The following is a 72,089-nucleotide window of genomic DNA, read 5'->3' as shown; positions in this document are numbered from 1 at the left end:
AATACATAATAATAACAATGATCATAACATAACAACAACTATAGTAACAATAATAATAATAATAATAATAATAATAATAATAATAATAATAATAATAATAATAATAATAATAATAATAATGATAATAATAATAATAAAAATAAAAATAAATCTTTATACCTTTAAAAGCTTTTTCAAAAAAAAAATAAACGTCACGAACTGGGCTTGAACTCCCGACCTCTCAATTAAACCAAACCACTCCAACCATTGCTCCGCTGCCTATATTTCTGTTTTAGTACCCGTAATAAATCCTAAAACTTATATAACTACTGTTTCTTCTTCATCTTCTATAATTCAGTCGACCCAAGCCCCATCAAACATAATCGTGAAATTAAAGTTTAAATTAAGATGTGATAATGAAATGGAAATATTTAAATATTGTTGAACTGAATTAACAGAGAACAAAAGAAAATAAAGAAACAAAATAAAGAAAACGAACCAAAAAATATCGCTGATGCAGGTTTTAAACTAAATTCGTGATTTTAAAATCCAGACTGTTTTAGATTATAAATACAAAATGAAATAGTTGTTAAATCGTTCATATAAACTTCTGAAATCATTAATTTACCTTAAATTACAACAAGAAGCTTGAATTTGTTCGAAGAACAATCAGTTGACTTTTGTAAAATAAACTTTGACTCTCGAATTGAAGCTCGATATAACGAATTGAGAGCTGAGATTTGGCAGGTAGTTTAGGTAAAGGAATACTAACAATACTACATTACTGGATTTCCTAAATTGATTCGATTTGTAATTTTGGAAAAAAAGAAGAATACAGAGAATGGGTTCTGAGCAAAAATAAAAAATAAAAAAAAATGTCATCCTCTCATCTGATTACAGGAGACGAATTTTTATATAATAATAGAGGTAGACAATTCCAATCAGATGAAACAAACTACTAAAAGGCAGGATAACGAAAGCTAACAACTTGATTCTATAATATCCTACGTACGATTTCATAAATATAATTAATTAAAATTTAATAATATTAATAATAGAATTTGTAATATTAATATTAATGTTATTAAATAATACTAAAAATGATTTTTATAATATCACTAGTGATCAATATAATAAATTGTATTATTTTCTAATAACTATAATAATAATATTGATAGATATAATAATCATAAATAATCATAATAATAATAATAAACATTATAATACTAATGATATTAATAATTACAATAATAATGATCTTAATAAGTTTAATAATAATAATAATAATAAAATGGTAGTAACTATATTGATAAAAATAATAATAATATGATAATATTGATAATAATCATAATGATAACAACAATCATAATAATACTAACAATAATATAACAAGTTACATATAACAATTTATTATTATTATTTTAATAATACTTATAATGCTTAATAATAATTAATAAAGTGATAAGATCATGATAATGATATTAATAAACAAGAATGATAAAACTTTTAACACATCATATGTATCAAATTTTCATATTTATTAATATTAACATTAATATTATTATTAATAGTAATAATGAAGTAATAATAATAATATTATTATATCAACCATATACTTTTTATATTGTAACCACATTTAATATACAAATTTATTAATTTATGTAATATTTAATAATTACATAATATATTATATGATATCTTTCATAAAAGCTAAATTACTTAATAATTCATTAATATATTTAATATAATTATCTACATATATAATTATATATATTTACATTTCGGGTTACAATTAAAGGTTCGTGAATCATCGAGCATAGTCAAAGGGTAATTGCTTACATGAATATAGATTTCAAAACTTTCGAGACTTATCATTACAGATTGTTTTTTTTATCGTGTCGGAAACATATAAAGATTAAAGTTTAAATTTGATCGGAAATCTCCGGGTCGTCACACATGTGTCTCACCCCAAATGTTCAAAACAAGTATATAAAGATAGTCAAAAAGCAGGGCTATGAAGTTTACCTTAGTAGCAAGCAAGAAATTCCACGCAAGTAGTATGAACGGAGTATGTAATCGGAGATCTTAACCTAGAGATATAATCTTTGATTAGTTAATGTCTAACAGACATAAAGTTTGTTTATTAATATAGCAAACTATGTTAACAGTGACGGTTTTCGAGAAAAGTTCCTATTTCTCAAAAGTTTCTATTTTTAGAAACCTACTATTTATGGAAAGCTTCCACTTATAGTAAGCTTCTAGTTTTAGAAGTTCGGGTTATAATTCTTAACAAAGATGTTGTACAATCTCGCCCAAACTTCGTTGCTATCATGCAAGTCACTCGAGTGATCTATTGTTACCAAGAGCCCAGGACTCTTGACCAGAATCTAAGTCTTGGCATTCGAGATCCACAAACGTCCCATAATGGTAACAAGGATCACCCTAGGCCACAAGTAGCGATGATGTTTGTAGTCTTTGTACGCTATCTTTAATTATAACCTTCACGTTAAGTGTATACTCATAACAAGTTATTAATATATTTATTAATTATTTATATAGGTGATAATATACTTAGTGTCATTAAATGTTACCATATAGATAAGTGTATAAGTTATACTAATAATAGTATTATTATTTAATTAATCAACTATTATGTATACTTATCATTATATGTTACATATATAAATATACACCTATGTGATACATACATATATATATATTCTTTATCTATTTTCATACATATTTTATAACTAGGTGATATATATATGTATAATATATGTAAGTGTTATATGTACATCCATGTAAGAGTGGTACATATATATATATATATATATATATATATATATATATATATATATATATATATATATATATATATATATATATATATATTTATTACTTTTCTCATTATTTACTAACCTTATATAACTTACATAATACACATTCATACATACATACACACGTACATATACATACATATATACATATACATATACACGTATGTATATACTTACATATACACATACTCATATATCTACAATGTACACATGTACATACATACGTATGCATGCATGCATGCATGCATGTATATCATTATCATTATTATTTACTAATCAACTTATACACATAAAATCATAACCAACTCATGTTTAATCTTATCATAACCTAACAAATTATCAATTCATATGATCATAATCTTCAACTATTATTAACTAGCTTCATGATCAAAACAATTATTTAATCTTATTCAACACTAATTCATTAAACCTTAACACATAATATCATAGCTTTTATTTACTAAATATTCTCTAACTAATCTCATAACTTTTATCAATCAAAACCTAACAACTTACTAATCATTAACAATGACCATAATCATAATTTTATACTTATTAATTACCAATTTACTAATACTTCACAATCATAATACTTTTAATCTTTTTCATATACACAATCTTAATTTCCTTTTATTACAAACTTATTAATAAACTTGTAGTCCTTATTCATAATCATCTTTATTAAACATCATCATACTTATAACAATAAACTACTTAAGTATAACTTTAAAAGTAATTAAATTAAGAACAATATTAAACTAGGGTTTTAGACTACCTTATGAAGATTAGAGACTAAGGATGATGATGAATGATTATGCAAATAGAAACAGAAACCAACAGCAGCTCAGTAGCAAATCACGACCCAAAACAAGGTTTCTTGGGTCCTTTTTGTTCGACAGAAAATAGCAAGAACTCAGCAGCAGGTTTGATCGATTACTTGGGTTGTTTTGGTTACAAAACAGAAGCTGAAACAGGAGGCTAACAGCAGCAGGTTAATGGCGAATGTAGGGCTGTTTTGGTGAGGTTGCAAGTCGACTGCAACAGTAAGAACAGGCTGCTTTGGTAGTCGACTACAGCAGGGTTTTTGTGAGCTTGGATGTGTCGACTTGCAGATGGGTTATGGGGTTGTTTAGTCGACCGAATGAGGACTGCAGGAGGCTGTTTGGTTGACAGAAAATAGAAGAGGGAAAGCTGGATAATCAGTCGACAATAACTAGGGGTTTTGTGATTTATTTTGTGGTGATAAACTTGGAAAAACATGGAGCTATTTATAGGAAAAAATCAAGTGTTGAGATTAATTTAGGATTCATGAAAGACTTGTTGATCAAGGACTTGAATTAGATTAGGATGCAAGTAATTTGAGTTAGGCTAGGATTAGGAAGGACTTAATGATCAAGTCTTTTATTATTTATTTTATATATATATATATATATATATATATATATATATATATATATATATATATATATATTCTAGCCGAATTTTTTTTATTAATACATATTTATATTTTTATTAAAGTTAATATTATTATTATTACTAAAGTTACATTTTATTTAAATTACATTTTATTTTAATTATTAGTCCCCAATTTTTATTAATTGTTGATTTGGTTCTAATTAGTTTATTAGTTTTTTATAGTTATAAAATGTCACATTTAATATTAATACACATAGTTTATATTATTTATTTAGTATTAGGGTTATGGTTTAATATTTAATATTAAATGGTTTTAGGGTTTAGTATTTAACATATAGAATTAGGTTTAGGGTTTTTAAATAATATTAGGGTTTAAGTATTAATTACTATAATTATTATATCAGGATAACAACCCTAATGCTAACGCACAGAATATGACATTGAAACTCTGAGGGCAAATTTGGTAAATTCATAAGGGAAAAGTGAGGGTTGTTATAGTACCTCCCCGTTAATTTAAACTTCGTCCCAAAGTTTCAGTAAGACTTCTCAGATGCATCAACGTTTAAGAAAATATGAGGATATTTCTGCTTCATCTGGTCTTCACGTTCCCAGGTATACTCGGGGCCTTTACGTGAATTCCAACGAATCTTAACAACAGGAATAGAGCTTTGTTTCAAATGTTTAACCTCACGATCCGTAACTTCTATAGGTTTTTCAGTGAAGTGCAATTTATCATCAATGCGAAGATTATTCATGGGAATAACAAGTATGTCATCAACAAGACACTTTTTAAGATTCGAGATGTGAAATGTGTGAACTTTAATTAACAGGAAGTGTTGACTAAAAAATTACCATTAGGTCAACGTTTTGTTAAAGCAAAGTTTACACTTAATTAAGTGGGGATCTACTTGAGTGATAGCTGATATTGTATGAAATTTTAGCCAAAAGAGCCTGGGTGAATTGAATATTTAGTCTTATGGACTTCATCCATGACTAGTTCTTGAAAATTTCTGAATAGCGATGATTTTTATAGGATCAACATGTATTCCTGCACTATCAACTACATGCCCAAGAAATTGCCCGGTTCGCAGCCAAAATTCACACTTGTAAAAACTTTGTGACGACCCGAAAATTTCCGACCAAATTTAAATTTAATCTTAATATGATTTCGATACGATAAGCAAGGTCTGTTATCTCGAGTTTCAAAATTTTGAACTGTTTTATTATATTAAAACTGACCTTCGACCATTTCCGACGATTCACGAACTATTGTGTGTAAATAAATATGTGAATAAATAAATATAGATATATATATATATATATATATATATATATATATAAATCTAAGTGTGTGTGTGTATGTATATATATATATATATAATATTTTGAATTAACAAAATACACTTTAATCAATTGGAATTAAGAATGTAAAATAATAAATAAAATAATTAAGTATGAACTTAAAATGAATCTATATATAAATATATATGATTTCTATGTATAATAATTATTATTTTTATATTGTATTATAAATATAAAATTTATAAATAATAAATGTTCAATAAAGGATATCATGTAATATATGATTATTAAATGTTATATATATAGATGTTATATTAATATTATTACTTTCAATAACATTATAAATATTGATATTAATATTAATATCAGTATTATTAACAATAATTATATATATATATATATATATATATATATATATATATATATATATATATATATATATATATATATATATATGAAACTTGATACATTTGATTTATTACATTATTATTAATATTATCATTGTTAATCACATTATTATTATAACTAGTACTAAAATTTTAATTTTAGTTATTATGATTGACATTATTATTAGATATTATTATTAAAAAAATATATAAAACATGGATATGAAATTTGATATTATTATCAAAACTAATTAGTATTATTATTATAATTATCATTGATAATATTATTATCAATTTCATTAAAAATTTATTTATTGTGACTTATTATCATTACTAATCTTACTATTATTATTATTAACATTATTACTATTATTATTATTATTATTATTATTATTAGTATTTATATAATTATTGATTATTAATATTATTTATATAATTTATATAATATCATAAATACTGATTTAAAAATTCTGAATCTGTTTCCAGTAGCAATCAAAACGTACTGAGATTCGATTTCCTGTCTCTGTATTCAATGTTAGTCCAAAAAAATTGAATTTACAAACATCCAATTTCTGTTGAGTGTCAACATCTGCATTCTATTATTATTATTTTTTTCTATTCCCTAATTTAAACCATCGATCCATTACTTCTATATAACAATCAACAAATTCAAGCTGTCAAGTAATTCATTTATTTTCTATTATCTCTATCAATTACACACTTCATTAACAGCCTTTGTTTGTCAAATTAAACCAAAACAGAAACCACAAAAACCTTTGTTCTTGGGTGTAATGTTCAAAAACTCGAATTCGAATTCATTTCAAAAACTAATAATTCCATTGTGTTAGGATTACTCTAGTTGAACTCTCTGTTAAGTCTCAACCTCCAATTCTTTCTATCGATCATTAATTTGTGAGTCAAACTTTATAAATCAAAAGTCAAACAATCAATTCATCAAGAAATTCGAATTGGTTTTGGAGTTTCTGGTTGAACTGATGATTTCAGAAGTTTATATGAATGAATTAGTATCTATTTCATGTTGTAAACATAACCTAATTGGGTCTAGATTTTAAAATCAAGGTATGAGTTTAATAATTTTTTTTTTACGGAACCTACAGCTGTTTTGATTCGATTTTTTTTTTTTCCTTTTTCTCTATTGATCAAACACTCATAGCAGGTGTATATAATTCAATTTTAATGTTCTAAAGTCAAAACAGTTAACTGTAATGGATTTGTTTTTGATCGATTGAAATTCACGAAGAAGATAATACTGAAACAGGACTTCCAATGAAGCAAGAGGTCACGGGTTCGATTCCCTTTAAGGAAAATACCTTCGGGTGAGCTCCATTTAGTGACTGATTGACTAGAGGATGCTTTGCCTGGTAGCAGTGGAGGCCTGGCTTGCCGTTTACCCGGGGTTTACCAACTAGAGGGGAGCCATTATGGCTCGTCGCTAGGGGGGTTCCTCGTAAAAAAAAAGAAACAGAAATACATTAAATAATTTAAGTATCGAGTAAAATTCAGAAAAACAGAAAGAGATGAGTGGTCCAAGGAGTGTTCGGGTATGCGAGAGGTCTCGGGTTCGAGTCCCGTCTGGAGCATTTCTTTTTAGACAAAGCTATCAAGGGTATACACTTTAAATTTTATTTCCATTATTATTATTATTATTATTATTATTATTATTATTATTATTATTATTATTATTATTATTATTATTATTATTATTATTATTATTATTATTATTATTATTTGTTGTTGTTGTTGTTGTTATTATAATTATTATTAATAGTATTTTTATTATTAAGTATTAGTTATCACCCATTATTAGTATTAGGATTATAGTCACAACTATAAATATTATTATTATTATTATTATTATGATTACTAATTTATCATTTTAGTACTATTATTATTATTATTATTATTATTATTATTATTATTATTATTATTAGGATTATTATTATTATTATTATTATTATTATAAAAATAATACAAGTTATTATTATTTTCACTAATATTAGTATTATTATTATTATTAAAACTATTACCATTAGTAGTAAAATTATAGTTATTATTATCAATATTATTATTATTATTAACATAAGTATCATTATTAACAATATCGTTATTATTAGTATTATCATTATTAACATTAGTAATAAAAGTGTTATCTTTAGAATTATTATTATTATCATTAATATTAGTATTAGAAACATTTAGGAATTATTATTATTATTAACAAAAGTATTATTATTAAAATTACCATTAGTAATAAGATTGTTATAATCATTATTATTAAGTATTATGTACTAATATTAAAAATTATTATTTTCACTACCATTACTACTAAATTATTCATTTTACTACTGATATTATCATTATAAAATTTATAATTAAAAACTATCATCAATATTATTATTAACAAAATTATTAACTTTAAATATTTTTATTAGTAATATTAAGTATTATAGTTATTATCATTTTTACCATTATTAATATTATATTAGTTACTATATTTTAATAAACAAACGATATATATATATATATATATATATATATATATATATATATATATATATATATATATATATATATATATATTTAATACATATAACATAACAAAATTAATAATTTCATATACAAAATGAATATATGAAACATATATATATTTTTGATATAAAAATAATATAACTAATAAATTTATATATTGTTCGATTACAATTATGTGTATTAATAAATAAACAAATAATATAGGTTCGTGAATCCGAGGCCAACCCTGCATTGTTCAGATCCGTCGTATGCATATTTTTACTACAAAATATCGTATCGTGAGTTTCATTTGCTCCCTTTTTAAATGCTTTTGCAATATATATTTTTGGGACTGAGAATACATGCGCTGTTTTTATAACTGTTTTACGAAATAGACACAAGTAATTGAAACTACATTATATGGTTAAATGGATCGAAGCCGAATATGCCCCTTTTAGCCTGGTAATCTAAGAATTAGGGAACCGAGCCCCTAATTGACGTGAATCCTAAAGATAGATCTATTGGGCCTAACAAACCCCATCCGTTGTTGCGGATGCTTTAGTACTTCGAAATTTATCATGTCCGAAGGGAGTCCCGGAATGATGGGGATATTCTATATGCATCTTGTAAATGTCGATTATCAGGTGTTCAATCCATATGAATGATTTTTGTTTCTATGCATGGGACGTATATTTATGAGAAATGAAAATAAAAATCTTGTGGTCTATTAAAATGATGAAAATGATCGATTATGATAAACTAATGAACTCACCAACCTTTTGGTTGACACTTTAAAGCATGTTTATTCTCAGGATTGAAAGAAATCTTCCGCTGTGCATTTGCTCATTTTAAAGATATTACTTGGAATCATTTATGGCATATTTCAAACGACGTTGCATTCAAGTCGTTGAGTTCAGTAAGGATTATGATTAAGTAAATGACAGATTAGATCATTTATAGTTGGATATTATGAAATGGTATGCATGCCTGTCAACTTTCGATGTAATGAAAGTTTGTCTTTTAAAACGAATGCAATGTTTGTAAAATGTATCATATAGAGGTTAAATACCTCGCGATGTAATCATATGTTATTGTATTCGTTCTTATAGATTAGGACGGGTCTTTACAAACTTGGCATACAGTTGTTCCTTCTTTAAGAGCTCTAGATTTAATCGCAGATGTTGCTCATGCTCTTTCTCACTCTTGGAATAGTTTAAGATGTCATCGATGAAAATGATCATGAATTTATCAAGATAAGGTTTGCATACACGGTTCATAAGACCCATGAATACAGCAGGAGCATTGGTTGAACCAAAAGGTATGACAAGAAACTCATAGTGTCTATAACAAGTTCGGAAAATAGTCTTAGAAACGTCAGTTTCCTTGACTCTCAATTGATGATAACCCGACCTAAGATCAAGCTTCGAATAGATACTTGACCCTTGCAGTTGGTCAAACAGGTCATCAATACGCAGGAGTAGGTAACGATTCTTGGTAGTTAGATTGTTGAGTTCTCGGTAATCAATACACATTCTCAACATGCCATCTTTCTTCTTGACAAATAGAACGGGTGCTCCCTACGGAGGCAAGCTAGGATGAATGAAACAACAACAACAACAACAACAACAACAACAACAACAACAACAACAACAACAACAACAACAACAACAACAACAACAACAACAACAACAACAACAACAACAACAACAACAACAACAACAACAACAACAACAACAACAACAACAACAACAACAACAACAACAACAACAACAACAACAACAACAACAACAACAACAACAACAACAACAACAACAACAACAACAACAACAACAACAACAACAACAACAACAACAACAACAACAACAACAACAACAACAACAACAACAACAACAACAACAACAACAACAACAACAACAACAACAACAACAACAACAACAACAACAACAACAACAACAACAACAACAACAACAACAACAACAACAACAACAACAACAACAACAACAACAACAACAACAACAACAACAACAACAACAACAACAACAACAACAACAACAACAACAACAACAACAACAACAACACCACCACCACCACCACCACCACCTAGGACGAATGAAACCTTTCTCCAAAAGTTCTTGGAGTTGGCTGGACAATTCCATCATTTCGGATGGAGCTAAACGGTATGGTACCTGTGCAATAAGTGCAGCACCGGACGTGGATAATTTGAAAGCAAAGGATAATATAATATATCTAGGGTTGTTATTTTAGTTGACAATATAGTGATAAGGAGTAGGTAACGGTACACAATGATCTTAAGGTTGATCAGGTCTTATTTCCATCATGATCCATTAGGATTTCTGCATGACTTATCATAATATAACTACGTTGATCAAGCGTCATTATATTATACTAAATCATACTTTTATCACTCCATAAGGTTACTACTATGTCATCTAGTCAATATTCATCTTCTTCGAGGTGAATGATTCAATTAAAAATGAAAGATAAGAAAATAACATCACTCATTCATTTTAAAGAAAATAACCAGAGTATTACAAGAACTTAACGAAATCTTTCAAAATATAGAAGTACTAAATGATAACATAAAGAACACTGTGAAAATGAGAAATTTAAATGACTCTAGCGGTTTCCAAAAACTCGTCATTGTGCCTCTTCATTATTCCTCTTATCCGAACATTTATTTTTGAAATGTTCTACTCCTCCGCAGCTATAGCAAGTAGGAACGGTTGCATTTGCCTTTGTGGCTAGAGTTTTGGTTGATGGAATAACAACTCTACAATTCCTGGCTACGTGACCCACCACACCTGGTGCACTTAGCCTTACACCATCCTTCATGATGTCTCTCACATCTTTTTCAATAAGGACGTTTTCCCTTATATAGCTTGTTGAATTTTCCCTTAGAATTTTCTTGCTGCATTTCTTCCCTCTTCCTTTTTGCACCTTCTTTCTCCTTATGTTTGTCGATGAAATAGCTTGCCATGCAAGCAGCTTCTTATATGGTGCTTGGGTTCGTCAAGGTAACATCTCTCCGGACTTCCTCAGGTAATCCATTGATGTAGTATTGGATCCCTAGATACTCGGGAGTAGTCATGAGAGCAAATTCTTGAAATCGGTTGGTGTAGCTCATGAGATCAGTATTCACCATTTCTATATTACTAAGCCCAGGTCTTTCAGTACTCTTGTATATAGGGGGCTGGTAGTTCATGAAATTTTGATGTGATCGCGGTTCACCATTGTTGCTATTGCCTTGCACGGCCGTCAACAGTTGTTGAAATTGTGCGGGAGTCAAAGTAACATTTAGAAGAGCGTTAGCACCATGAGTTGATTGAGTCATTGATCTTCAATACATACAACAGTATTAGTCGAAGAGTTATGGTGCTAGTAAGTTATAGGTTTGTTTAATAATGCACAAATTTCACACGACATGTATTAGGAGAATAGATAGGAGAAATAACGAGATGTATTAAAAACACTTGAATTTCATTAACATCACAAAGATAACTAACATCTTTTATTACACACGAAACGAAACTAGAATAAACACGTAACGAAACAAAGATAGTAGGTTTAGGCAAAGCCTTTACAATGAATGGAAAACACTAATACGGAAGTGGAAAAGAAATCCTAAGATCTAATTCTTAGGGGATGGGGGTTGGGTCTTGAAATGTTCCCACGGAAGATCCTTGAGAAACTGCACCTCCTTCTCTAGTTCCTCAATCCTTTGATCTTGAAGCTCAATTTCTCTATCATGTCTCTTAGCAGTCTTTCTAAAGATATTATACACCTCATATGAGTATGTTGACAATTCCTCTTGTTGATCTTCAAGCGTACTAAAGTGACCATCAAGAAGTTCCTTTAACTTACCAAACTCTGTCTTCACTTCATGTAAATCACTCTTTACCTTAGCATGTTCAACAGAGTTCGTGCAAAGCACAGTTATAGTGGTAAGACGGGGTTCTTTGGATGAACTTGAACTCTCAGTTTTTGATGTTTCGGGTTCCTTTCTTTTTAAAGAAGGAGGTAAGGCAACAGAGGGCTCGGACATAGATTCTTCCTTGGGTTCTTCCTCGGAAGGCTCCTCCTCCACTTCTTCTTCAATCATCTCTCCCACAAACTCTTCCCCCTCGTCATCCTCATCATAGTTAGCATTAGTGTGGGATTCTTCCATAATAGGGGAGTGTGGTGGAGTAGCAGGTATATAATAGGGGTGAGTTAGTGATAATGGCGGGGAAACAGGTCCATAAGTCGGTGTGCGGACAGATCTTTTGGAGTAGGATCCCTCGGAGTCAGAAATGATGATTGGGTTACGGCGAGACATCCTAGATGAAAAGAAAGAGAGATGATTAGGTAGGTTCTAAGGATGACGCAAAAGCACGAATAAAATGTATAGGGGAAAAGCACTAGAAACTAAAACAGGAAAGGTTATAGACCTATAGATTGCTAAGGCACCTAACTAACACATAAGGCAAATATAAAATGCAATCCTGGTTCTCTATAACAACCTGGCTCTCATACCAATCTGTCATACCCCAAATAGGGCCGGGGAAATATGACTTCACAATATCACAACACAAGTATGTATAAATGAGAACGACTCTATATGAGACGTTTTTAATATAAACCAATGTATTAAAGCAGCGGAAAGTATTAATTCATTACAATAAATGTTTTAATGCAATAATATGAATGTATAAATGCGGACTCCAAAAACAGTAAAGTCCAAGTAGCAAATAACTCTAGCAATCTTCACCTGAGACAAAACATGCTTAAAGTGTCAACCAAAAATGGTTGAGTGAACAACATAGGTTTAACAATCATAATAAGTTTTTAGACCACAAGATTTATTTATAAAGTTTAATCAGTTAGTTAGTAGTGCTGAGGTGTAAGATATCGAAACTAAACAAGTTACCCCGTGATCACTTTATTCGTTCGTGTCGTTAAATCATTATTATGTATCCATTGACCAACGGTCATTCGAATAGAGACGTTACTCTCAATAGCGCTACCCACAACAATTAAGCTTGCCAAAATTCCAGCAACTAACGATATCATGGCAGGGATTAAGCATGAAACAAAGCATGTCATAGCACAGTTTGAACTAATCAAAATAAAGTTTTCGTGTACTTGTGTCTAAGCGTAAAACAGTTTGAAAGCAAGCATGTGTCTCACCCCAAAAGTTCAAAACAAGTATATAAAGATAGTTAAAAAGCGGGACTATGAAGTTCACCTTAGTAGCAAGCAAGAAATTCCACGCAAGTAGTATGAACGGAGTATGTAATCGGAGATCTTAACCTAGAGATATAATATTTGATTAGTTAATGTCTAACAGACATAAAGTTTGTTTATTAATATAGCAAACTATATTAACAGTGACTGTTTCGAGAAAAGTTCCTATTTCTCAAAAGTTTCTATTTTTGGAAACCTACTATTTATGGAAAGCTTACACTTATAGTAAGCTTCTAATTTTAGAAGTTCGGGTTATAATTCTTAACAAAGATGTTGTACAATCTCGCCCAAACTTCGTTGCTATCATGCAAGTCACTCGAATGATATATTGTTACCGGGAGCCCAGGACTCTTGACCAGAATCTAAGTCTTGGCATTCGAGATCCACACGCGTCCCATAATGATAACAAGGATCACTCTAGGCCACAAGTAGCGTTGATGTTTGTAGTCTTTGTACGCTATCTTTAATTATAACCTTCACGTTAAGTGTATACTCATAACAAGTTATTAATATATTTATTAATTATTTATATAGGTGATAATATACTTAGTGTCATTATATGTTACCATATAGATAAGTGTATAAGTTATACTAATAATAGTATTATTATTTAATTAATCAACTATTATGTATACTTATCATTATATGTTACATATATAAATATACACCTATGTGATACATACATATATATATTCTTTATTTATTTTCATACATACTTTATAACTAGGTGATATATATATATATATATATATATATATATATATATATATATATATATATATATATATATATATATATATATATATATGTGTGTGTGTGTGTGTGTGTGTGTGTGTGTGTGTGTGTGTGTGTGTGTGTGTGTGTGTGTGTGTGTATAATATATGTAAGTGTTATATATACATCAATGTAAGAGTGGTACATATATATATATACTTATTACTTTTCTCATTATTTACTAACCTTATATAACTTACATAATACACATTCATACATACATACACACGTACATATACATACATATATACACATACATATACATGTATGTATATACTTACATATACACATACTCATATATCTATAATGTACACATGTACATACATACGTATGCATGCATGCATGCATGTATATCATTATCATTATTATTTACTAATCAACTTATACACATAAAATCATAACCAACTCATGTTCAATATTATCATAACCTAACAAATTATCAATTCATATGATCATAATCTTCAGCTATTATTAACTAGCTTCATGATCAAAACAATTATTTAATCTTATTCAACACTAATTCATTAAACCTTAACACATAATATCATAGCTTTTATTTACTAAATATTCTCTAACTTGTGACAACCCGAAAATTTTTGACCAAATTTAAACTTTATCTTTAAATGATTTAACGTTTCCGACACGATAAGCAAAGTCTATGAAGTTGAATCTCAAAATTTTAGAACTGTTTCATTACATTTGACTGCTCTCGACGATTCATGAACAATTATATGTATGTATATATATATATATATATACAAGTAAAAACGACTTTCCTACAGTAAAACACTATTTGCTACAGTAAAATGACTTTGCTACAGTAAAACACTATTTGTTACAGTGAAATCATATTTTGCTACATTGCTACAGTGAAACCGACCTTAACGGTCAAAAGTTTAATGATAAAGAATAGTATGGTGGTAAAGCTGAGAAAAAGAGAAGGTTTGGAACTAGAAAACGGATTGAGCAAAGTATGAAGGAGACTGTGGATAAATCACAAAGACTGAACCTGCCTTCAAAGAATCCAAATGATTCAGTGTCTGCTGAAATCCTTAGTAAATACCTTGCTCTTTACTCTAAAACCTTTGCGAACAATATTCTTCATCATCATCATTATCTTAAATATTCTAAGATATCATCATATCTTTCATTATAAATATCCTCGATATTTCTGAAGATATTTTCATAACCATTCTTATTTGAAATCATTCATCTCTTCGCACTATCTGTGTTATAGCATAAAAGAAACTATTTTAGTTTCTAACATCTGAAAAATTCGAAAAAAAATTAATGTTTTGAAGTAGTGTTGGGAACTGAAGCATGAATTAGTATAATATAATGACACTTGATCAACGTGATTATATTACAGTAAGTCATGATGAGTTTCTAATGGAACGTGATAAGGGTTCACAGATTCCACCCTCATCATGTGCCATGTTACACGACACTTACATTCTAATCTCTAAACATATCAAAAAAATATTTTCTTGATGATTCGGTCTTTTCCAGATATTCTGGTAATTTGACAAATCAAGATCGTGCCATTACAATTTCTTTCTTAGAACGTTAGTATTGTTTATCCAAAATTTCATACCTACGAATTCTGAACCATTATTCGCTTGACTTAAAGTCGGGAAGAGAAAACGAAAGCATGAAGCTCCGAAATATAAAGGAGAATATAAGCCCGATAACAACCCCGAAATTTACAAACCGCGTATATCAATGCGTATAGCAATATAAAGACACGGGAGAATGAAAAACACTATAACCCCAAGGTAATGGTAGAACAAAATAACTTCCTCTGGTGGCAGATGAAAAAGAAGAATGAATAATATGATAGCCAAGAAAATATCAAGAATCAGAACTGGATGAAGCATTTTCACAAATCTTTTGTAAGTATGAAATAAGAAAGAAGATTATAGGAGTGGTGATAATAAATGAAACGGAAGAGGTTAATTTATAGCAAAATATCAGACATAGCAATCGAGGCAGATTAGGCATTTAATCAAAGGAAATCCTAATTTCCTTAAATTCTGAAGAATCAAATCTTATTTAAATTATAAAGATTTTCTATTCCTTAAATTCCGAAAATCAATCGTTACTACATCAAGAGATAAGACGAATCTCTATTCTCCATTTCACTCTATTACGATAACTTCTCACATACCCTTCGAGTAATCGGATTGTTTTATCCATATTATTCAATGGTGATAAAATTCTATTTACCAACTCATATTCGTCATGAAAACATTTTTATTGTCAGCCATGATGACCTCACTCAAATTTTGGGACGAAATTTCTTTAACGGGTAGGTACTGTGACAACCCGAAAATTTTTGACCAAATTTAAACTTTATCTTTCAATGATTTAACGTTTCCGACACGATAAGCAAAGTCTATGAAGTTGAAACTCAAAATTTTAGAACTGTTTCATTACATTTGACTGCTCTCGACGATTCATGAACAATTATATGTATGTATATATATATATATATATATATATATATATATACAAGTAAAAACGACTTTCCTACAGTAAAACACTATTTGCTACAGTAAAATGTATTTGCTACAGTAAAATACTATTTGCTACAGTAAAACACTATTTGCTACAGTGAAATTGTATTTTGCTACAGTGCTACAGTGAAAACTATTTGATACAGTAAATACTATTTGATGTCGACGAACTAGCAAACAAAAACAGATAAGGCGGTCATGCGATCGCATGGCAAAAACACTGAAAACTCATGCGATCGCATGGGGTACTGTTTCAGGCCAAGTAGTATAAATAAGCTCGATCTGGTTCCAGTTTATTTCATTATTTATTTTACTCCGTATTATTTAAGTTATTTATATTATTATTATTATTATTACTATTATTATTATTATTATTATTATTATTATTATTATTATTATTATTATTATTATTATTATTATTAATATTATTATTAATCCTATTATTATTAGTAGTATTAGTACATAAAATACTACGACGAGGTCATGAGCGTGTCACTTTCAAAATGGGTTTCGAGCGGGATAGAGCTAAGGAAATTATGGGTTATAATTATGGAGGTTATGGGTAATATTCGCAAGTCAAACCTAGTGTTTATCATCTCCGTTACGTCTACATACTTTCCTACAATATTGAATCTCAATATTGATACGTAAGCACTCATATTTTATCTTTTATATATTAATTGTGTATCCATGTCTAGTGCTCGAGTATATATATTTATACATGCTTGTATGCTAAATTTCGTCGTTAAACAGTTATGATGAATCACGAAGTAAATACATATATTACTGATAAAAGGTATATGATATGCATGTTTTTGGAAAGCTGGCAAAAAATCAATAACTTTTCATTTAGATATCGAATAGTTTCGATGAACGAATTAAAAGATATGGGCAACTGAATTATGATCAACGTTGATTGGAATTGCTTTTGAATCTGAAATTAATATTTAAACAACTTGTCTATGAGATTGATAAATTGGATTTTTGAATATTACCAGCCGAGTAAATGAATCATTATATAAGGCACGTCTCGTTTTGTTGAACTATTGTCAAAATTGACTTTTTGAAACCACTTTGGATAACTTTTGTATGTCGATCTCGAGCATTAGGATTATGATACACTATGGCCTGACCAAGTTTGATAGACATTTATTGACCAACATATGTTCTCTAGGTTGAGATCTGTTATGGTCCCGTCAAAACACTTAACGGCTCCGTCACTTGGTTCCACAGCTTGATCATAACTCTATATGAATTTAAATAACAACATTGCATTCTTTTATTTTAAAAGTTTCCCAAAAGGAAATTTACCAAAATATGTAAGTTTAGAAAAAAAATCATACATTATTATTTAACCAAAAGTTGACCAAAACAAGTCAACAACATCCACTATTAAATGTATCAAAATAGAATGCAAATTAATGTTTAACAAAACCTGCCATCATAAATATGCAGACTCTCTAAGCACAGCGGAAGCAATCAATCATGAACCTGAGAATAAAACATGCGAGTAACTGTCAACAAAAATGTTGAGTGAATTATAAGTTTAATATTGCAAACAATATTTAATTTAAACAATAAAAATTTATGTTTGAAAACATAAAAACTCCTTTTTGGACCACAAAATTATATGCTAGAAAACATATAATAAAACATTATTCCATTTTCCGTGAGCCACTTGGTAACCACTTAACCATTTATTTACCCTTGCCAAACACAATAAATAATATACACCGAACAAGTGTATCTACAACAAAATATGAAGTACTAAACATTCCGATTATAAATTGCTAGCGCGACTAGCTCGAAATGGGGTTGTCAAACCCGATAGATCTATCCGTAGGATTCGCGTTCACCAGTAGAAACCAGTTATTACAGTTACCAGACTAGGGAATATTTTTGTTCAACTCACAATGAATAATTTAAACCAACTTTCACTTGTCCAAAATATAAAATAAATTGCATGTATTCTCATCCCAAAAGATTAAAAATAGAAAAATGGGACTATAACTCACCTTAAAGCAAATGAAGTAACTAGACAAATATGCGAACAGCAAGTGAAGTAAAGTGATCAAGAATGATCACAACGCCGACCTATAAATAAAGCAGGTCGATATAAATAACTAACTTAGGTCAAGTCTTAGTATGATAGCTATAGTACTTGTTGCAAGTAGACATAGAACAACACTCAGTATGCTTCGGTTTGATCGGAACAGCGTAAGGACATGTACTTTCTGTTTTTAGAAAGTTTCTATTTTAGGAAAGTTTATAAGTTAGGAAAATTTCCTTAATTAGAAAGTCAACAAAAGTCAACTGAAAGTCAAAGTCAACCGGAAGTCAACTCAAAAGTCAACCTTGGTCAAACATAGTCAACATAAATTTTAAAAGTGTAAGTTGTAATAATAACATAGGTTATAATGTTAATTAAAGTTAAACATGTATAATTATGTCATAACATAAGTTTAATTAAGTTAAAATGAATTATTAAAGTTAACATAAGTTTAATTGATATAATTATTATAACATAAGTATTTAATTAATTAATTAAATATTAGTCATAATATAAGTATTATTAATTAATAATAAATTTTAAATCATATCATAAGTATTATTAATTAACAATGAATTATTAATCATATCCTAAGTTTCTAATTATAATTATTAAATCATAAATATTTAATAATTAAATCATAATTAAATAATAAATAAGCCTTATAATAATTAAATAATTAATTAATCATTATTATAAGTCTTATAATAAAAATCTCATAATATAAGTTTAATACTTATCATAAGTATTTTTCATTAATAATAAAAGTATTATTAACCATAAGTTTAATTAAAGTTTAATTGAATAATGATTAATTAATAAATGATATAATAAATACATATCATAAGTCTTAAATAATAATAATTACTTTTTATATCATAAGTAATTAAATAATAATGAAAGTCATTATTTATATCATAAGTTTAATAATTAATCATAAGTTTTAAATCAAAAGTTCATCGGGTCGTATCTTGAGCCCCGGGTGTCGGTTTTCGGCGAGCCTTATATATATCTTCGCCTAATCAAACCACCCGACACATTGGAGCACGTAAGAACACACCAAGAACAGTCCACAAGTCGTGGTGATTAGACATGACACCACTTGGAACTTCAATTCAATCAAAATCGTGTTTTAGACATAATGGGTGATTCGTGGCTCGGATTTAGATGACCCGAACATGAAAGTTCGTCCCACCATCAACCCTAACACACTAAAACACCCTAAAGTCACCAAATATGGTCACAAAGTCGGACCAAACCTGGTTCATGAAATGTCCCGTTCTTATTGATTAAAAACGTTCCATATTAATTGATTTCGTTGCGAGGTTTTGACCTCTATATGAGACGTTTTTCAAAGACTGCATTCATTTTAAAACAAACCATAACCTTTATTTCATCAATAAAGGTTTAAAAAGCTTTACATAGATTATCAAATAATGATAATCTAAAATATCCTGTTTACACACGACCATTACATAATGGTTTACAATACAAATATGTTACAACAAAATAAGTTTCTTGAATGCAGTTTTTACACAATATCATACAAGCATGGACTCCAAATCTCGTCCTTATTTAAGTATGCGACAGCGGAAGCTCTTAATAATCAGCTGAGAATAAACATGCTTAAAACGTCAACAAAAATGTTGGTGAGTTATAGGTTTAACCTATATATATCAAATCATAATAATAGACCACAAGATTTCATATTTCAATACACATCCCATACATAGAGATAAAAATCATTCATATGGTGAACACCTGGTAACCGACATTAACAAGATGCATATATAAGAATATCCCCATCATTCCGGGACACCCTTCGGATATGATATAAATTTCGAAGTACTAAAGCATCCGGTACTTTGGATGGGGTTAGTTAGGCCCAATAGATCTATCTTTAGGATTCACGTCAATTAGGGTGTCTGTTCCCTAATTCTTAGATTACCAGACTTAATAAAAAGGGGCATATTCGATTTCGATAATTCAACCATAGAATGTAGTTTCACGTACTTGTGTCTATTTTGTAAATCATTTATAAAACCTGCATGTATTCTCATCCCAAAAATATTAGATTTTAAAAGTGGGACTATAACTCACTTTCACAGATTTTTACTTCGTCGGGAAGTAAGACTTGGCCACTGGTTGATTCACGAACCTATAACAATATATACATATATATCAAAGTATGTTCAAAATATATTTACAACACTTTTAATATATTTTGATGTTTTAAGTTTATTAAGTCAGCTGTCCTCGTTAGTAACCTACAACTAGTTGTCCACAGTTAGATGTACAGAAATAAATCGATAAATATTATCTTGAATCAATCCACGACCCAGTGTATACGTATCTCAGTATTGATCACAACTCAAACTATATATATTTTGGAATCAACCTCAACCCTGTATAGCTAACTCCAACATTCACATATAGAGTGTCTATGGTTGTTCCGAAATATATATAGATGTGTCGACATGATAGGTCGAAACATTGTATACGTGTCTATGGTATCTCAAGATTACATAATATACAATACAAGTTGATTAAGTTATGGTTGGAATAGATTTGTTACCAATTTTCACGTAGCTAAAATGAGAAAAATTATCCAATCTTGTTTTACCCATAACTTCTTCATTTTAAATCTGTTTTGAGTGAATCAAATTGCTATGGTTTCATATTGAACTCTATTTTATGAATCTAAACATAAAAAGTATAGGTTTATAGTCGGAAAAATAAGTTACAAGTCATTTTTGTAAAGGTAGTCATTTCAGTCGAAAGAACGACGTCTAGATGACCATTTTAGAAAACATACTTCCACTTTGAGTTTAACCATAATTTTTGGATATAGTTTCATGTTCATAATAAAAATCATTTTCTCAGAATAACAACTTTTAAATCAAAGTTTATCATAGTTTTTAATTAACTAACCCAAAACAGCCCGCGGTGTTACTACGACGGCGTAAATCCGGTTTTACGGTGTTTTTCGTGTTTCCAGGTTTTAAATCATTAAGTTAGCATATCATATAGATATAGAACATGTGTTTAGTTGATTTTAAAAGTCAAGTTAGAAGGATTAACTTTTGTTTGCGAACAAGTTTAGAATTAACTAAACTATGTTCTAGTGATTACAAGTTTAAACCTTCGAATAAGATAGCTTTATATGTATGAATCGAATGATGTTATGAACATCATTACTACCTTAAGTTCCTTGGATAAACCTACTGGAAAAGAGAAAAATGGATCTAGCTTCAACGGATCCTTGGATGGCTCGAAGTTCTTGAAGCAGAATCATGACACGAAAACAAGTTCAAGTAAGATCATCACTTGAAATAAGATTGTTATAGTTATAGAAATTGAACCAAAGTTTGAATATGATTATTACCTTGTATTAGAATGATAACCTACTATAAGAAACAAAGATTTCTTGAGATTGGATGATCACCTTACAAGATTGGAAGTGAGCTAGCAAACTTGAAAGTATTCTTGATTTTATGTAACTAGAACTTGTAGAATATATGAAGAACACTTAGAACTTGAAGATAGAACTTGAGAGAGATCAATTAGATGAAGAAAATTGAAGAATGAAAGTGTTTGTAGGTGTTTTTGGTCGTTGGTGTATGGATTAGATATAAAGGATATGTAATTTTGTTTTCATGTAAATAAGTCATGAATGATTACTCATATTTTTGTAATTTTATGAGATATTTCATGCTAGTTGCCAAATGATGGTTCCCACATGTGTTAGGTGACTCACATGGGCTGCTAAGAGCTGATCATTGGAGTGTATATACCAATAGTACATACATCTAAAAGCTGTGTATTGTACGAGTACGAATACGGGTGCATACGAGTAGAATTGTGGATGAAACTGAACGAGGATGTAATTGTAAGCATTTTTGTTAAGTAGAAGTATTTTGATAAGTGTATTGAAGTCTTTCAAAAGTGTATAAATACATATTAAAACACTACATGTATATACATTTTAACTGAGTCGTTAAGTCATCGTTAGTCGTTACATGTATGTGTTGTTTTGAAACCTTTAGGTTAACGATCTTGTCAAATGTTGTTAACCCAATGTTTATAATATCAAATGAGATTTTAAATTATTATATTATCATGATATTATCATGTATGAATATCTCTTAATATGATATATATACATTAAATGTCTTTACAACGATAATCGTTACATATATGTCTCGTTTAAAAATCATTAAGTTAGTAGTCTTGTTTTTACATATGTAGTTCATTATTAATATACTTAATGATATGTTTACTTATCATAGTATCATGTTAACTATATATATATTTATCCATATATATGTCATCATATAGTTTTTACAAGTTTTAACGTTCGTGAATCACCGGTCAACTTGGGTGGTCAATTGTCTATATGAAACATATTTCAATTAATCAAGTCTTAACAAGTTTGATTGCTTACCATGTTGGAAACATTTAATCATGTAAATATCAATCTCAATTAATATATATAAACATGGAAAAGTTCGGGTCACTACAGTTCATACCAATATCCCATTTCAATCTTAACAAAATACCATTTTGATCATACCTAGGGCTCCGGAAATCGAAACGATATGAATCCGGAGTCTAAAATTAATGTCTTAATGAGAGGAACTCATCTAACCACTTTATTTTAACATTTATAACAGTCACAATATCAGAATTGCACGAAAAGGCTGCTGTCCCAATCAAATCAAACCGAAAACATAACAAATCGAGTATTTCTACGCATCAAATCACCAATACAACGATACACAAGTACTATAACATCATCATACATATAAAAATCAGTAAAAATAATAAAAATTGAAAAAACTAGGGTTAGGTTTTATACCCTAATCATGAATTGATTAGTATGAACGCGTAGAGATCGAAGAGATGAATCCGATTATGTTGAAAGCCCTAAATTCCAAGCAACAATTTTTGATGAATAATGGTGATGTTGGTGCTGTAGGTGACGGCCAAGGAGCAAGGGAGGAGAAGGAGAAGTGGAAAAATAATGAAATGTAATTAGGTTCTAGGTTTTGTAGTCTAAAAATGCAATTAAGGATGATTAATTTGACAAAATGGCAAAACCAATCCCCCCATGGGAATTTCGGCTGAATTAGGCATACGGTGGGCCCCTTAGTGGTCCAAGTTGACAAATGAAAGAAACCTTGTGGCCCGAACGCTCGAACGAAACCCGAAACGCGAAAACACCGCTACGCGATTAAATATTCGGAGAGATAACATATACGCGACAAATAAAATATATAAACACTATATATAAACATATGACATAAAAATATCATATTTAAAATAATTGAGATTTAAAAATCCCAAAAGCTTGACCGTTGGTTTAAAAACCGAAAAGATTCGCCGGATAGAAATTCGCGACACGTAGAAACGTATAACTTAAAATATGAACACAAATATTCATACGACACAAAATAATTAATATATTATTACAAAAATAATAATATAGGTCATAGAAATGACGTGGCACGAATAACAATTAACAGACGTTAAATAATTAACGGTAAAAGATAACGGAAAAAGTATGGTCATTACAGTACCTTCCCGTTACGGAAATTTCGTCCCGAAATTTAAGCAGGTGCAGGGGTTGACTCGGCATCTGGGAACAAATGCGGGTACTTCTGCCTCATCTGATCTTTACGCTCCCAAGTGAACTCGGGACCGCATCTGGCATTCCATCGAACTTGGACGATAGGAATTCTACTCTACCTGAGAGTCTTAACTTCTCGATCCATAATCTCAACAAATTCCTCAATAAAATGGAGTTATTTATCAACATGCAGCTCCTCAAGAGGAATGGTCTCATCGGCCTCGGCCAAACACTTCTTCAAATTCAACACATGAAAAACATCGTGAACAGCACTGAGTTCTTGTGGCAATTTCAAACGATAAGCCACGGGTCCAACCCTCTCACTAATTTCAAACGGTCCAACAAAACGAGGATTCAACTTTCCCCTTTTACCAAAACGTATCTCACCCTTCCAAGGTGATACCTTTAACATAACCCGATCAACGACCTGAAATTCAATATCGTTCCTTCTCTTATTGGCATAACTCCTTTGCCTACTTCTGGTGGTTATCAATCTCTCTTTAATCTGTACGACCTTCTCGGTAGTCTCATGAATAATCTCTGGGCCTGCGAGTTGAGCATCCCCAACCTCATTCCAACAGACATGAGACCTACACATTCTACCATACAGAGCTTCAAACGATGCGGCTTTAATACTTGCATGATAGCTGTTATTATAAGAAAATTCAGCTAGTGGCAAATACCTATCCCACCCATTACCAAAATCAATAACACACGCTCGTAACATGTCTTCTAATATTTGAATGGTCCTTTCACTCTGGCCATCCGTTTAAGGATGATAAGCGGTGCCCATATCCAACTTAGTTCCCAAAGCTTCCTGTAAGGATCGCCAAAACCTCGATATAAATTGACTGTCTCGGTCTAAAATAATAGATACAGGAACACCATGTCTAGAAACAATCTCCTTTAAATACAAACGAGTAAGCTTCTCCATCGAATCTGTTTCCTTAATCGATAAAAAGTGAGCCGACTTTTTGAGTCGCTCTACAATCACCCAAATGGTATCATAGCCACCCGCAAGTCTCGGTAACTTCGTAATAAAATCCATCGTAGTACCTTCCCACTTCCACTCAGGAATCCCAGGTTTCACCAAAAGTCCAGACGGTTTTTAATGTTCAGCTTTAACCTTAGCACAGGTCAAACACTTAGCCACATACGTAGCTACATCAGCTTTCAAATTAGGCCACTAATACATCCCCTTAAGATCATGATACATCTTTCCTGAACCAGGATGAATAGAGTACCTAGATTTATGAGCCTCGTCTAAAACAAGTTGTCGCAGATCACCAAACTTCGGAACCCAAAGACGTCCTGAAAAATACCGAGTGCCATCGGTTTGTACCTCAAACTGTTTACTCAAGCCTCGGACCTTCCCGTTACAAAATTCTCCCCCCTTCAAGGTTTCTTGTTGAGCTGCAAGAATCTGTCTTGCGAGGTTTGTTCGAATTGTCATATTCAAGGCTCTAAACCTGCGAGGTTCAGCCCTCTCTTTACGACTTAACGCATCAGCCACAACATTGGCCTTTCCCGGATGATATAAAAGTTCGCAATCATAATCATTCAACGTCTCAACCCATCTTCGTTGCCTCATATTCAACTGTTTCTGATCAATAATATGTTGAACACTTTTGTGATCAGTGTACTCTGTACTTTTGACCCCATAAAGATAATGTCTCCAAATCTTGAGCGCAAACACAACAGCTCCCAACTCTAAATCATGGATTGTATAATTCTGCTCGTGAATCTTTAACTGACGTGACGCGTAAGCAATGACTTTCTTTCACTGCATCAAAACACAGCCAAAGCCTTGACGCGAAGCATCACAATAAACAACAAAATCGTCATTACCCACAGGTAGTGGCAATATTGGAGCGGTAGTCAGCTTCTTCTTCAGAGTTTGAAAAGCAGTCTTTTGTTCATCCTTCCACTCATACTTCTTCCCCTTGTGCGTTAAAGCAGTCAGAGGTTTTGCTATACGAGAGAAATCTTGAATGAACCTTCTGTAGTAACCTGCCAACCCTAGAAACTGATGAATCTGAGTAGGAGTCTTCGAAATTTCCCACTTCTCAATTGCCTCAATCTTGGCAGGATCAACCTGTATTCTTTGTTTACTAAAAACATGTCCAAGGAATTGAACTTCTCCTAACTACAAAGCACACTTAGAGAACTTAGCGAACAACTCTTCTTTCCTCAATAAATCAAGCACCAACTTCAAATGTTCCTCGTGCTCTTCAACACTCTTGGAATAAATAAGGATGTCATCGATGAAAACAACGACGAATTTGTCCAGATAGGGTCTACACACACGGTTCATGAGGTCCATGAACACAACAGGTGCATTTGTCAATCCGAACGGCATAATAAGGAATTCGTAGTGACCATAACGGGTGCGGAAGGTAGTTTTTGGAACATCAGATTCTTTAACACGCAGTTGATGATAACCAGAACGAAGATCGATTTTAGAATAAATAGACGAACCTTGAAGCTGATCGAACAGATCATCAATTCTAGGAAGAGGGTAACGGTTTTTTTTTTAACAGTGAGCTTGTTCAACTCGAGATAATCAATACACCATCGGAACGAATCACCTTTCTTCTTAACAAATAAAATAGGAGCTCCCCAAGGGGACAAACTGGGATGAATGAAATATAGTTGCAACAATGAAGGAAGAAATATATCGAGTAGTCACATCGGTGGCATAGATATTTAAGGCAATTCTCTCAAAGGAGATAAGGAGAATCATGGGCTTCAAGGTAAATTTTCATTACATTTCCGAAAGGAAGACGTACGAAAGGCGTGATATTTCAACGAGAGTGAACTTCCTGGTACGATGAGCGAGGAAATCTAGGATTCATCCATATTCTTAAATTTATTTGCGGACGAAAAGAACGCGAATCATGGGTTATAAAGAATGGTCGACTCCAGATGAGATGAATATCCAACAATAATTTTGTGTACCTCAAAGTATTGAATCCTAGGATTGATGTTTACGAGGGTGTTGCAGTTAACCGCGAATATTGAGAGTAGAAACTCCTCAAACGGTCTAATGTAGTATACATCCATGATACCCACTATAACAACAGTTGGGGTAGAAACCCACAAAGCGCCTTTTCTACAATAGGGTGACCACCGAGTGTACCCCATAAAATTGATTTATCAGTCCGCGTTTCAGCCATGTCTAACCATAAGAGGGAAAATTTTATGAGCGCAAGGACTTTCCAACAAATTTTATAAAACCGGCATCCAAAGTGGTGTAAGAGTTTCTATCATTGAACTTAATGGTAAGTTTCATCCTTAAACGGACGATGGGAAGATCTGTGACCCAAACACTCTGTAGAGAAATGCGAAAATTTGATAAAATCAACCAAAGGAGTTTTGAAAAAGTTTTAAACGTTTGATGTGACAACATGAACGGAATGAAGTTCTTAGTAAATTTTGAAGTATGTACAACATGTACCATTTTATATAAAACAAATTGACTTAGTCAAACAGCTCAATAAATGAGTGGTTTTAAAATAATTTTGAAGGTATAATTTAGTATATACTAGCCAAAATAGGTAAGGGTAAATTTATTCATTTGAATCCATACATACATATATGATTTTATAAATTGTATACATGAAAAAAAATATTTCATTACTTCTATTCACCCACAAATCCCGTGAGAACCGCCCAATTAAACAAATGTATAAAACTCCCGACGATAAACAGAGTATCCGTAATCAGAGGTTACAAGTTGAAGTAAGATCGTGGAAGATCGAGTAAAGGACTTGAATCGTCGTGCAACATTTGACCAACAATGTTACGAGGTCATGAAAACCAATGAGTTAAATGTTATTTTGACTATTATCAGGACAGAAGTCCTTGGGCCAAAACTGTTCCCGAGCGAAGCTGTTGCTAACAAGCGATTTATGAAGGATAGAGCATGAGATAGATAATCTGGTTAAAACGAGCTTCTCGTATATCAACAAATAAGATAATGAATATTTTCCCTACCCATGTAATACATCGGAATTTCTGAATGAGTGGTGTAAAAATTTTCTTTGACTCGCTTTCTATTCCTCATGTCACAATATTAGGACTTCTTTATGAATTAACGTAATATAATCACATTGGCCTGACGCCATTATATTTCACTAATTCACAGTTCCATTCCAATAGCACTACATGAGGTCAGGACACGCGATCAACCTCAAATTTCCACAGAATTTCTCTAAAACGATTTCTTAAACAATGTGCTAAGGATAGCACAAGAGACAAAAACATCAAAAGTAACGAATAGGAGTAACGATGACATAGAAATGTCTTCGAAGTACCAAAAATCTCTAAAAGTCAAGAATGACGTTTTTCGGTTCAAAAACCAAAGCACAACGGCACAAAGGCACGTAATATAACAAGAATGTTATATACCTAAACATAATAGCTGACATTGAAATGCCGAGCCTTTAGAAGTCAAGAATGACATCTCACATAATATAACTCAAATGTTATATACATAACCATAATAGATGACATAGAAATGTTGAGAATTTCAGAAGTCAAGAATGACATTCCTCGGTTTCACTACCCGAGGTGTTCTTATAAGGATAAGTTCGCATGAGTCAGAGAATACGTTTAAATCGGAATGGGAGTTCCTCCCGGAATCAGAACATAATAGAGATGTATGTATGATAACAATATACATACCAATACGATACAAATAGTCACATATAATAATATTTTATAGGCCGGGCTGTAGACTAGACTCACTAATGCACCCTATTGACTCGGGTAACGACATCAATGCAGCATAATTCCCTACAACCAGAGCTCTGATACCAACTGTGATGGTCCCGTCAAAACACTTAACGGCTCCATCACTTGGTCCCACAGCTTGATCATAACTCTATATGAATTTAAATAACAACATTGCATTCTTTTATTTCAAAAGTTTTCCAAAAGGAAATTTACCAAAATATGTAAGTTTAGAAAAAAAACCATACATTATTATTTAACCAAAAGTTGACCAAAACAAGTCAACAACATCCACTATTAAATGTATCAAAATAGAATGCAAGTTAATGTTTAACAAAAGCTGCCATCATAAATATGCAGACTCTCTAAGCACAGCGGAAGCAATCAATCATGAACCTGAGAATAAAACATGCGAGTAACTATCAACAAAAATGTTGAGTGAATTATAGGTTTAATATTGCAAACAATATTTAATTTAAACAATAAAAATTTATGTTTGAAAACATAAAAACTCCTTTTTGGACCACAAAATTATATGCTAGAAAACATATAATAAAACATTATTCTATTTTCCGTGAGCCACCTGGTAACCACTTAACCATTTATTTACCCTTGCCAAACACAATAAATAATATACACCGAACAAGTGTATCTACAACAAAATATGAAGTACTAAACATTCCGATTATAAATTGCTAGCGCGACTAGCTCGAAATGGGGTTGTCAAACCCGATAGATCTATCCGTAGGATTCGCGTTCACCAGTAGAAACCAGTTATTACAGTTACCAGACTAGGGAATATTTTTGTTCAACTCACAATGAATAATTTAAACCAACTTTCACTTGTCCAAAATATAAAATAAATTGCATGTATTCTCATCCCAAAAGATTAAAAATAGAAAAATGGGACTATAACTCACCTTAAAGCAAATGAAGTAACTAGACAAATATGCGAACAGCAAGTGAAGTAAAGTGATCAAGAATGATCACAACGCCGACCTATAAATAAAGCAGGTCGATATAAATAACTAACTTAGGTCAAGTCTTAGTATGATAGCTATAGTACTTGTTGCAAGTAGACATAGAACAACACTCAGTATGCTTCGGTTTGATCGGAACAGCGTAAGGACATGTACTTTCTGTTTTTAGAAAGTTTCTATTTTAGGAAAGTTTATAAGTTAGGAAAATTTCCTTAATTAGAAAGTCAACAAAAGTCAACTGAAAGTCAAAGTCAACCGGAAGTCAACTCAAAAGTCAACCTTGGTCAAACATAGTCAACATAAATTTTAAAAGTGTAAGTTGTAATAATAACATAGGTTATAATGTTAATTAAAGTTAAACATGTATAATTATGTCATAACATAAGTTTAATTAAGTTAAAATGAATTATTAAAGTTAACATAAGTTTAATTGATATAATTATTATAACATAAGTATTTAATTAATTAATTAAATATTAGTCATAATATAAGTATTATTAATTAATAATAAATTTTAAATCATATCATAAGTATTATTAATTAACAATGAATTATTAATCATATCCTAAGTTTCTAATTATAATTATTAAATCATAAATATTTAATAATTAAATCATAATTAAATAATAAATAAGCCTTATAATATTTAAATAATTAATTAATCCTTATTATAAGTCTTATAATAAAAATCTCATAATATAAGTTTAATACTTATCATAAGTATTTTTCATTAATAATAAAAGTATTATTAACCATAAGTTTAATTAAAGTTTAATTGAATAATGATTAATTAATAAATGATATAATAAATACATATCATAAGTCTTAAATAATAATAATTACTTTTTATATCATAAGTAATTAAATAATAATGAAAGTCATTATTTATATCATAAGTTTAATAATTAATCATAAGTTTTAAATCAAAAGTTCATCGGGTCGTATCTTGAGCCCCGGGTGTCGGTTTTCGGCGAGCCTTATATATATCTCCGCCTAATCAAACCACCCGACACATTGGTGCACTTAAGAACACACCAAGAACAGTCCACAAGTCGTGGTGATCAGACATGACACCACTTGGATCTTCAATTCAATCAAAATCGTGTTTTAGACATAACGGGTGATTCGTGGCTCGAATTTAGATGACCCGAATATGAAAGTTCATCCCACCATCAACCCTAACACACTAACACACCCTAAAGTCACCAAATATGGTCACAAAGTCGGACCAAACCTGGTTCATACCAATATCCCATTTCAATCTTAACAAAATACCATTTTGATCATATCTAGGGCTCCGAAAATCGAAACGATATGAATCCGGAGTCTAAAATTAATGTCTTGATGAGAGGAACTCATCTAAACACTTTATTTTTAACATTTATAACAGTCAAAATATCAGAATTGCACAAAAAGGCTGCTGTCCCAATCAAATCAAACCGAAAACATAACAAATCGAGTATTTCTACGCATCAAATCACCAATACAACAATACACAAGTACTATAACATTATCATACATATAAAAATCAGTAAAAATAATAAAAATTGAAAAATCTAGGGTTAGGGTTTATACCCTAATCAAGAATTGATTAGTATGAACGCGTAGAGATCGAAGAGATGAATCCGATTATGTTGAAAGCCCTAAATTCCAAGCAACAATTTTGGATGAATAATGGTGATGTTGGTGCTGTAGGTGATGGCCAAGGAGCAAGGGAGGAGAAGGAGAAGTGGAAAAATAATGAAATGTAATTAGGTTCTAGGTTTTGTAGTCTAAAAATGCAATTAAGGATGATTAATTTGACAAAATGGCAAAACCAATCCCCCCATGGGAATTTCGGCTGAATTAGGCATGGGGTGGGCCCCTTAGTGGTCCAAGTTGACAAATGAAAGAAACCTTGTGGCCGAACGCTCGAACGAAACCCGAAACGCGAAAACACCGCTACGCGATTAAATATTCGGAGAGATAACATATACGCGACAAATAAAATATATAAACACTATATATAAACATATGACATAAAAATATCATATTTAAAATAATTGAGATTTAAAAATCCCAAAAGCTTGACCGTTGGTTTGAAAACCGAAAAGATTCGCCGGATAGAAATCCGCGACACGTTGAAACGTATAACTTAAAATATGAACACAAATATTCATACGACACAAAATAATTAATATATTATTACAAAAATAATAATATAGGTCATAGAAATGACGTGACATGAATAACAATTAACAGACGTTAAATAATTAACGGTAAAAGATAACGGAAAAAGTAGGGTCGTTACAAGATCTACGGTTATTTGGTAATCCGAGTTTCAGTCACATTTTGATGAACGACTTTATATACTGCTAAGGTGAGTTTCATTTGCTCCCTTTTTAATTGCTTTTGCAATCTATATTTTTGAGCTGAGAATACATGCAATATATTTAAATGCAATGGATACAAGTACATACTAAATTCTACACTGAGTTTGAACCGAAAATCCCTTAGCTTTGGTAACTAGTAACTGCCGGTTATAAGAACGGGTGGGCGCGAGTAGTAGTATATGGATCCATAGGGCTTGATATCCCCGTCCGAGCTAGAGCACTAGCCTTTTAACGGACGTATGCTATTTGAGAAGCGTACACGTTGGTTTGCGTGTATTATTAAGATGATTATACAAAGGGTATAAATTATATATACGTTAAGTTTAGTTACCAGGGTGCTCAATCTTGTAGAATATTTTGATAAACGTTTCTAGATGAAACAACTGAAATATTGTGATCCACCTTTATATACAGATTATATGAAACATTAAAACTATGAACTCACCAACCTTTGTGTTGACACTTGTTATCATGTTTATTCTCAGGTTCCCTAGAAGTCTTCCGCTATTTGCTTATATGTTAGACAAGCTATGTGCATGGAGTCTTACATGGCATATTTTTACAAGGAAACGTTGCATTCACCAAATCATCACCATGTATCTTATTTTGACTGCATTGTCAACGGAAGTACTATTGTAAACTATTATTTACGGTGATTGTCTATATGTAGAAATCATCAGATGTCGAAAACCTTTGATTTAAATATTCATTTATGGTGTGCCTTTTCAAAAGAATGCAATGTTTACAAAACGTATCATATAGAGGTCAAATACCTCGCAATGAAATCGATAAATGACATGTTCGTCCATATGGATTTGGAGCGATCGTCACATAACTAATCTCATAACTTTTATCAATCAAAACCTAACAACTTACTAATCATTAACAATGACCATAATCATAATTTTATACTTATTAATTACCAATTTACTAATACTTCACAATCATAATACTTTTAATCTTTTTCATATACACAATCTTAATTTCCTTTTATTACAAACTTATTAATAAACTTGTAATCCTTATTCATAATCATCTTTATTAAACATCATCATACTTATAACAATAAACTACTTAAGTATAACTTTAAAAGTAATTAAATTAAGAACAATATTAAATTAGGGTTTTAGACTACCTTATGAAGATTAGAGACTAAGGATGATGATGAATGATTATGCGAATAGAAACAGAAACTAGTAGCAGCTCAGCAACAAATCACGACCCAAAACAAGGTTTCTTGGGTCCTTTTTGTTCGACAGAAAACAGCAAGAACTCAGCAGCAGGTTTGATCGATTACTTGGGCTATTTTAGTTATGAAACAGAAGCTAAAACAGGAGGCTAATAGCAGCAGGTTAATGGCGAATGTAGGGCTATTTTGGTGAGGTGGCAAGTCGACTGCAACAGCAAGAACAGGCTGCTTTGGTAGTCGACTACAACAGGGTTTTTGTAAGCTTGGATGTGTCGACTTGCAGATGGGTTCTGGGGTTGTTTAGTCGACAGAATGGGGACTGCAGGAGGCTGTTTGGTTGACAGAAAATAGAAGAGGGAAAGCTAGATAATCAGTCGACAATAACTAGGGGTTTTGTGATTTATTTTGTGGTGATAAACTTGGAAAAACATGGAGCTATTTATAGGAAACAATCAAGTGTTGGGATTAATTTAGGATTCATGAAAGACTTGTTGATCAAGGACTTGAATCAGATTAGGATGCAAGTAATTTGAGTTAGGCTAGGATTAGGAAGGACTTAATGATCAAGTCTTTTATTATTATTATTATTATTATTATTATTATTATTATTATTATTATTATTATTTATTATTATTATATATGTATATATATATATATATATATATATATATATATATATATATATATATATATATATATATATATATATTCTAGCTGAATTTTTTTATTAATACATATTTATATTTTTTTTAAAGTTAATATTATTATTATTACTAAAGTTACATTTTATTTAAATTACATTTTATTTTAATTATTAGTCCCCAATTTTTATTAATTGTTGATTTGGTTCTAATTAGTTTATTAGTTTTTAATAGTTATAAAATGTCACATTTAATATTAATACATATAGTTTATATTATTTATTTAGTATTAGGGTTAGGGTTTAATATTTAATATTAAATGATTTTAGGGTTTAGTATTTAACGTATAGAATTAGGTTTAGGGTTTTTAAATAATATTAGGGTTTAAGTATTAATTACTATAATTATTATATCCGGATAACAACCCTAATGCTAACGCACAGAATATGACATTGAAACCCTGAGGGCAAATTTGGTAAATTCATAAGGGAAAAGTGAGGGTTGTTATAACTTTAACCAATGCTTTCAACTTTAAACATAATCCACATCATAATCTTCATTATCTTTTAACCTCATTTAATATGATTATACTTAATTCATTAATCACATTCGTTACCATCTACAATCATGATCATATTTAAATCAATAACTTAATCATGATACTTATAACATATATTAAAAGTAATTGATTTATAAGTAAGATTGAACTAGGGGTTTAGTTATACCTTTAGAAGGTGAAGATCAAGACTAAGAATGATGACTATAGGCTGAACAGAAAGCAGAACCTAGCAGCAACAATCACGACCAACAGGAGGTTTTCTTGGGCTTCTTTGGCCACGGCAGGATCAGCAAGTAACAGAAAATAAAACGCAGCAACTATGAAGCAACAATGGTTCGACTTGCAGGCTGTTTGATGGTGAAACTTGCAGCAAGAATAGGAGAATAAAAGGCTGTAAAAGTGGCGACACGGGAGCTGAAAAGCAGCAGGAAACAATGGCGAATGAGGCTGCTGAATGGTGTTCGATTAGGTGCAGTTGAGGTGGCGAAGGGTGGTGGTTTTGGGTGATGATTAGTCGATACAGAAAAGGCTGTGGAGGGCTGCTGTTGTCGACAAAAAAATAAGAGGGGAGGGCTCCAAGGTGTCGACTAATTCCAAGCAACAATAGACATCTTTTGGTGATTTAATTTGTGGTGCAAACTTGGGAATTCATGAGCCTTTTTATAGGAAACAAATCAAGATTTAGGTTTAATTTAGGATTCATGAAAACTTGATGTTCAAGGATTAGGATTAGCTTCAAGACTTAGAACTAGATTAGGATTAGGATTGTAGATTACTTAGGGATCAAGCTCATCTCTCCATTTTTTTTATATTTTGGCCGAAATTTATATATTAATGCATATTTATATATTTTTTTGACATTTATTAATTGATTTTTGTATTATATATATATATATATATATATATATATATATATATATATATATATATATATATATATATATATATATATATATATATATATATATATATATATATATATATATATATATATTATTGAGGTTACATTTATTTAAATAAATTGTATTTACTTAATTTACATTATTTGTCCCTATCTTTATTAATTTAAATTTACTTCTAATTAGTTTTTAAATTTATATTTTGTCACCTTTAATTTATTACATAAAGTTTATATTATTAATTTAATATTAGAGTTATGGTTTAATATTTAATATTAAATGGTATTAGGGTTTAGTATTTAATGTATAGGGTTAGGTTTAGGGTTTTAAATAATATTAAGATTTAAGTATTAATTACTATATTTATTATATCTGGATAACAACTCTAGTGATAATACACAGATTATGACAATGAAACCCTAAAGGCAATTTGGTAAATTCAGAATGGAAATGTGAGGGTTGTTATACTCATGTTCGGTGTTTAATCGATTATTTGTCAATTGAAGTTTAAATGATTCTAACGGACGGACTCATAATCTATGCGTGATTCAATTAATGATTTTGATACAAATGTTATCAGTAATAAATAATTTTTTTATTGTAATTGTATTATACATTTGATAATTATCAATAATAACGTTATCGACTACTAATTTTTACAAATACCGTGTAACGCACGGACTCATAAAACTAATTATATATACGGCACCTACATTCATCTTATCTAACTCGAATATTTGAAATGACAAAAGGTACATAAAATAAACAATTGAAAGTTAAATACCATAATTATGAGTGCCACCAATTTTTTAATAAATATCCGTTCCACAAAATTTAGTAATTCAATATTATAACGACAATCATACACGTCACAGCTATAAGATACACAATAAAAGTAATTCGTATTGTAATTTGTCTCTATTTTAAACTTTTAATTTAATAATTATTTAGGTTAATTTTTAATATAATATTTTCAGGTCACATTTTTTTCCGTAACTTTGAATGGTAGGAATGCAAACGAATTAGAATCTTATGGATAGTGGTATTGAACCAAAACAGAATCTTTATCCATGGACATGGTTTATTTTTATTTTTCAATTAAAGGCAGCCAAATATATTATTATTATTATTAATTATTATTATTAAAATTAAAATAATTACCAAAATTAAAATATCAACGTATATACTATACAATCATACACCACATCTCACAAAAGACAATATTAGATTTTTGGTCTTATTGATTTTGGCAAACATAAAATGTTATATACGGACAAAGTTGTCATTTCAGTTCCTTGTAATTTTGCAGGAACAAATTTATATCAGTTATAACGACATATTTTTATGTTAGCTATCTAAGATCTAATTCTAATTTCTAATATTGTATTATACAAGAGTATTTATTTACATCGTTCTCGGATTAATGTTATTCAAAAATGAATATCCTCTAAGCGTAGCAAGTGTTTTTATTCACAAATATTTATTTATCCTCGAATTATAAAAAATCTTTAAACTATTATTTAAATAAAAATAAAAAATATTCCTTTAACATTAAATTAATGACTTCTAATTCACACTTTTTACTCAATTAAATTGAATTTAATTGAATATTTTGAGTATATATATATATATATATATATATATATATATATATATATATATATATATATATATATATATATATATATATATATAGTGAAAGGATCCCTAGAGAACTAGAGTATGTAGAGAACCCATAGAACTCATAGATTGAACTTCAATCTATGTGGAGATTGTGCTTGAAAGGACCCGTCCTAATCCATCCGGACAAAGTCCACATCGATTATAAACGATTCACAACAGTTGATTACATCGCGAGGTACTTGACCTCTATATGATACATTTTACAAACATTGCATTCATTTTTGAAAAGACAATCTTTCATTACATCTACGGTTGACGACATGCATACCATTTCATAATATATCTTACTATAATTGACTTAATAATAATCTTGATGAACTCAACGACTCGAATGCAACGTCTTTTGAAATATGTCATGAATGACTCCAATTAATATCTCTAAGATGAGCAAAAGCACAGCGGAAAATTTCTTTCATACCTGAGAATAAACATGCTTTAAAGTGTCAACCAAAAGGTTGGTGAGTTCATTAGTTTAACATAAATAATCATTTCATAATTTTAATAGACGACAAGATTTCATATTCAGTTCTCATAAATATACGTCCCATGCATAGAGACAAAATATCATTCATATGGATTGAACACCTGGTAATCGACATTCACAAAATGCATATTAGAATATCCCCATCATTCCGGGATCCTCCTTCGGACATGATATAAATTTCGAAGTACTAAAGCATCCGGTACTTTGGATGGGGCTTGTTGGGCCCGATAGATCTATCTTTAGAGTTCGCGTCAATTAGGGTGTATGTTCCCTAATTCTTAGATTACCAGACTTAATAAAAAGGGGCATATTCGACTTCGATAATCCAACCATAGAATGTAATTTCGATTACTTGTGTCTATATCGTAAAACATTTATAAAAGCAGCGCATGTATTCTCAGTCCCAAAAAAATATATATAAAGGGAGTAATGAAACTCACGCATATAAATATTGTAAAACAGTTGATAAAGCATTTGCATGTATTCTCAGCCCAAAAATGTAAAGAGTAAAAGGGAGCAAATGAAACTCACCTAATGTATTTTGTAGTAAAAATACATATGACTATATTGAACAACAGAACAATGCAGGGTTGGCCTCGGATTCACGAACCTATATCATTTGTATATATATTAAAACATATACTTAATCGAATAAATCTATTTATTAATAGTAATGTATTTGTTATATTAATACTTTATAAGTTTTATTATTTATTTATATATATTCATTATTTATATAGAAATTTTATTATAATTAAGTTATGTAATTTGAATATATTTGTACATATGTAATCTTTATTTTATACTTATAATCTTAATAATATCTTTGAATCCTTTATTTTCAAAATCACAATAATTTTAATGATATTGATAATACTAATATTAATAATACTTATAATGTTAAAATTGTTACTTTTAATGATACTTTTAGTTTTAACAAAAACAACATATTTAAAAAATAATGTTACTTTTAGTAGTAATGGTATTACTAATAATACTAATACTGATAATAATAATATCTACAATAATGATAATAATAATAACATTAGCAATACACATAATACTTGTAACTATGATAATGTTAATAATTACTATAATACTAATGATAACAATAGTAATAATAATCATAGTAATAATAATAATAATAATAATCATTATAGTAATAATAATAGTGATAATGATAATGATAATAACAATGATACTCCTACTCATAATAATAATAATAATAATAATAATAATAATAATAATAATAATAATAATACATATTAGTAAAAATTATAACAATACTAATAATTATAATACTTGTAATATTTATAATAAATGAATAATAATAATAAAAATAACACTAATAATAATAATAACTTAACAATGAAAAACTACCTCGAGTGATAAAAAAAACGAAAAGCCACCAGCAGGTCTCGAACCTGAGACCTCAGGTTTCCACAGCAAGCACCCAAACCATCACACTATACACGTTTATCTGATTTAATACAAACCTAGAACGGGAATATATATAAAAATAAAAATAAAACAACTTGAAAGAAAAAAGATTGGTACGATCGAGTTGAACATGTAACTGAATTCGTTTGGTAGTGTTAAAGGAGTCGACCAAAAACAAAAATTTGGAAAGTGATAGCAACCAATATATTCTGTAATCTTACATTGCTTTTTATATATTTAATATTATTATTTAATAATTATAATTGCATTAATAATCATTAAAATAATAATAATAATAATAATAATAATAATAATATCACCAATAATAATAATATCACCAATAATAATAATAATAATAATAGTATTAATAAGTCACAATAGTAATAATTTTAATAAAAATCATAATAATAATATTATTAATGATAAATATAATAATACTAATTATATTAGTATTAATAATGGTAATATTAATATTAATATTAATATTTATCAAATTTTTATATATATATGTTATATATTTAATATAATGATATCAAATTACTAATATTGATATTAATATTGAAGTGATAATAATATTACTTTAGTAACTATATTTTAATTTATAATTTAATTTAATATCTTAACATTATTTATTATTAATTATGTAATATGATATATTATATAATAACATATACTGAATATTTAATGTTTACACATTATATATATATATATATATATATATATATATATATATATATATATATATATATATATATATATATATATTATGTACTTGTATTTGTATATTAGTTACATTATATATTATGTATGTAAATATGAATACATTAAAAATATTTTATATATATAATTGTTATATATCAATTTACTATATTATATTATTTCATAATAGAGATAGATATTATAAATTTTAACACATATTATTTATTTTATTTATATATATTACAATTAGTTCATACATTAAATCACATATTAATTCAAATTATACATTTAATATATATATTTATATATTTTAATACATATGTATGTATTTACAATTAGTTGTTCGTGAATCGTCGGTATTGGTCAACGGGTAAATGCATATATGAAATTAATAAAAAAATCTTTTGAAACTCAACATAACAGATCTTGCTTATCGTGTCGTAAACATATAAAGATTAAAGTTTAAATTTGGTCAGAAATTCCCGGGTCATCACAGTGCTTCAATCTATGAAGAAGAAAAAAATCTGAAAAAAAACAGTCAATCTGCACAGAAAAAAATCAGTCTGCAAAAAAAAATGCAAAAAAACTGCAAAAAAAGTCAAACTGCACGCAGATTGACTCAATCTGCACAAAAAAAGTCAAATCTGCACAGAAAAAAAAGTTGATGTGCAAAAAAAAAACGCAGATTGACTCAATCTACACAAAAAAAAAAAGTAAATCTACACAAAAAAAGTCAATTTACAAAAAAAAAACTGCAAAAACACGTCAATCTGCACGCAGATCTGCACACAAAAAAATCAATCTGCACAGAAAAAAAATCTGCAAAAAAAAAAAAAAACGTCAATCTGCAGCAAATTGACTCAATCAGCACGAGTTTCATGCGTTCTCTACTACTTTTGGTTCTTCATGGATCCTCACCCTATATATATATATATATATATATATATATATATATATATATATATATATATATATATATATATATAATTTTGAACTCTTCCAAATTTTTGAGTACTGTTTAGTTGCTTTTTTACCTTTTCTTCGTACATGCCTCTATTAATATAATCTAACATATAAGTGAGTTAAGGTCTTTATTATTTTCTAAGAAATTAAGAAATACCAAACATGGATACAACTCACAAATAATAGAGTATATGTTATATATATATATATATATATATATATATATATATATATATATATATATATATATATATATATATATATATAATTTTGAACTCTTCCAAATTTTTGAGTACTGTTTAGTTGCTCTTTTACCTTTTCTTCGTACATGCCTCTATTAATATAATCTAACATATAAGTGAGTTAAGGTCTTTATTATTTTCTAAGAAATTAAGAAATACCAAACATGGATACAACTCACAAATAATAGAGTATATGTTAAACTAGATCTAATGCACTATATTTTTATGAATTTTTTAATTAAGAAATACATTACTAACTCATTATTTTTATCATGTATGTGTACGTCTATTAATTGCATTTGATGATATATATTATTTGTTTTGATATAACTGAAAAGCTATTATTTTATTTTTATTTCATTCTTATTTAAGTTAGAAAATTCTTAGATAGATAATGTAATGATAATGATGACAATGTATACTGAGTAACTAATATGCAAAATGGAGCACGAAGTGTGATGTATATGCATGCACCATTTGTTTTCCACTCACCAAATACTTCAACTCATTAACTTGTGTCATCCTTCCACACTTAAACACTGGTCCCGAACTCTCCAATTTTCTTATCTATTTGTTTGAGTTATTAAACCTTAATTAAATTTGCCTATTTAAACCTTGATAAATCCATTTAAGTTGCGTATTAAAATGTTGTATTGTGTACTTATATAATGCAAAATTTTGTAAATTTATCAATATGTACGATAGATATCACTTTGAATAAAACTCACCCTCGACACTTTCACTACTATTTAAATATGTTATGATGTATAACATATTTAAACTCTTCGAGAACGTTGATTTTGGGCCTAAACCTTTTAAACTCTTCGAGGTTTGGTTTGAAAATAAAGAGATAGAGCCGGTGATTTTAGAAGCATGGAATAAACGTGTGGATGGCACAAGATTTGATTGTGTATTCAGAAACAAGTTGAAGAACGTCAAAGAGGCCCTTCGAGTATGGAGTAAAAATGAGTACGGGTCTCTGGATGTGGAAATTGATTCATGGAAACAAACTGTTGAAGCTCTTGAAACGCGGGCTGACATGGGAGATTGGTCTGAACGGATCGAGCTGAATGGAAGAGTGCTAGGAAAAATCTATTTCAAAAGGAAAACGAGAAATCTGAGATGCTAAAGCAAAAGGCGAGGTTAAAGTGGATAGCTGAGGGTGATGACTGTTGGAATTTAACAAGTTTCAAAATGCTTAAAACCTTTTAAGAATCATATTAAAGCGGAAGCATGAAATTACCAATTTAGAACATATTAAACTTTAACCAATTAAAGTTAAATCCCAATTAGGATCAAGTTATGAAATATGCTTACAAACTACAAGATAGTAAGGAGGTTATACCTATTCCAAGCTAGGTAATGAATGATGAAGATGATGATGTTGAATGGAGCCTCAAATGGATGAAACCTCAAGAGATTATACCCCAAGCTTATCACCAACACTTTGTACTTTGGTTAGGGTTTGTTGACACTTGAATTTAGCTTCCAAAAACCAAATTATGAACCCTCTAAACCCCTTAATACCCCACGGCCTGCAGCTGTGTTTTTTGAGAGTTTATGCAGTTTTTTTTTTTGAAGTGTTTTGATGTGTATTCAAAGTGTGTTGAGTCTCCAAGAAGTCCTAGATACTTATGCTTCTTGAAAATGCAAGTATCCATTCAAATGGCTAGTCAAAGTGGATGTATTTTAGACTCCAATGCCACTTACTCAACACATATTATAGAATATGTTTTATAAAAGAATTAGTTTATTTTATAAAATTCTTTTATAAACTTCCATTTTATTTATGTACATCTTAATATATATAATCCATTTATATAAAATGTAACATAAACTTATTAATTATTTACCTATAAATAATTAAATCCATATTATATAAATTATTCCATAATTTATATAAATACACATCAAGTAATATTTAAGAAAACCATTTTTCTTAAAGTTCAAGTGTCGCGTATTTGATTAATGAACCAATCGTTAAAATCAAATACAAATAAGGTGTCGGTAAGCTTGTTATTGGGTATGACCCGACTTGGATCAAAACATATTAGCCACGTTAATTTAATATGTCTCTCGGGCATATGAAATACCTTCAATCTCCCACTTGCACGAGAAACATAAGAAATTAATGCAAGTGATGGATACAGCCTAACACACCGTCCATCACCCCTAATATGTTATGACTTTGTGCCATTCAATAACATCATCCCTTTCGAGCTCCCTACTCGAACTGATATATGTAGGTGAATCTTTCATTATATCCTTTCATCCTAGATGTCATGTTAAATCCAAGAGATACAGAGTGATCACTCTCTTATAGATTTAACTTTTCAGGCCTTAGACATCTGACTCTCAACGAATAAGAGGGACAAATTCCATCTTGACTACATACGTCCTAGATATACACTTTGTAATATACCTGAGTTCTTCCTTATGTACTACCATATTTCAGAATAGCGAAGGAAAGAATCAAGGCATAATACTCGGTGAATATTAGAACCCAATATGTATCTCAGGTCAGAGGATACAATGATATTCGCCTTTACTCAAGATTACATGTGATCAACCACGAAGGCTCCATACAGTAAATCTTGAGAGCGGGTCTTCCAATATTTGTGTCCCACAAATATCTATGAACTTTGGTTGCAACCTTGCCCCACATTCAGTCCTTGAATGTATACCAATCCAAGTTCATAATAGTCTAAACCTCACACTTGTTCTCACAAATGTGATCAACTACGGATTTTAGAATAATAGCTTATTCATGGATAAAATATGCAAATAGGAACATGACTCAAAATAAATTAAACCATAATCATATTAATGAGTTTGAACAAATTCGTTCCATTACAATACATAAAGTAGATCATTTCCAATCACTAGAATATCGAAGCCCTAATGCACAAACATGTCCCTCATGTTTTGGCCCATGTAAAAGCTTCGTGAGTGGATCCGCAACATTATGATCTGTGTGAACTTTGTGAATACATATCTTTCCCTTTTCAACCTCATCCCTGATGTAGTTGAATCTTCGCTCAATGGACGAGTCTTTTGATGAGCACGAGGTTCCTTGATTTGAGCAATCGCACCCTCGTTGTCACAAAAGATCTCAAGAGGGTCCTGAATGGAAGGGACCACTCCTAAGTCGTCGATGAATTTCTTCATCCATGCAGCTTCCTGAGCTGCCAGTGAGGCGGCAATGTACTCCGACTCTGTAGTGGATAACGCAACAACCTCCTGTTTCGAACTCTTCCAAGAGACCGCACCACCATTTAACATGAAGACATAACCGGATTGTGATCGAGAGTCATCTCGATCAGTTTGGAAACTCGCGTCCACGTAACCTTTTACAGCGAGTTCCTCCTCACCAGACCCATATATTAGAAACATATCCTTAGTCCTCCTAAGGTATTTCAATATGCTTTTAACAGCAATCCAATGACTATTTCCTGGGTTATTCTGGTATCTACTTGTCAAGCTTAGAGCGCATGACACATCCGGTCTAGTACATATCATTGCATACATGATAGACCCAATAGCAGATGCGTATGGGACTTTCTTCATTCTCTCTTGTTCATCTTTCGTGGCAGGACACTGAGATGAACTGAGAACGGTTCCTTTTTGAATAGGTACCAAACCTCTCTTAGAGTTTTCCATCTTGAACCTTTTCAAGATTTTATCAATGTATGTACTTTGACTTAAACCTATCAATCTCTTGGATCTATTCCTATAGATCCCTATCCCCAATATGTATTGTGCATCTCCAAGATCCTTAATGGAGAAGCAACTCTTTAGCCAAGTTTTGACTCCTTGCATTGTGGTAATATCATTCCCAAATAATAATATATCATCCACATATAGTACAAGGAACATGATAGTGCTCCCACTAGCTTTCTTATATACACAAGCTTCATCACCATTTTTAATGAAGCCAAATTTCTCGGCTTCCTCATTAAAACGATGATTCCACATTCTAGATGCTTGTTTCAATCTGTAGATTGACTTCTTTAACTTGCATACACTTTTAGGATATTTTGGATCAACAAAACCTTCAGGCTGAACCATATAGACATCTTCCATAAGATATCCATTTAGGAAAGCGGTTTTGACATCCATTTGCCATATTTCATAGTCGTAGTGAGCAGCAATGGCAAATAATATCCTAATAGACTTTAGCATTGCCACTGGCGAGAAAGTTTCATCATAATCAACCCCTTGAGTTTGAGTGAAACCTTTTGCTACAAGTCTAGCTTTATATGTATCCAAGTTTCCATGTATGTCGGTTTTCATTTTGAAAAGCCATTTGCAATCAACTAGCTTAGAGCTAGGAGGTTGCTCAACAAGTTCCCGCACTTGGTTTTCATACATGGATTGCATCTCGGCGTTCATGGCTTCCTGCCATTTATCTTTATCAATCCTTGATAAAGCATCTTGGTAGTTTGTTGGTTCATCCAAATCAACCGTATAGCAACCATCTATGAGAAACCCATATCTCTCAGGAGGATTGCTAATCCTACCAGATCTACAAATGCCTTGTGTATTTTGATCATCCATTTGATCGCTATCAACATTTTCATGTTGAGTGCTAGTGTCAACCAATTGTGTATCATCTACTTGATCTTGAACCTCTTCAAGATCTATCTTCCTTTCACTATTTCCTTCCATTAGGAACTTAGTTTCAAGGAATTCCGCCTTCCGAGCAACAAATACATTCTGCTCGGATGGATCATAGAAATAGTATCCCATATCATCCTTGGGATATCCTATGAAGATACACTTCGTGGATCGAGCATTCAACTTATTAGGGACGTAACGCTTAGGATAAGCTTCACATCCCCATACCTTTAAGTATGATAGAGATGGAGGTTTACCAAACCACATCTCGTGAGGAGTTCGTTCCACTTTCTTGGTTGGGGCCATATTTAAAATACGAGCCGCGGAGCTTAGACAATAACCCCAAAATGATAGAGGCAACGAGCTTCTTGCCATCATAGATCGAACCATATCCATTAGGGTTCGGTTCCTCCTTTCGGAAACTCCATTAAGTTGGGGTGTTCCGGGTGGAGTAAGTTGTGAGATAATCCCACAACTCCTAAGATGATCTTGGAAGGCATCGCTTAGGTATTCACCTCCTCTATCGGTACGAAGTACCTTAATTGTCCTATTGAGTTGATTTTGTACTTCATTTTGATATTCTTTGAATGCTTCAAACGTTTCATCCTTGTGTCTTAATAAGTAGACATATCCGAAACGACTAAAGTCATCAATGAAAGTAACAAAGTATCTTTCACCATTCCTAGTCATGGGTTTAAAGGGTCCACATACATCCGAATGTATTAATCCCAATAAATCTTTAGCCCTTTCATAGGTCCCTTTGAAAGGTGCTTTAGTCATCTTGCCTTGTAAACAAGATTCACATACTTCAAACGAATCCATTTCATTTGATTTCAAAAGTCCATTCTTTTGAAGTGTATGTATTCGGTTCTTGCTTATGTGACCAAGGCGACAATGCCATAAGTAGGAATCACTCAAATCCCTTTTGAGTTTCTTGGTGCTTGTATGGTACATTGAGCTACTAGATGATGTGTCATCATGAACCAATTCATAAATTCCATTTGAAGGTGAAGCCTTAAAATAGAATACATTATCTAAATAAATATGGATATCATCATTAACAAAATTAAGATTAAAACCACATTGTTTCAAACGGGAAATGGAAATAATGTTTCGACATAAATCGGGTGCATACAAAACATCTTTCAAAATAAGTTCCAAACCACTTGGAAGCTTTAACATAAAGTCTCCTTGAGCCTTCACTGGCACTTTGGCTCCATTACCCATGTAGAGACTTGATGTTCCCGTTTGCTTGCTACTTCTTTTGAACCCCTGCAATGAATTGCAAATATGGGTTCCACATCCAGTGTCTAATACCCATGTATTAGAAGAAGTAATACTAAGCTCTATATATACCATATATATATTACCTGAGGTTTGCCCTGCATCCCTCTTGTCCTTCAACTCCTTAAGATAAACTGGACAGTTTCGTTTCCAATGACCCATTTCACCGTAACCGAAACATGGGTCTTCCTTGGGGTTTGCCTTCTCGGCTACCTTTTGCTTCTTAGCCTTGTTGATGGTTGGGGTAACCAACTTCCCTTTCCCTTTGCCTTGATGGGCGGGTCCTTTTCTCTTAGCTACTTTTGGCTTAGAGGTCTTACTTTTGGACCCACCTTGATCGATTGCTAACACGGGTAAAGCCCTTTTACCCATGCTAGTTTCCGCCGTTCTAAGCATACCGTGAAGCTCACCTATGCTCTTATCCATCCCATTCATATTGTAATTAATTACAAATTGATCAAACCTTTTTGATAGGGAGTTAAGGATAAGATCGGTGGCTAACTCATTGGATATGTTTAGGTTAAGTCGGTTAGCACGATAGATAAGGATTTTCATCTTGAGTACATAAGATGAAACCGATTGGGTATCGTCCATACGACAAGCATGTAGCGCCCGAACCGTTTCGAAGCGTTCGACACGCGCTTGTTGGAGAAACATCTCCTTCAATTGCGTTATCATGTCGTATGCACTATGGTGCTCGAAATCCTTTTGGAGTTCGGGAATCATAGTCCCAAGCATTAGGCATGAGACTTGAAGGGAGTCGTGGCAATACTTATCGTAAGAGGCCATTGCCTCCACATCATTCTCATCCGGTTAATCGGGAATGGGGTCCTCAAGTACATACGCTTTATCCTCTTGTTTGAGGACAATCCGAAGATTGCGGAACCAATCCATAAAGTTGGTATGGTTGAGTTTGTCTTTCTCTAAGAGAGACCTTAATGATAGGTGGTTTAGGTTAAGTGGTGCGTTTGGAATGTTGTTGTTGTTATTGGCGGCCATCTACAAAATTCAACAAAGTTCATTTTAAGTATCGATTTTAGATTTAATAAACAATACCCTTTTAATTTGTTTTATTAAATATTAGAATCCAACGGTAAGTCAAATTCCGGTTAGGTGACCTTTATCCCGTCATTTGATTTAGCTAGGTAGTCATAATGACAATTGCAATCCTTTTGCAACTTCTAATTTTATGGGATCATGCAATCCTTTTGCATGGCATATTAATCCCATCAACGCCTATTTGTTCCTCATGCTTCGGTGACCCTAAGTTCATGATTCCCAAATCAAGTCGTCCTACTTGTGTAGACATGTAGACTTAACATACAAGTGGTTATGTGACCTTTATCCCACATGTATGCGAAGTGTACCTTATTCATATTAGTTCACTCATGACGGTTAGGTGACCTTTATCCCATCAAGAGATTCCTAATATGCCTAAGTGTTTCCACAAAAGGATGGCGTTTAACTTGTTTACCTTGTATTAGTTAAAGGGATTTTATGTTTTCTACATTCTAGTTTTAGAAAACAAAATGCTATACACCAACATGCATTTGGTGTGTAGTGTTTTATGAAAAACCTATTTTCATGTCCTTTTAGTAAACCAATTACTAGTTATAAACCATTTCATATGTATGATCCTTATCATGTTCTTAATAACCGTTTATTAATGTCCTTTTGCCATTTCAATTTAACCATTTAAATTGTCGTTTTGCATGTTATTAATAACGTCTAATTTAACCAATTAAATTTTAGTTTTGTTTGTTGTTAACATGTGTGATTAACTTGTAGCATACAAACATACAATCCACAATCATACAATAACAACCAAGCATGCAAAACAATATGTTCACAATCAAGCCATTTTTGGTAAGCATTTTGTTTAGCCGAAAACAAAATGCCACCGGGTAAGGGTAATTACACAAAGTAGGAGATTTTAAAACTCCCACTTAATCTTGCATCCAAATGCTTCTTCATGTGTTCTTCAAGTCTTCATCATCTTCATCATTTTACAAAATATATCTAATACATTTTGTCTAGAAAATGAAAATACAACCTAATCTATTTTACATACCAAATATAAAATAAATTACATAACCAAATGAATATTATTACAAACCAAATTGCATGAATAATCACAACCATATTGAAATTTAATAAATCAACCAAACAAACATTCATTCAACCACAAGGTCTTGGCTATGATTGTGAACAACAACTTATGAACAAAATATAGACCAAATAAAAGAGCCCAAAACCCATTTTTGGGACTCAATAATTCGGCCATAATATGAACCCCACCCAAACCCGAAAATTTTTGCATTCTACTATCATGCATGTTCATAAAATGCAAAAATATAGTGGGTTTAATAGATCATCTCGAAGCATATTTCAACAACTTCGGCTCTAGATACCATTGTTGGAATTTAACAAGTTTCAAAATGCTTAAAACCTTTTAAGAATCATATTAAAGCGGAAGCATGAAATTACCAATTTAGAACATATTAAACTTTAACCAATTAAAGTTAAATCCCAATTAGGATCAAGTTATGAAATATGCTTACAAACTACAAGATAGTAAGGAGGTTATACCTATTCCAAGCTAGGTAATGAATGATGAAGATGATGATGTTGAATGGAGCCTCAAATGGATGAAACCTCAAGAGATTATACCCCAAGCTTATCACCAACACTTTGTACTTTGGTTAGGGTTTGTTGACACTTGAATTTAGCTTCCAAAAACCAAATTATGAACCCTCTAAACCCCTTAATACCCCACGGCCTGCAGCTGTGTTTTTTGAGAGTTTATGCAGTTTTTTTTTGAAGTGTTTTGATGTGTATTCAAAGTGTGTTGAGTCTCCAAGAAGTCCTAGATACTTATGCTTCTTGAAAATGCAAGTATCCATTCAAATGGCTAGTCAAAGTGGATGTATTTTAGACTCCAATGCCACTTACTCAACACATATTATAGAATATGTTTTATAAAAGAATTAGTTTATTTTATAAAATTCTTTTATAAACTTCCATTTTATTTATGTACATCTTAATATATATAATCCATTTATATAAAATGTAACATAAACTTATTAATTATTTACCTATAAATAATTAAATCCATATTATATAAATTATTCCATAATTTATATAAATACACATCAAGTAATATTTAAGAAAACCATTTTTCTTAAAGTTCAAGTGTCGCGTATTTGATTAATGAACCAATCGTTAAAATCAAATACAAATAAGGTGTCGGTAAGCTTGTTATTGGGTATGACCCGACTTGGATCAAAACATATTAGCCACGTTAATTTAATATGTCTCTCGGGCATATGAAATACCTTCAATGACAACACACGATATTTTCACTCTTCGATAAGGAGAAGAAACAACCAATCAAACATTAGAGGTCTGATCATTAACGGTGTATGGGAAGAGAATCTAAAAGAAATCAAGAATTCGGTTTTCGACTTTTTTGTAAGTGTTTTGAGACAAATCATGACTCAAAACCTGATTTTGATAGCTTAAATGTTCTGCCTTTTAGAGAAATTACTCCATAAGATGTGTTAATGTTGGAAGCCCCTTTTCACGAAACGAATGTATGGAACGCTATAAAGGAATGTGAACCAAATAAGGCCCCGGGTCCGGATGAGTTCAACCTTAGTTTTTTTTAAAAATTTCTATTGGCTTATAAAAGCTGATTTATTGAAAGCTTTACAATGGTTTTGGCAACACGGAGAGATCTCAAAGGGATGTAATGCATCGTTCCAAACTTTGGTTCCCAAAATTGAAAATCCGGTGAAGCTTAGTGAATATCGACCAATTAGTCTTATAAGGAGCTATTACAAGATCATTTCAAAAATCCTTTCAAACCGGCTCCAAAGAGTAATTGGTAAAATTGTGGGTTTTGAACAAAGTGCATTTATAAAGGGTAGATATATCCTCGATAGTATACTTGTAGCAAATGAAGTTGTCGATTTTGTGAAACATAACAAGGAGAGATGTTTGATCTTTAAGGCCGACTTTGAAAAGGCCTTCGATAGTATAAATTGGAAATTCTTGTTCAAAATAATGGAACGAATGGGTTTTGGCAAATAATGGATAAAATGGATCCATGCTTGTTTGTCGTCGGCTTCGATTTCAGTCTTAGTTAATGGATCTCCGACAAACGAATTTTTACTTAAGAGAGGAGTTCGTCAAGGGGATCCACTATTCCCTTACTTGTTCATCATCGCGGTTGAAGGACTAAATCTTTTTGTAAAGCCTGGTTTGGAAGCAAAAGTATATCGAGGTCTATAAGTGGGGTCTGATAAGGTGGTTGTATCACATCTCCAATACGCCGATGATACAAAATTCTTTGGAGAGTGGGATAAAAGAAACGTTGGAAATCTTTTTAAACTCTTAAAGTGTTTTGAAATCTTTTCGGGGCTAAAAGTGAACATGGAAAAGAGTTGCATTTATGGGATCGGGGTCCTTATAAATCATGTGGAAGATATGGCGAACTACATTGGGTGTCGAGTTGGATCTTTTCCTTTTACGTATCTTGGTCTTCCGATTGGACAAATAATGAATAAAGCAAAAGATTGGGAAAAGGTAATTGAAAAATTCGAAAAAAGGTTGGCGGATTGGAAAGCTAAATCGATGTCATTCGGGGGCCGTCTTACCCTAATCAAATCTGTACTTAGTAGCCTTTCATTTTACGCCTTCTCCCTATTCTGTGCCCCATCGTGTGTCCTAAACGTCCTCGAAGGTATGAGACGTAAATTCTTTTGGGGAGGGTCGGGTGATAACTCAAAAATCTCATGGGTCAAATGGTAAAAAGTTCTTTTGCCGTACAAGGGAGGGGTGTTAAATATTGGGTCTCTCAAAGCAAAAAACTTGGCGTTATTGGGTAAATGGTGGTGGCGTTTTCGAACCGAAAATAATGTCTTTTTCAGCGTGGGAGGGATGTAGTCTAAAGATAACAACGAATATATTAGTGGAACCCAGTGGACCTCATCAATAATGTAACATTATGTAACGTGTCCTTGTAATTATTGTATGTAAATACGTGTGTTTAATGTACTGGCCATGTGGGCCATAGGAACCAATAATGTAAGATAACGTGTATGGTTTATGTTTAAAGTTAAATAAGTGCACGGGCCACAACAATAATGTAAACGATCAATAATGTAATCGATCGTAGTGCGTGGGTCCCAGAGCATCTGTAAATAGTATTATGGCAAGCCTATAAAAGGAAGCCTCGGTTGTCATTTGTAATCAGGTTAAGTTTGATAATAAACCTTACTGGTTTCTTTCTGTTGAGTCTTTTAGATTCTGAATAGCAGAGCCTCCGTCGTTGAGTTCTAACCGATTCTGAATAGCGACACCGTCGTTGAGTCTTAACCGATTCTGAATAGCGACACCTATCTAAGCATTATATATATTCATAATCTCAGTATACGTTTAGCACACAAATCATTCATTATATCAATCGTCCATTTACTTATCCAAAAGGATAAAGTTAGGCATATGTCATCATCAAAAGTTAGGCACATCAGTTTACTCATACATGAATTCATATGTAACAATCTTATTCAACGTTCAAGCAAACTATAATCGGATTCTCACGATCTAGATTAAATTAAACATAATATAATTCCGCACAAAGTTGAAACGTGGGAGGGGTGTTAAATATTGGGTCTCTCAAAGCAAAAAACTTGGCGTTATTGGGTAAATGGTGGTGGCGTTTTCGAACCGAAAATAATGCCTTTTGGGTTAAAATCATAAAAAATCTTTATGGGCGGGACGGGGGGTTGGGTATATCATTTGCAAACCATAATCTTAAAAGAAGGTCATCTTGGAACAATATGCGGTTGATCGAGCAGGAACTCAATGATATGGGGATTTCGTTACATAACTATTTTGAGAAGGTTGTTAATAAAGGTGACTCTACTCTATTTTGGAAAGATAATTGGTTAGATGGTCAAGCGCTTTGCGATAGGTTTGGAAGGCTGTTTCGGCTTGAAGAAAATCAAGATGTGTTGGTTATTGATCGTATTGTGAAATCTGCGAATACTTGGACTGTTACAGGTTGTTGGGCAAGACCTCCATCTGGACGAACTCTAGGCGAATTAGATGAGCTTCACAAAATAATTGGTAATCTAAGTTTCAACGAGAACGGGGATGATACCTGGAAATGCGGCCTACACTCAAACGATTTGTTCTCTGTTTCAACCCTCACGCATATAATTGATCAGAAGATATTGCCATCTTCGGCCTCTGATGTTGAAACTATGTGCAATAAATTACTACCACAAAAGGTTAGCATCTTTATTTGGCGGGCGCTTTTGAGAAGGATTCTTGTACGTGTTGAACTAGATAAACGAAACATTGATCTAAATTCCTTAAGGTGTCCGATTTGTGATGACGACATCGAAACGGTGGATCACATTCTAATCAAATGCTCATTCGCAAAGGATTTATGGAGTAGAGTTTATAGGTGGTGGAACATTGGAAATTCAGTGGATATCGACTTAGATGAAAGATTTAAATGGAAAATAAATGTTGCAAATTCGACATCAAAACTTTGGCAAGCCATTGAATGGATATGTGGTTACACAATTTGGCAAAACAGGAACCAAGCAATATTTCGAAAGAAAAAAGGGAATGGACCGATGGCTCTTAATGAAATTCAAATAAATTCTTTCGAATGGATTTCTAGTCGTTCGAAGAAAATCAAGCTAGATTGAAATCAGAGGCTCATAAATGCAAGCTCATTTGAAGATCACGGTTGAATTTCTCTTTGTATTTTGTTCGGCTTTTAATTTTTTTCATGTATGCTTCTCTTATGAAGCTTTAGGTCTATTATAGTTGTCTGGCTCCAAAAAGTATGCTATCGCATACTTGCGCTTTCTGTATTTGTTTTATATCAATAAAATTCTTCTTTGCCTTTCAAAAAAAAAAAAAAAAAAAAAAAAAACCTTAATTAAAAGTACGATATAGTTATATAAATCTTAAATAGCATAGACACTAATGAGTTGATTTTTGATATATTGTCACACTATCAAACAAATATTATAAATATTTTTTAGATTTTTTTTATGTAATCTAATTTTTTAAAGGTGCAACCGGCCCGATTCGTCCATGACAGCAACACTTGTAATCATATGACTTTGTAACCATAAAAAAACAAGTATAAATAATAAATTAATAATTAATAAACAATAATAATAACCCAATTAAGAATATTAAAATAATAATAACATAATAATAATAATAAGAATTAATATTAATAATTGAATTAATAATAATAATATAATAATAATAGTAATAATAATAATAATAATAATAATAATAATAATAATAATAATAATAATAATAAATATTAAAATATATATACAGAAAATCAATTCAGCGGAAAAGGCAAAAGGGAAAAATATTTCCTCTTTATTATTTTTGTTCATTTTTATATTTATATTTAATATTTAATTAATAATTTATTTACACTTTAATTATGTTTATATGGGTGCGTATATATAGACGATAGGAAGAGAGATGAGAAAGGATTTTAAAATATAGAGATAGAGAAACACATAAAAGCAAAAGAAAAAAAAAAATTCGCATCGACTATTTCAAAAGGAATTCATCTCTGGTCGCTCGACTGCTCGTTGATCACGCTTTTTGCTCCTCAACTAACTTAATTCATCTTTTATCTTTCACCGGTAACTTCATATAATCGTTCGCCGGAGACTTTAGAACTACCTTCTCGAACAAACAATCAACCTCAATTTCCGTCTCGTTTTCAGCGCAGGTATGTACTAGCTAGCTTCATTCTAATCTCATGTAATTAATACATACAGGTGTTTGCTAAAATGCATGTATGCGTGTGTCTGTACATATATATTATTTATTTATAAATTAAATTAAGTTATCTAGGCATATGAATATGATAAGTTTGTTAAATTAAGATAATTATGTAGACCAATCGATTTGTGCACTGTACGCTTTATTTGAAATCATTAATTATAGCTCGTTTCCTATTCGTGAATGTGATGCTATACACTGAATTGACGAACTTATGCGATGATGATCGAAACTTAGTTACGTTCTCTGTTGTCTGATTTGTGCATTTTGTTTCAGTTAATCAACTTGGTTAAAGGTGACGTAATTAATAATAATATACGTGTACTTTTTTTTTAATGGTTACCCTTTCTGTTGTATCCTAGCTGTGCATGAACTCATTAGGTTTTACTAGCTGGCGTAATTTCTGGTTTTTACTAAAATTATGGAATTAGTTATTGACTGAATATATACGATCGGCCAATCTAACTTCGTGATTAATTTCTGTATCCGTTAAAAATGTTTTCATGAATATTATGGAGTATTTGTTTGACTTTATATAAATTAGCTACATAAACGCTAATTTTTCAATTATATTCGAGGCAAATGCGATTAAATTTATTTTAAAATATAAGTGACTGAGTAAACCTATCTTAGCTTTCTACTCTTAAACTAATCCTTACTTATTACTCTGTATGAGTTTGTTTGACAACGGAATTTATGTTGTTTAAGTATATTTTTTCTAGTTAGTTCAAGTTAATAGGATTGTTTAATTGTAATTACAAAATTTTATAACTATAAATAAACTTCAATATAGAAGATATTTGAACTAGCTTTTTAATCTACGCTTATAGATTATGAAATACGGAATAATACCTTACATAATTATCATCTATCATCTATATAATTATTTATCATGTGTTTTATATTTACTTCATTTAGTTAATTTACAACTATAAAAGCTTCAACTAATTTGTTAAACACGACTAAAAAATACTACTATATTTCTACTTTCAAATTATAAAAATTATTTAACTACCAGCTTCAATATTATAAGTTTCATTAGTTAGTTAAGACAATTACACCCCATATTCTCGGTATCGAAATTAAAGTTACTAATTTAAGTGGCAAGGACTCGTATATATGCGCCTAATCATGAGATATTTTGCTACTTTTTTGGTAAGAGTTTGGTTTTCATTTTGTTACGTATCCAACGAAATTTGAAAATTTTAAAGGTAAGATCCTAACTTTTGTGTAGGTGTATTATATAAGCCAACGAATGTGTAACAATAGAAGGAATATATCCTCTCATCTTGAGCTTAATTTGTCCGCATTATTCCTGTCCATGTATATAAGTGAATCAATTCCTGTTAGAAGTACCTTATAGGTACCCTGTTTTTTTTCTTAATTAGAAAATGGTATAACTTTGACTTTTAAAATTTACAACTAGCTAATATACATGGTTTGACTTTGACTTTTACCTTCACAACTACCTACCTAAGTTTATACTCCGTAGTTGTTAATCATATACTTAAATTTGAATATTCAAGAAATGTTGGGAAATTGTTTTTAGACTACAATCAACAAAGTATCAACGATTAATAACGAAAATTTGTTTGGGCCAAAGTAATAAACTAAAACTTGCAAACCTAATTATTACTCTATTTTATTATAAATTCTCATACCTCATATTCGTAAAATTAAATATTGTTAGTGTATTTTATTATAAATGTTTTCTATATATCTTACTATGTAATTAATAATTAAAATTAAATGTGTGAAGATGTTACATTTGACTAATAAAACTGTTGTTGAAGATGAAACAAAGTTATGTTTGAAGATGATACATTTAATTAATGCGACGAGATGAAAAAAATGAAAGTGACGTTTTTCTAAAAAATTAATTAACCGTATATATTAATGACATCATGCTGATTGGATGAACGGTAAAAAAATTATAAAAATAAAATGGCTATAGTGTATATTATATGTATAATATGGGCACAAACTAGAAATGACAATTATCACTCGATCCATTGAGTATCCACATAATCCATCCGATTAACAATAAATATGGATGATATAAATTGATATCGATATGAATATAAATGATAAAATTTCATAAATAATATATCTATTAACACCCGCAACACATATAATAACACATAAATATAGATAGATGCACACACAATAACTATTACAAATATATTTACCATTACATATATATTATATTTACAACCATATAATGAATTCACTATAAATACTCACAATATAACATATATATCTAACTTAATAAACATACATAATTTGTCATAATTTATGTTAATAGTAAATTTGAATTATGTCATATTATATAATTAATATATATTGCATGTTTGTTTTCATTACAAATTAAAAATTATTAGATCATTTTTTAAAGGAAGGTGATATTTTCACAATGAATTTTACTTCTTCCACCTAAAATTTTTAAAATGCAATTAATGATAAACTTACAAAAGTTTTTCAAAACTTCTTATTGTAATTTATAAAGGGTTATTATAAAAAAAAAAAAACATCATTTGATGGTGGAACAAGTAAAAGCCAATATGAAAATATCGTCTCCCTTTTTTTAAATATTCAATGATTGAAATAAGTTTTGACAATATTTCTTAAATATTCAATGAATTTATCAACGTGGTGGGACTTTTTTCTTTTAAAATTGATAAACCACTATACCACCGTATTAACTACGTAGTATTGACGTATTTTGAGTGTATCATGTTAGTTTATAATTCATATTAAAAGATAATATCCATTGAGATGAATTAAAATATTGGAAACAAAATAATAATCGTGTTGTGCACTACTATACGGAGTATTCCCTATATGATTGACAGTTATTTAGATAAAGCAAACGCATTTCTATTTCTATAACGACTATTTTAGGATTACACATTAGACCCGGGTCAATTTTATTTTAATATTTGTTTTAGCGTAATATTAGCTAGGTTTGTATAATTGTATTCAATAGCAGTTGTTAAATATTTCATTGGAATTAATCAAGTCTGGTTCTGCATCAATTCTTACTCATTTATATCGTTAGATATATTTTAATTAAATTTTTGTCTTTAAAAGAAAGGGAGATGATATTTTCACCAACCATTTTACTTGTTTCACCATAATTGACTAAACTGTCCTTAATGAAAAGCTTACACAAATTGTTTAAAACTTTTTGTTATAATTTATTAAGGGATATTTAAGAAAAAAAACTTTAAATTGTGGTGAAACAAGTAAAATGAATGTTGGAGATATATCTCCCTAAAAGAAATTAACCAACTTGAGTGGTAGCTTTGGATTAATTTGGATCATGACAAGTTTGGCTGTTCACACGTGCATAGGTGGGTATATATCAACACTTGTAATAAAGAGTTTAGGATTAAAAAAAAAAATAAGTTGAAAGTCAACCTGCAGATGTATTGAGTGGATGTCGATATTTAAAAAAAAAAAAAAAAATTAAATTTGAGTGGATGTCGATTACTGCCCTTAATTTAAAAGCAGATATCTAACACGTGATGCTCAAGAAGTTACAACTATATACCCTCTTTTTTTCCAAAGTTGATATTGACATCTCACAAGATTGTAAGCTAGGGTGGTGATTATGGTAATAAATAAGGTAACGTTGAAGAAAGAATATGTATTACACTATTATTGTCTCTCCGTAATATTAAACCGGAAAATAAACGTTTATATTGTTGTTTCTCCGAATTTCTCACATTTGGACAACCGATATTTTTGGCCCAATAAGGCAATAACATGCAATCTTACTACTTGATCTTAGTTGCATGTCAGCACGTTACATTTTCTTTGATAACATTTTGTAAATAAAAGTATAAAACTAGACTGGTTAATTTGTGACACACGTAGGCTCCTTTTGCCTTTAGTATGTTAAATACTTTTTACTTTTTACGTCAGTCAAGAAGACACCATGAAACTACAAAATAGGACCCGCTAACGAAAAGACACTATATGTTTTATCGAAATGTGTCCGTCAACGAATTTTTTCCAAAAGTCGTGTCGTTTCGGTAAACGAAAAATGAAGGGTTACACCCTTTGATTTTCATAACAGAATTAAAATTGATTTTCCCTCCAGAAATATAGTTACTTGCTTTTCATACCAAAAATACAGAAAATGCATTCTCCGATTTCTCTCTAACTCCTTAGATTTGTATTGTTCTTACCTGCAATCGAATCGCGTTCTTATCTTATCCTAATTTGAATTTCGTGATATCCGAGGCTTGTTGGGTCGAAATAACAAATTGAGAAAGTGTTTCACGATTCAAGAACCAATCAGATTATCAATTACAACCATGTTTTCTAACAAGTTTCGTGGACGTGCCCGAGTTAGAATTTCTTTCTTTTCCTTGAAACATATCATCCAAACACAAATATGAGACTCTACCCGCATTCCACCAACGAAATATGCGATCCTACAATTCTCTCGAAAGATGGTACGAGTGAATTATGTGATCAACCGTTTCCATGTCGTTATCGCAAATGGGGCATCAAACTGAGTTGCGTTTGTCTAATTCGGTTCTAACATAAAGTCTCTTCATTCTCGTCCTCCAAATAAAAAGGCCAACTTTTTGTAGATCCCACTTAAAACAAACTTATGTAAGGTTACATCATAACTGCATCTGATGAACTTTATATGTTTGAAATGGTTTTAATAGTTTGTAATTCATAATTATGAAATGGTTTTAATATAATTCTACAATTGTTATTGTCATAGGAAATCACTCTTATTCATGAATTATGTTAGCTAGCCATGGTTAATTCAGTAACATTCACATATCTACATGACATCAATGATAGTGGCCAACCCATGTGACATTAAGACGATACAAAGTCTTTAAACATAGGTTGTTCTGTTAAATTAAGCTTAAGAATAATGCAAAGTCGTAAACCTAGGATACCTATAGAACCTGCTTTCAAGCTTTATTTTTGTAAGTTAGAATACAACCAAAAAGTTGCATCTTGAAGAGTACTTTTGTTTTTCCCTTTTAGTACTAAAATTGATAGCTCATGGTCTGTCCAGGCTCTAGGTAACACATTAACATTTTATAAGTGTACAAAGTTCAATTTGTTTCCATGTTATATTTCATTTTTTAGTATTTGTAACATATTATTAACAGTTCTTTAGATTGCAGATGAGAAGAGAGCTTTAGTGGATTAAATCCACTAGCTCTTTCTGGATAATTGATCATAACAAATGACTACTGCGAAACTTGAAGCTGGGAATTTGGATGCAACAAGTGATAACAGCAACCGTTACGCCAAGATCTTAGATGGGCCTTGGTGGGCCCAATTTCGTTATGGGTCCAACCCTTGGATGGCTAGATATGTGTATAGTGTGATGTTTCTATTAGCAAACTTGCTTGCTTGGGCCGTACGCGATTATGGCCAAGCCACATTGTCCGGAATGCATAGTAAGCCTTATTCATATCACCAGTTAACTTTCATCTGACTTTAATCCATTGCAACATATCAAATTGGTTCATTAGATGTCTCATAACTTTGTGTTCTTTGCAGAATTCAAAAACTGTAACGGTGGTAAAGACTGTTTAGGTTCGGAAGGAGTACTAAGAGTGAGCTTGGGATGTTTTGTATCCTTTTTTAGAAAGAAATTATCGTTTATATGTTAATTTTTAAATATAAAAAAGGACTCATTTTACGGAATAAGACATGATGTTGAAGGCCTTAATGATATAGTAGATATTCTATGTCATAATGTTATTTTCAACCAGTGGTACCTCAAAGTTGCACGGGCGTAAAGAATTATGGCATTCTGGTTGGTGGTCTGCCAAGATCTTTCTCATGATCTCACTAATCGTCCTATCATTCTGTCTTCCTAAACATCTTATTCTTATATACGGTTAGTATATATAGTTGGTTAAACAGAACGATATTATGTGTTTAAAGGTATGTATGTAAATCATAAACGTGTACTGATACGTCCTTTTTATATGGCAGGGGATCTTGCACATTTTGGCGCAGGGTACTTTAATCATTTAATCCTTGTAACTTCATTATTTTCTGGTACCAACACGGATAAATAATTAATCGTATTGGTTATGACGTTTTGCAGGATCTTTCTGCTAATTCAGTTAATCAGCATAATCAGCTTCATTACATGGCTAAATGATTGTTGTTTATTACAAAAATATGCAGAGAAATGGTAACTTCCGTTTAACAAAATATAATTATTAACAAATTATATGCGCTGCAATGGTGGTCTTATTGCAGTGTTCAAAGTATTCATAATTTCCATAATTGTGTTTTTTCTACAGCCATATCCATTTCACGCTTCTTGCAACTACTGCATATATCGTGTGCATATTTGGGATCACTTTGATGTACATTTGGTACACGCCACAATTAACTTGCGTGCTTAACATTTTCTTTATCACATGGACGCTTGTACTCATACTACTTATGACTATTGTCTCTCTTCACCCAAAAGTAAGTTCAACCATCATATTATCTTAAACATTTTCTAATCGCATGCTCATCAAGTTAATCATTTTTTTAAAACAGATTAGCGCTGGATTCTTGACTCCAGGTTTTATGGGGTTGTACGTCGTGTTCCTATGCTGGTCCGCTATTAGAAGGTACAGTTTTTACTTTTCAGTATTGGGATTGAGGTGGCAAATTCCCCCCATTTTATTGTAAATGGGTAGATAAAGATTGGGGCTATATACCTCTAACGGGTGAATTATAAATTATAAATTTAGATAAAGCAAAAGGGTATGTTGCTCATTTTTGACCCGTTACCCAACTAGCCCAATATACCAATTCTAGTTGTACTAATTGTCATTTTGACCCGGGTGGCCAGAGATGGTTGGAAACAGCCAGGGAGTATTCAGTATTCCTGTTGAGCTGCGTACATCAGAGTATGGGGTCGGATTACTCGCCCTCCCGGGTAGCCTGAACAGGGAAAACCTTCTACTTTTTTAGTTGTACAAAATCATTTATATGCTTCAAATTTGACCATATGCTCTTTTCCTACAGTGAACCACCAGATAAAAAATGTCTGAGGAACTCTGAAGGCTCAAGGGACTGGCTAACTCTCATAGTAAGTTTTTGACTTGTGATACTTGTAAACTTTTCGTAACCTCTCAACGTTGCCACATTTCAAGGAATCGTAATAATATACATATTGACAACACAGATTTCAGCATCGGTCGTTTGTATCCTGCGTGAAATTAGTGTACCATTTGAAAAAAAATTAAATATCTACTAAAGGGATTAAAAAATGATGATGTGCCATCGTATTGTTGCAGAGCTTTATTGTTGCGTTGCTTGCAATGGTGATTGCCACATTTTCAACAGGCATCGATTCTAAATGTTTTCAGGTAAATTAAACTTTGTTTCATCATCATGTCAGTCGGCCAATTGATACAACTTCTGGATTCTGAGTTATTTGATAATTATATATGCAGTTTCGAAAGGATGAGAAACAGGATGAAGATGATGTTCCTTATAGTTTTGTATTCTTTCATCTTGTTTTTGCAACTGGAACTATGTACTTTGCAATGCTACTAATTGGTTGGAGTTCTAATCACCCCATGAAAAAGTAAGTTATCGCAATTCAACATTAGCATTAGCATTAGCATTAGCATTAGCAATAGCAATAATAATTATTGTGATGAAGGGTTACTATTCACGATTGCATCACCGTAAATACCCCAACTTCGGGGGTATTTTGGCAAACCTTTTTCTTTAGAGACTTTTTTTCAATAATTTTTTATTGTACTTTTATTTTACTTCCTTTTTTACTCCTTTATTTTTTTAACGTTTAATTATTCGACCGTTAACCGTTTTCTTTCACTGTTCTATTACCCGACCCGTTAACCATTTTTTTAACGTTCAGTTAACCGACCGTCAACCAACGAAAACCATCTTCTCAGGTTAATTGAACATTTTTTAACGTTCGGTTAACCACCTGCAAAGTCGGTTGACGGTCGGTTAACTACTTTTTAACATTCGGTTAACCAACCGACGAAAACCACCTTCTCAGGTGGTTAAGCAAAACGTTTTTTTTAACGAAAACCACTTTTTTACTTTTATTTTGATTAACCACTTTTTTAACGTTCAGTTAACGCGGGCTTTTTATCATCGCTTTTTAATCAAAATAGCTTGATATCACAGTTCATTTACATATATCCCTACTTCTCAGGTGGACGATTGATGTCGGTTGGACTAGTACTTGGGTCAGAATTATCAATGAGTGGCTAGCAGTCTGTGTCTACTGTAAGTTTTTTATCCTTGTTAATTATTATTAATGGTTTAATGTTTGAAATACTATATCACAACAAATCATTCAATTTGTCTCTGTTCTCTTTTGTAGTGTGGATGCTAGTGGCCCCAATCGTGTGGAAAACCAGACAGGTGGAGAACCCCGTATAAGCAAACTTTTAGAAGACGATATCTTCTTCTTCAAGATTGGTGCGCGATCAGCCAAGGTGGACTCAGAAGTAAACATCTTGATCTTCATCATGTATATGTTAACACAATGTATACAAAATCAAATGATATACAAGGGTGCAGAGAGGTTGATATATACAGGCTAAAATGTTCCTCCTGCACAACATCTACGGCGTCTAATGTGATGTGGTTGCTTTCATATCTATTCTACTCTTTAACTTTATGAAAAATAGTGGGAAAAAGCAAGCATGAAATATGATGACAATTGTTGGAGCTAACATATTATGGATGATTCAAGAGATTTTTGGGAAAGATGATAAAAGATATAAAATTCAAGATAGATTCAATATTGATACCGTTGAAACATTGTATTTGAGAACCGGCAAAACTCAAAGATATTTAAATTACTGAAGAAGTTCAAAGCGATCTTCAAATTATTTGACTAAATGAGTGAAGCAAAAGAAAATTGGAGAATCGGAAATGATAACATTTAGGTCCGTTTAATAAAAAGTGTTACTTGTTTTAAAATTCGTATGATTAGAAAAATTTGATTAAACTTTGTCTCTAGTGATAATAAACTGTTTAATAATTATTATAAATGAACTTTGATTTAAACTAGTCCAAAACGGCCCGCACGATGCGACGTGGTTTTTGGTCTGCATATTAATATTTAACGTAGCGATTTGTATGTACAGAGACGGAAATGACCCATGTGTAAAGACCCGATTTAGATGTCGGTGTGTTTGGCGTTTTTTAAAAAAAAATCTGTTTCGAACGTAGTTAGTCGCATTTTGTTCGTAAAATTATTTCAAGTTTCGTGGTGGCAGCGGTGTAAATTAAAACGCGGCGAGTATGAAGATACGACCCGGTGAAGTTTATGGTGAATGTTGTTTTTTAATTTAAATTAATAAATAAATTTATATTTTACACCCTTGTAATAGTAGCAAATTCAAACTTAGTTGAGGGGGTAATTCTGAAAGTTGGGGTGTTGATGTCGTTTGATAAAGTAGGTGTGGCCAAAACAACCACAAAGGTCGCATCTTTTACTATGTAGGATTAATAATTAATTAATAATAATTAATTAATAATTAATAATTAATAATAAAATAATAATTAATAATAATTAATTAATAATAATTATCGTATCAACCTTTAATATTATACGGAGTAGTTGTTTGATGAGTATCAACATCAATCAACAATCAACAATATAATTTATAAAGGGTGTAAAAGAAAAGTGAAGTTATTGAATAGTTAACAAAATTATTTTTACTCGCAAGGGTTCAACATACATACTTCTATTATCGAATATGATGTACTCCGTATCATTTGAAGGTTACACATAAACACATTAAATATAAAATAAATTGACATTCAACCCTTATTTTGTTTGCAAAAAAATAAAAATAAAAAAAATAAAAAAGAATCAAAACTATATATAACAAAGCACTTTCATCGAAAGATGAAAGAACCATAAAACCTATACAATCAACCAAACAAAAATGATCGCATCTAGAAAACAAACTAAACTAAACCACTAGCTAAAGCTATCTAAGAGCGAGACTAAACAGTGTTGGATATAGTTTTGGTTAGAATAATTGGATATGGTTGCATAGTATTTGTGAAGGATGTTATCCCACATAGGTGGGAGAAAAAAGTTGGAGGGGACTTGCTTGGTTATAAAAGATGGGTTAAGTCTTCATTCCAAATTGCACCAATCAATACACTTTAAGTATTTGATTATTTCTTTCTTACCCTTGTTTGAGAGTTGTATTAGTTAAATATTTTGGAGAGTGTAGTTGGCTTAAGAGAGTCGTCTATATCATTGTAACAATTTGTGATATAGTGTATTTCTCTCTTTGGGGGCCGGTGGTTTTTCTCCTGTTTTGGAGTTTCCACGTTAAATCTTGTGTTGTGTATTGTTCTTATTTCTTTACTATTATTGTTGGGCTGGGTGGTGGGAATTAGTGAGGCCGTAATTTCCCAACAACTGGTATCAGAGCGTCAGGTTTGACGGGGGTCTCGGTTATAGGAGTCGGAGTATGCTCTGTGGTTGCCACGGGAGTGGATCGTCCACATCAGAAACGAGTTCTATTGATCGTATAGGGTATCTGGTTAGACAATATTTTTTCTGATTCGTAGTAATAGTTGGATTTGTTAGTGGCGAGTTGTGGATTTCTGATTTAAAGGGTCCTGGCTACCTGCTACATCTTTTGGCTATTCGAAACGTGAGCAAAATCAGAGAAAGTGTTGTTTATAGGATACGGATACGATGTCGAAGTTCAGTCCAATGAGGTCTGATGTAGAGAAATTTGATGGGATGATCAATTTTGGCTTATGGCAGGTTCAAGTCAAAGATGTGTTGATTCAGTCCGGGTTACACAAGGCATTGAAAGGTAAACCCACCTTTGTTCCCGCAGTGATTCTAGCAGTAAGTTCGATGAAGAAGAATGGGATGATATGGATTTGAGGGCAGCAAGTGCGATTCGTTTGTGTCTTGCAAAGAACGTGCTTGCAAATGTGCACGGGTTATCAACGGCAAAGGAGCTTTGGGTTAAACTAGAGCAGTTGTACCAGGGCAAAGGCATCTTAAATCGGTTGTGTCTTAAAGAACAATTTCATACTCTGCGTATGGATGGGGGTTCAAAGATTTCAGATCATCTAAGTATTCTTAACGGTATTGTTTCAGAACTGTGGGCTATTGGAGTTAAAACGGATGATGAAGATAAAGCTTTGAGGTTGATATTATCTTTATCATCGTCTTATGATCACATGAAACCTATTTTGATGTATGGGAAGAAAACTCTGAAGTTTGAAGACGTTACTAGCAAGCTCCTATCCGAGGAGAAAAAACTGGAAGGTAACGGGGTCTTGTCATCAGGAGATACGATAGTGTTGTGTTCGGATAGGCGAAAGAGAAACTCTGGGAAGAATCTGGTATGTTGGAGGTGCGGGAAGACTGGGCATGTAAGGGTTAATTGTTCAGGTGGAGCTAATCCGGCAAATGGCTCCAAAGATGCTAACATTATCTCCGTTGTTACGGAGAGTGACGAATTCCTCTGAAGTAACACCATCCTCATGGTGTGTCCGCGCCACCATAGAAAGGGATGTTCGTTAGCAGTTCCACAATTGCACATGGGCATTGGTTTAGCATTGATGCAGGTTGTGTGGTGGAAACTGATGTTGTAGCTGATGAAACTTCCAGGGAAAGCCAAACAGGAAGTTGCACCATAACTGTTCAGCTGGTTATACAACATGTGCCGAGGTGAAATGCTTGGAATGTGATATTCTAAGTGTGATACTCTTTATGGTGGGGTATGATAATTCTGTTTAGAGTTATGATTGTCTATTATGACAATGATTGTCGGGTCTTGACAATGTTCGATGAAGATGCAAGTTTTGTCTCTTGGGAGATAATGTCAACAGCATGAAGATGAGGATCTTGAAGTTGTCGTCGAGGAAACATCTACATCGGTTATCCTTGCAATATGGAAGCATGGTTATCTTCTTCTATCCAAAAGGTGGAGATTTGTTGGATATAGTTTTGGTTAGAAGAATTGGATATGGTTGCATAGTATTTGTGAAGGATGTTATCCCACATAGTGGGAGGAAAAAGTTGGAGGGGACTTGCTTGGTTATAAAAGAGGAGTTAAGTCTTCATTCCAAATTGCACCAATCAATACACTTTAAGTATTTGATTATTTCTTTCTTTCTTATCCTTGTTTGAGAGTTGTATTAGTTAAATATTTTGGAGAGTGTAGTTGGCTTAAGAGAGTCGTCTATATCATTGTAACAATTTGTGATATAGTGTATTTCTCTCTTTGGGGGCCGGTGGTTTTTCTCCTGTTTTGGAGTTTCCACGTTAAATCTTGTGTTGTGTATTGTTCTTATTTCTTTACTGTTTTTCATTGGGCGTTTGTTGGGAATTAGTGAGACCGTAATTTCCTAACAAACAGGGCAAAAGGCGAACAAAAAAACTAACAACTACACACAAGAAGCTACATGTCAAACTCACAAACTCCACAAACAAAAGAAAAACTACGCCAAGGCACAAACAAGCAAGCAATATACCACCAAACCAAACAACTCCAAAGACCACAATTCAGAAAACCAATACAGTACCATGGCAAAACACAACAAGCTATGAAGCTTATTTTTGGCATTTAGTTCGATTGGCACCGTGACTTTGTCAATATTTATTGTCATCCCCTACCTAGACTCATAAGAATACGATAACACGACTTGTTACTAATAACCGTAGCCAAACAATCCCGTTAATATAGTACTGGTATCACCTAACACAATCTCGTTACCGTTGGAGGAAGCTGTCTTCAAGTTGTCACGAGATTGAAACGTACACACATCATCCGGACACACACTTTCGCAAGACTTGCCACGACAAGGGAACTTTACTGACTCGATACTCGACTTATAAATTAAATCTTTTCCCAACACATGGTCACTAACCATGAAGCGACCCGTCCTAATCCATCTGGATGAATACATTACATTTGGTTATATCGCGAGGTACTTGACCTCTATATGATACATTTTTCAAACATTGCATTCGTTTTTAAAAGACAAACTTTCATTTCATCGAAAGTTGACGGCATGCATACCATTTCATAATATATCCAACTATAATTGACTTAATAATAATCTTGATGAACTTAACGACTTGAATGCAACGTCTTTCGAAATATGCCATGAATGACTCCAAGTAATATCCTTAAAATGAGCTCATGCACAGCGGAAGATTTCTTTAATACCTGAGAATAAACATGCTTTAAAGTGTTAACCAAAAGGTTGGTGAGTTCATTAGTTTATTATAATCATTCATTTTCGTCATTTTAATAGACCACAAGATTTTATATATGTAATTGTACACGTAACCCGAGTACAAAATAATACGCGTAACCCGCGAATTAAAAATCATTCATATGGTGAACGCTTGATAACCGACTTAACTTTAATGCATAGAATATCCCAAAACAGAACCTCTCGTCTGTATAATAATAATAATCTCGAAGTACTAAAGCATCCGTGTGACGCCCCGTACAAAACCATCGTGTACGATTCGTCAACAACAGGATCTTTACACGGTCAAATACTATATGCTGTTTGAAAACCAGTTTGCATTCATAAAAAGATAGCGTTTTACAAAAGATAACGTGAAACAGAGGTCATTACAAAGTCATTATTCAAATAACATAAGTTGCGAATGCAAAATAAAAGTTTCATGATTGAGACATCTCTAAGTAATGCAGCGGAAATCTAACGCAGCAGGTCCTTAACAGCAAATCAATAACACCAAGACAGCAAGTCTAATAGCGGAAGCAACAAACCTCTAAGCACCTGAGAAAATATGCTTAAAAACGTCAACAATAATGTTGGTGAGCTATAGTTTAAGTTGTAACAGTAATGTAAGATTGACCACGAGATTTCAATGTTTCAAAGTAGTAAGAAAAGTATATGTTTAACCGTGGGCACATGGTAACTAGACTTAACGTAAAAATAAATATCACCCCCTAAAAGTACACCTGGCGAGTGCGTATGTCCTCGAAGTATTAAACACCCGTTAAATGCTAGTGCGACTAGCCCGAGTGGGGATGTCAAACCTATGGATCCATATCTAATATTCGCGTTCACCGATTCAAAAACCAATGATTAAACGTTACCGTGCTAAGGGGAATCTTTATGCCGTTATATAACCCACACATATGTAAAGTTTAAGTACTCGTGTCAAGTAAGTAAAACATAAAAAGCGCATGTATTCTCAGTCCCAAAAATAGTATAAGTAAAAAGGGAAGCTATAACTCACAGTGATAAAAGCGGTAAAGTCGGTAATGAAAGTATGCAAGTAGTAAGTTGGTCCGAAAGGTCGTCAACCTAAATCAAAGGTTACTAGGTCAGTATGTTGTCCTTATAAGTTCTAATAGTGCATAAAATAAGTTTAAGTGTCATCATCATCATCATTCATCATCATAAAAGCTAAGTAAATTAATCAAGTATAGAGGTCAAAACAATAGGCTGACTTAGATCAGCTGCTACGACCTCTACGTAAATCGAAAAGACGCGTAGTCAGTGGATATGGCTCCGTATGTGAGTCCTCTAACCCTGACCAATTTTCAGAACCTAACTCGTCTTCATTTGACCGTGGCGTCGGTTTAAGTGCGAGTAGGTCAGAAATTTCAGCACAACGTTACAAGGGCGTAGTGACTTTCGGAGGGCCATAAATCCTAAACCGTAACTCGGATTAAGACGAGCCTAAACAGAAAATCATCTACTCGAACTGAACTAACTGAAAATCAACTTTACAGTAGCAAAGGTTACTGATCAGATCCCGAAAAACTGTAAACAAGTGCTCCAGTGGGGTTCTTGGTGCTTGATGCTCATCACGGTTCTCATCCTTGATGCTTGTAGCTTCAGTGTACAACTCATTGATGGGTTAGCATCACATTGACCAAGATTCTACCATCAACACACAATATGTTAAGACTAAGTAAGAACACAACTCATTTAAGAGTCTTAGATGGATGATGAACCAAGGTTACATCATATCCTTAGTCTTACACAAATACAAGTCCTATTTACAAACAAAGTTACAAACTTTACTTCAATCAAACAAGTATTAACACAATCTAAATCAAATGAAGTGATGGAACCCTAAGCTAGAGAGCTTGGATCCCTTTCACACAAGTTATAAGGTCACAAAGCTAGAAAGCTTGAACCTTTAGTGTTCTTGAAGATCTTGAAGCATAAATCTTAGATCTTTAAGTTACATGAAGACCATAAACACAAGTTTCGATATTTATAACGAAATAATGAGATCATAAGTTAGAAAACTTAGATCCAACAAAAGATATGAAGATTCAAGCTAGAAAGCTTGCATCTTGGTTGTTCTTGAAGATCTTGAAGCATAAAGCTTGGATCTTTAAGTTACATGAAGATTACAAACACAAGTTTGAATCTTTATAATAAAATAACAAGATTAAAGTTGAAAGTTATAGATCTACAAAGTAGATGAAGATTCAAAGCTAGAAAGCTTGAATCTTCCATGTTCTTGAGGGATTCAAATCCAAGTTTGAATCAACAAGATGTAATCAAGATCAAAGCTAAAAAGCTAGACCCATGATGATGATGATGATGAATACGTGAGAGAGAGGAAGAAGAAGAAGAAAAATCAATACTTACACTTTTTAGAGAGAGAAAGAACTAGAGAAAGAATTAGAGAGTGAGTGTGTGTAAATTACAAATGAAAGCAAGTGTAAAATGGATGGAATAAGGCTTGTATTTATAGGTGGTGAGGTGATGGTGGGGGTGATGTGGCCGTGGGGTAGTGGGGGGAACAAGGGGGACAAACTTTTGCTTTTTGATTAATGGTTGTCTAAAGTTGGTGCTTATGTTAGGATCACATGCAACATTAAGGATAATACTTGACAAAAATGCTAGCATGTTCCCTCTAATAAATAGACATTTGTCTTACATATTAATTGGTCACTAGTTACATAAAATTGGGCTAATTAAATAGTCCACTAGCTAGTGTAGGGTGGGCTAAGGTCCAACAAGGTAGAAAGTCCAACAAGACTAACTAGTGAGCATAAGTAAATTACTAAGCGTAATTAAGCATCCAAAAACCCAAGTAATTATTATTATAAAATAATAATAAATATTTCGTAGTCATAATATTCCAATTACGACAAAAGTTAAACGTGTACGCAGTACGCAGTTTGTTCGAAACGTCAAGTGACACCAACGGTCGTAAAAGCATTCGGGGATCAAGTTAAGTGATCACACACTTAATAGCACGTTGTAAGATATTAATAAAAGTAATTAATCATTAAATAAGATCTCAGAGCATAATATAGCTCAGTATGCACAAATACGCAGTTTCGTGAAAGCACAAAGCATAAAAGCAAGTCGAAAAAGCCGGGTCGTTACATTACCCACCTGTTAATGGAAATTTCGTCCCGAAATTTGGAAGAGTGACCAACAATGGTACCGTGTTTGAATAAGAAGGAGCGTATCAAAGTTTCGAGGGACTCGTGGGCCCAGAAGTGAGCTATTTACCTTGAAAGGTATTTAGGTGTATAAGAGTAAGTATAGGTATATGCCATTGATTAAATCTCTTATCCTAAGAGATCAACGAATTGATTTCGTTTTTGGTTAACATGTGTATGTCATCTGAATATATATACCCACAAAAGGGAAAGATGATGTTTTTAGCCTTACAGGCATCTTCAGTAAGCTGGATGCATGAAATGCATCATGAACGTTACCAAACTCATCTAAAACATTAAGCGCTTATGTCGTAATACAAAGCTGACAGGTAGGATGGAAAACATGGTGATCATAACCATGCG

At 31.5% G+C, this 72,089-nt stretch overlaps 2 protein-coding genes across 4 annotated transcripts; both read left to right on the top strand.

Annotated features, from left to right (window-relative positions):
- The first annotated feature begins 53,291 nt into the window (after positions 1–53,291).
- On the top strand, positions 53,292–54,173 carry LOC139843138 (uncharacterized). The gene has a single exon (XM_071833209.1). It carries the CDS (start codon positions 53,292–53,294, stop codon positions 54,171–54,173), a length of 882 nt encoding a protein of 293 aa, XP_071689310.1.
- Positions 54,174–54,989: 816 nt separating this feature from the next.
- LOC139904259 (uncharacterized) lies at positions 54,990–64,346 on the top strand. 3 transcript variants are annotated; one of them, XM_071886204.1, is made up of 13 exons: positions 54,990–55,234; positions 60,450–60,728; positions 60,832–60,905; positions 61,015–61,174; positions 61,273–61,297; positions 61,388–61,477; positions 61,590–61,761; positions 61,837–61,910; positions 62,311–62,374; positions 62,583–62,654; positions 62,742–62,875; positions 63,479–63,552; positions 63,650–64,346. In XM_071886204.1, exons 2-13 carry the CDS (start codon positions 60,512–60,514, stop codon positions 63,706–63,708), a joined length of 1,215 nt encoding a protein of 404 aa, XP_071742305.1. In that variant the 5' UTR covers positions 54,990–55,234; positions 60,450–60,511; the 3' UTR covers positions 63,709–64,346. The 3 variants fall into 3 exon arrangements, with proteins under 3 accessions (XP_071742305.1, XP_071742304.1, XP_071742306.1); XM_071886203.1 differs by having other exon boundaries at positions 60,443–60,728; positions 63,650–64,345; XM_071886205.1 differs by lacking the exon at positions 54,990–55,234 and adding an exon at positions 58,806–58,915.
- Positions 64,347–72,089: the final 7,743 nt, after the last annotated feature.

The sequence above is a fragment of the Rutidosis leptorrhynchoides genome, chromosome 4 (genome assembly GCF_046630445.1).
Source record: "Rutidosis leptorrhynchoides isolate AG116_Rl617_1_P2 chromosome 4, CSIRO_AGI_Rlap_v1, whole genome shotgun sequence".
Taxonomy (NCBI): Eukaryota; Viridiplantae; Streptophyta; class Magnoliopsida; order Asterales; family Asteraceae; genus Rutidosis; species Rutidosis leptorrhynchoides.
The sequence above is the reverse complement of the archived record's forward strand: the minus strand, read 5'-3'. Positions and strand labels throughout refer to the sequence as shown.

Bases quoted from the DNA above. Each gene is read 5' to 3' on its own strand.
- LOC139843138 (XM_071833209.1), top strand. From the start codon at position 53,292: ATGCGGTTGATCGAGCAGGAACTCAATGATATGGGGATTTCGTTACAT.
- LOC139904259 (XM_071886204.1), top strand. From the start codon at position 60,512: ATGACTACTGCGAAACTTGAAGCTGGGAATTTGGATGCAACAAGTGAT. The intron at 61,762-61,836 runs GTAAGTTCAACC...TTTTTAAAACAG, and splicing joins TTGTCTCTCTTCACCCAAAA to ATTAGCGCTGGATTCTTGAC. The intron at 62,655-62,741 runs GTAAATTAAACT...TTATATATGCAG, and splicing joins TCGATTCTAAATGTTTTCAG to TTTCGAAAGGATGAGAAACA.